Source organism: Primulina tabacum, chromosome 17 (assembly GCF_025594145.1).
Source record: "Primulina tabacum isolate GXHZ01 chromosome 17, ASM2559414v2, whole genome shotgun sequence".
Taxonomy (NCBI): Eukaryota; Viridiplantae; Streptophyta; class Magnoliopsida; order Lamiales; family Gesneriaceae; genus Primulina; species Primulina tabacum.
The window spans coordinates 26,709,731-26,770,678 of NC_134566.1; the positions used below are offsets into that span (position 1 = coordinate 26,709,731).

Genomic DNA, 60,948 nt, shown 5'->3' on the forward strand with positions numbered 1-60,948 from the left:
CCCTTTCTCCCTAGCTGCTATCCACGTTTTTTCTACTGAAAAGGGGTCTTATTTTCGGTGGAGGTGGAGGGGGGAGTGATGGTTATGAAGGTGAGGAGAAGGGTGCACAAAAATAGGATCATATCAAGACCAAGTCTTCATGCATTTGAATTTTGAATTTTGAATTGATATCAAATGAGTTGGTGGATGCTTCTAGGAGGTGGTGGCCGAAATTTAGCTTGATTCTAGACTAGGATATGTCCATTTATTTAATTAAATTGTGCTCCCAAAAATCCTAGAATTATCCTACTAATTACATGCAAAGAATTGGTCAAAGTTGGTGAGTTGGAAAATGAATCTTCTAGCACTAAGGGTGGCCGAAAAATGCATGATAAAATAAAGGGAAATGTTGATTATCTAGTCAACTAATAATCCTTGAAAGCCTTACTAATCCTTTAAATAATTTAGTGAGCTAACCCCTTAATTTAATAACTTAAATGAGTTCATTTCTTAATCACCTCAAATAATTAAATTAAATCTTCAAACCTTCCTTTCTAACTTAAATGAACTTAGTTACTAGCTAAATTAACTTCTGGAAATATTTCTCAAATCTTAAATTCTATCTCAAAACTCTAACTCCGGTCCGGCCTCACTGAAAATACTGAAATGCTAAAAATCAAACTGCTGAACTGAAATAATAAATAATTAACTTCAAACAAATGCATTTAAAATAATCATGCAATGAAGTCAATTAAATTTAAAAATCTAGAATTATGCATGGCTTATACGTCTACTGATTTACGGGTTCTACAATCCTTCCCCCCTTAAATAAATTTCGTCCTCGAAATTAGAACTCACCGAATAACTCGGGGTATCGACTTCTCATCTCCGGCTCAAACTCCCACGTAGCTTCCTCCTCTGAATGGTTGAGCCATTTGACTTTGACTCGCTTAACCAACTTGTTCCGAAGTTTCTTCTCCTGTCTGTCTAGGATCTGCACGGGTCTCTCCTCATAAGATAAGTTCGGAGTAAGCTGCAACGGCTCGAAGTTCAGCACATGTGAAGGATTTGCCATATACTTCCTCAGCATGGAGACGTGAAAGACATTGTGTACTACAGCCAGATTTGGCGGAAGAGCCACACGATACGCTAGCGTCCCAACTCTGTCGAGGATCTCAAACGGTCCAATGAATCTCGGACTGAGCTTCCCTTTCTTGCCAAATCTCATGACACCCTTCATAGGTGCCACTTTCACGAAGACATGATCGCCCACTGCAAACTCTAACTCTCTCCTCCGCTGATCGGCATAACTCTTCTGTCGGCTCTGAGCAGTCCTCATCCTATCACGGATCTTGACTACTACATCTGCTGCCTGCTGAACAATCTCTGGACCCAACTCTGCTCTCTCTCCTACTTCATCCCAATGAACAGGAGATCTACACTTGCGGCCATACAACTCTACCAATGGTAAGTTCGACTCCCAACTCCCAGAGAAATCAATGACGCAAGCACGGAGAAGATCCTCTAAGATCTGAATAACTCGCTCCGACTGTCCATCTGTCTGCGGATGGAAAGCTGTGCTAAACAGCAACTTCGTACCCAAAGTCGAATGCAAACTCTTCCAAAACGAGGAAGTGAATCTGGGATCTCTGTCGGATACGATAGAAACTGGAATACCATGGAGTCGGACTATCTCTCGGATATACAGCTCTGCATACTGAACCATGGTGAAAGTCGTCTTAATAGGCAAGAAGTGCGCTGATTTGGTAAGACGATCTACAATCACCCAGATAGCATTCGATCCTCTGGCTGACCTCGGCAATCCGGTCACAAAGTCCATGGTAATGTTCTCCCACTTCCACTCGGGAATAGGAAGAGGCTTGAGCAAACCTGCTGGTCTCTGATGCTCGGCCTTCACTAACTGGCAAGTCAGGCACTCGGATACAAAACGCCTGATGTCCTTCTTCATCCCTGGCCACCAATACAATAGCTGCAGATCTTTGTACATCTTCATACTCCCAGGGTGAATAGAGTACGGGGACGTATGGGCCTCTGATAAGATGTCTGCTCGGATAGAATCACTGCTAGGAACCCATATCCTATCTCGGTATCTCACAATACCGTCGCTGACTGAATACAAAACACTGCCCTTAGCTTCATCTCTCTTCTTCCACTGTGCCAACTGCTCATCTGCTGCCTGACCGCTGCGAATACGGTCAATAAGAGAGGACTGGATAGTCAAGGTAGATAAACGAGGAACTCTACCTCGAGGGTAAGTCTCAAGATCAAACCTCTGCATCTCGATCTGAAGAGGTTTCTGCATCGTCAAATGAGCCATCACTGCGACTTTCCTGCTCAAAGCATCCGCAACTACATTAGCTTTACCCGGGTGGTAGCTAATGTCACAATCGTAGTCTTTCACAAGCTCCAACCAACGCCTCTGACGCATGTTCAGCTCCTTCTGCGTAAAGAAATACTTGAGGCTCTTATGATCGGTAAAGATCTGACACTTCTCTCCATACAGATAGTGCCTCCAAATCTTCAAAGCAAAAACTACGGCCGCTAACTCCAGATCATGGGTAGGGTAATTCTTCTCATGAATTTTCAGCTGTCGAGAAGCATACGCTATCACTCTCCCATGCTGCATCAAAACTGCACCTAAACCAAGCTTCGAAGCATCGGTATAAAGGACAAACTCACCAGATCCTGACGGTACAGCCAAAACGGGTGCTGAGATAAGAGCTTGCTTCAAAGTATCAAAGCTCTTCTGACACTCCTCGCTCCACACAAACTTCACATTTTTTCTTTGTCAGTGCTGTGAGTGGAACGGCGATAGAGGAGAATCCCTGGATGAATTTCCTGTAATATCCTGCTAGCCCAAGAAAACTGCGGATCTCTGATGCATTCTGAGGCACAACCCAATCTCTGACTGCTGCAACTTTCGCCGGGTCTACCTCAATACCACTGCTAGAAACAATGTGGCCCAAGAACGCCACCTTCTCTAACCAGAATTCGCACTTACTGAACTTTGCGAATAATTTATGTTTCTGCAATGTCTGCAACACTGTGGTCAGATGCCTGCTGTGCTCCTCCCGACTCTTGGAGTAGACGAGAATGTCATCTATGAACACTATCACAAACTGGTCGAGGTACGGCTGAAATACGCGATTCATGAGATCCATGAAGATCGCTGGTGCATTCGTCAGACCGAACGGCATCACTAGGAACTCGTAGTGGCCATAACGAGTCCTGAAAGCTGTCTTCGAGACATCAGCATCTCTCACCCTCAACTGGTGATAACCGGAACGCAGATCTATCTTGGAGAAAATCGAAGCTCCCTGCAACTGGTCAAACAGATCCTCAATCCTCGGCAGTGGGTATTTATTCTTCACTGTAACCCTGTTCAACTCCCGGTAGTCAATGCAAAGCCTCATCGAGCCATCCTTCTTTTTCACGAATAAGACTGGCGCGCCCCATGGAGAAAAGCTCGGGCGAATGAACTCCTTGTCAAGAAGTTCTTGGATCTGCTTCTTAAGCTCTGCCATCTCTGTCGGTGCTAGTCGGTACGGTGCTTTGGATATCGGAGCCGTACCTGGCATAAGCTCAATGGAAAACTCCACCTCTCTCTCGGGTGGCATACCAGAGACGTCTTCGGGAAAAACGTCTAATAAATCTCTGACAATCGGAACATCTGAGGCTGACTGGCTGGGTTCCTCGGGGACAGATAAAAGGGTTGCTAGAAATGCCCGACACCCTCTATGCATGAGCTTCCTAGCCTGAACATAAGGAATAATGCGCGGTAAGGAAAAGTACCTGTCCGGCTCAAATAAGAACTGCTCCATTCCAGGCGGTCGGACAAGAACGGATCTCCGCTGGAAGTCTATCAACACTCTGTTCCTCAATAGCCAGTCCATCCCTAGGATGATGTCAAATTCCGGCATCGGTAGCACAATCAGATCCGCATAAACAAGATTACCGTGCAGCTCAAGGTCTATATCTCGGATAACATTGGTGGCTGCCATCTCCTCGCCTGACGGCAACACTACTGAAAAGGCTGTATCTAGCCCAATGGTCTGGATCTTGAGAAAGTTTGCAAAGACCTCCGAAATAAATGAGTGAGTGGCCCCTGAATCTATCAAGGCCTTGGTAGCGGAACCAGATATAAAAATTCTCCCTGAAAGAGCGGAGCTCTAAGTTGAATCCCACTACAAGATCTAAACTTATAGACACGCAAAGGTCTAGGTTCCTCTAGCTTAATTTCCCCGAAATAAATTTGAGTAGAGCATGCAATCCTATAACAGTTCTAAGTTCAAAATCTAAATCCCGATTCCCAAAACGCGGAAATTCAAATAATAACTTAAAGTTTAAAGGTACCTGTCAACAACATAGTCTCCGGGTTGGCTTCCGAGGCATGGAGAGCAAAAACTCTGCCTTGGGTAGGCAGATTCCTCTGAGGGCACTGCAGCAACATGTGGTCTGGACTGCCACACTTAAAACACTTTCCTGAGCCAGCCATACATGCTCCAGGATGGCGACGTGAGCACCTGGGACAGACTGGGTGCTCCTAAGTCCTCGGGGCTGGGCGTCCCCGCTGCTGCTGCTGCTGCTGCTGGCCTCGGTTCTTGGGCGGTCCATGAAAAGGCCTCTTATTCTGCTGCTGATGCTGATGAGGAGGAGGGCGGTGCGGTGCCTGGGCTGGGCGCTTGCCCTGGCGATCCCTCTCGATATCCCGCAGATCCTGCTCTGCGGCTAAGGCCTTGGAGACGGCAATCTCATAAGTAGCAGGGTCAGATACCCTAACATCCCGGCGCAAGATCGGCCGTAAACCCACCAGGAAGTGCATCAGCTTGGCTTTGGCATCATTCGCTATCAGGGGCACAAAGTGACAGCCCCTCTCGAACTTATGGATAAACTCCGTAACCGACATATCCCCCTGTCTCAGGCTCATGAACTCGGTGGTCAGCCTGGTGCGAACCTCCTCAGCAAAATACTTGGAGTAGAAAACCTCCGTTAAGCGGGTCCAAGAAAGTGTAGCCAATGTCAGGGCTACCGAAGCTCCTTCCCACCATAAGCGGGCGTCTCCAGTGAACAGGTAGGTGGCACATCGGACTCGGTCTGCGTCCCCCAGCTCCATAAAATCGAAGATAACCTCGAGGGATTTGATCCATCCCTCGGCAACCATGGGGTCAGATGCCCCAGAGAATTCCTTCGGGCGCATCTTCATGAATCGCTCATACACTGCCTCGGGCCCTGTCGGCCTGGCTGCGGCTGCGGCTACGGCTGCGGCATTGCCCCCCGCAAACTGTGCGAAGAACTGTGCCATCCCAGCTAACATCTGGGCACTCATGTCCGGTGGTGGCGGTGGAGGGGGTGGTAGGTCTCCCTCCGGTCTATGCTCCTCTCTGTCCTCTCGGCGAGGCTCCACCTCTCTGTTGCGCTCTAAAATGCGTCTAGGGGCATACTGTTCCAACATAACCCATACGTAACTAACATGCATAATTCCATACTTTATTTTAAATGAACTCTGAAATACTGAAAATCTGGAAGCATGCTGACAAAATAATTCATGCTTTAACTGAAATACTAAACAAAATGCTGAACTGAAAAACTTACAGACCAAAGGCGTGGCTTCGTGAGCTTCTCGCGGTCAGTAGTAGTGAAACCCTATACAGAACCACCGCTCTGATACCAACTGTGAAGGCCCTCGAACTACTTGCTTGAAAATTTGCGGAAAATTAAATTTTTTTTTTTAAAAAAAGAACTTAATGGCCTCGCTCATAAAATCACTGGTGAAACAAGTTCAATATTTCAAAATAATTGCAGCGGAAGAAAATAAAGTTTGCCAAAAATCACAATTTAAAAATATCTAACAACTGATAAAATTGTTTGCGGAAAAACATAACAACTGCTGCACTGAGGTCCTCGGGTGCCACTACTGCCGACCCAAGCTGGCTCACTGGTCCCCGCCCTCGGCCCTGGCCTCATCAGTACTTACAACAATCAAGTCTAGTGAGCCTAAAGACTCAGCATGCATAAATCGCAGGTAACGAGTAAAAATCTGAATTTAAAATATGCATGTGATAAAATATCCTGTCCTGAGGCATACTGAAAATAATCTGTACTGAGCAATTATAATACGTGCATAACTGAACTGGAAGTCACTGTAAAAAAATATTTGCTCCTTGGAGCCTGTACTGAAATATCTGGTAAAATTTTCTGTTGAGATTATGTTTTACGCCTGTGGCCACTGCACTAAGCTGAACTGATCGGTAACTGGCTACCGGGGAGGCTGAAACTGAACTGAGCTGGCCGGTCACTGGCGACCGGGTGGTACCATACTGAACTGATCGGTCACTGACGACCGTATAAAATAACACTCCCACATAGTGAATGAACCACAAGCCATATCGCATAAATCTAAAAAATAATCATTTTCTATTTAATGCACGTAAAATAATTAACTGGCGTAATGAAAATTCCTGTAATTTTACAAACTGGATTGGATTGGATCGTTCCCAGGCTCGCTGCAACCTAACTGTGACATGAAAAATATGCAATAGCTTAAACATGACCAACTATGCAATTTACGTTCAAAAGATGCGACTATGACGCCTAATGACTTCGCATTTAATCATGACTCCGAGCCAACCTAAACCGACACTGAACTGACGTATAGTCATGATTAAAATACGCTGAAAAATCATAAAATAATGTTCCTAAAATGATAGGGTCGAAATCTAGGTGAAATGGAGGCCAAAACACGAAACGCTCTTTCGAGAGTCAATTTGGCACATTGCACCGTATATTCTCGTACGACCTCAAAAATGATCCAAATGACAAACGGTCGAAAACATGACCTTCCTAACTCAATGAGGCACTGTCCAGTCCAAGGCCATGGGCTAAAAGCCAACCAAGAACTCAAACAAGCCTTCTAAACAACACAGCAACTAGCTGTAATTTCCAGCAGCTGCGCAACTACAAGACTTGAGTTGGTTTCGAGACTATCGGCCATTAGGGGCGTGAACCACCGACCAGAGACTCTTACCAACATCCCAAGGAATGATTTGAACCATGGCTAAGGGCCCTAGGCCAGCCACAATCCGCATCACACCAAATCTTAACCGAAGGGTCCAACCGAGAGCAACGTGCATGCGTGTGTAGTGTTTATGCTATGATCGATGTCTTGCGTCGTTCCAGTGGCCATTTGATTGACCATGGCACGATCTAGACATCTAGGAGCATGATATGAACCGTGGCTAAGGGCCATAGGCCAACCAAGATCCACACCAAGCCACAAAAGAAACGAACCATATGCTGAAAAATGGAAGGGCCGAATGGGGAAAGGGGCTGTTTTGATGTTTTGATTAAAAACCGATGAACCATGGACCAAGCCACCAAAAGGGCAACTTAGTCACGTCTTAGACATGCTAGGGAAGTGATCCAACCATGGCTATAGGCCCTTGGGGCAGCCAAGATCAGATCCAACCCCTTGACAAGAAACTGAATTTCGAATCACATTTCTGCACTTATGGGGAACTTGCTGTCATTCTGAATTTCCAGCAAGCATGGGGCTGGTTTGAATGGACCAACATGGTCCTAATGCATCCTACTACATGTATACAAGCCGCCTTGGGAGCCTGGAGTCGATCCAATACCTGAAACCATCAAAACTCAGAAAAACGTGAAGCTTGTCAAGGGAAGTCGAAAATTCTGCATGTGTGTTCCAAAATATTTTTACATGGATCTCGATTTTTACTTGCTAAAACATGATCATGTACTGAAAAATAAATGATAATATGACTTGATTGAGGTTTGAAAGAAATCTAGACATGCCTGGTTTCGTTTTGAAAGAAAACGAAAAGAAGAGACGAGACGGCGCGGAGGAGACGGAGTGGCTTGCTTCTCTACCTTTCTTGGCTCTCGATTTTTCTCCCTTTCTCCCTAGCTGCTATCCACGTTTTTTCTACTGAAAAGGGGTCTTATTTTCGGTGGAGGTGGAGGGGGGAGTGATGGTTATGAAGGTGAGGAGAAGGGTGCACAAAAATATGATCATATCAAGACCAAGTCTTCATGCATTTGAATTTTGAATTTTGAATTGATATCAAATGAGTTGGTGGATGCTTCTAGGAGGTGGTGGCCGAAATTTAGCTTGATTCTAGACTAGGATATGTCCATTTATTTAATTAAATTGTGCTCCCAAAAATCCTAGAATTATCCTACTAATTACATGCAAAGAATTGGTCAAAGTTGGTGAGTTGGAAAATGAATCTTCTAGCACTAAGGGTGGCCGAAAAATGCATGATAAAATAAAGGGAAATGTTGATTATCTAGTCAACTAATAATCCTTGAAAGCCTTACTAATCCTTTAAATAATTTAGTGAGCTAACCCCTTAATTTAATAACTTAAATGAGTTCATTTCTTAATCACCTCAAATAATTAAATTAAATCTTCAAACCTTCCTTTCTAACTTAAATGAACTTAGTTACTAGCTAAATTAACTTCTGGAAATATTTCTCAAATCTTAAATTCTATCTCAAAACTCCAACTCCGGTCCGGCCTCACTGAAAATACTGAAATGCTAAAAATCAAACTGCTGAACTGAAATAATAAATAATTAACTTCAAACAAATGCATTTAAAATAATCATGCAATGAAGTCAATTAAATTTAAAAATCTAGAATTATGCATGGCTTATACGTCTACTGATTTACGGGTTCTACAGATTATCAACAAGAGTATCAATGTTAGATTATAAACCTAAAATAGTACAATCCCAAAAAACTTGTCTAATGAGTGGTATACGCTAATGGATTTATAAGCTACTATTTATTAGTTTTAATATTCGATACGAGACATTTGTAACATTGCAAATCTTTTAAAAAGTCGACGTCAGCGGCGGTCTACTCTAGACGATTTTCAGTCAACTTTCATTATCAATGCATAAATCACGCACATTAATCTAACATATAATTTTTATTATCAACATTGATACGATATTAGCCATTTTCTAGGTCGTCTTTTTTGCTACATAGACTCTCAATTAGAAAACTAATTTTAGGTTATAAACTCAAGAAGCGTAATATCCTAAAAAGGTTGTCTAATCTGTGGTATACCCTCATAGATTTATAAATTATTATTTATTAATTTTAATATTCAAATAGAGATATTTATAACAAAATGTCGTTCGTTTCAAATCCAAATAATGTTTTTGAGTCTACCAACTATATGATCAAATGTTTTTTGCTCACCAAATATTATGATAAGAGTATATTTTTATTATTATTGTTGTTGTTGAACTTTAAAACTAAAATCTAGGCAATTTCTATTGGTACATTATTTGTGGGAAGCCTACATTAATTAGTACATTACTAATTACTTGTCTGGCTGCCAATGGTTGTCTCCCAATAACTTATATACTCAAATAAAAAGTAATTTCCCTCAAAAAAATAAAATAAAAAGTAATTATTGCTAAAAAAATAAAATCAATTATTATTACTGTTATATTTATATTTAATTTACAAGCGAAGACTAGTTGATATATCTATAGTCAACCTTTTTCCAACCCATTAAGCACTTTGAGAGGTTCACCAACATTATTTTGCAAAATAATTCTCGCCAAATTACAAATACTAATTGTCTCTAAAAAAATAAAAAATAAAACATAAAAATATTCAGTCAAATTAAATAAAAAAATTTATTTAAACACATATTTTATATAAATATTTACCATATTGAAAAAACATACTTTAAAAGTAACTATTATACCTATTTATTTTTTACTTTTATTATATATTCATATTTACTAATACTATAAAAATTGAGATATATATTTATATTTACTTTAAGATAAAAACTTGTGTGAGACGGTCTCACGAGTCGTATTTTGTGAGACGGATATCTTATTTGAGTCATCCATGAAAAATTATTACTTTTTATGCTAAGAGTATTACTTTTTATTGTGAATATCGTTAGGGTTAACCCGTCTCACAGATAAAGATTCGTGAGACCGTCTCACAAGAGACCTATCCTTATTTTAAAAACAAATACTATAAATAATGAGATAGATATATATGTGTGTGTGTGTGTGTATATATATATATATAGAGTCAACCTTTATCCAAGGCCAAGTGTATGGTTGAAAGATTCATAGAACCAGCCTACCATCGTTCTCAAACGAGTCAATTAATTTCACGAGTAATCTCGAGTCATTCCAGTTCAAAAGTTCACACGCCAACACCACTTTCTCTTCCCAAAATTATAAAGAAATCGAAATAAAGTTGTATTTCACCACCGAGTAACACGGCCCAGAGGCAAAGAAATGTAAGAGGATCACGTTCTGCTTTCAGAGGCACCGACACTACCACCAAAGAAGCCAAGAACTTGATCAAAGATTCAATCTTTGAGCTGGGTTTTTGGTCTTGAGTGTTGTTTTTTTCTTTCTATGGAGTCAAGTTCTGGTGCCGGTGATCATGGTGGGCATAATATCAAAGGGGTGCCCGCTCATGGAGGAAGATATGTCCAGTACAATGTGTATGGGAATATCTTTGAAGTTTCCCGCAAGTATGTTCCGATCAGGCCTGTTGGTCGTGGGGCATATGGCATTGTTTGGTGAGAATCGAGAAAATCTGTTGTTTTTTCTTGATCTCGAGTCTATTGTGCTTTGTGTATTTTAGTTTTCCAAAATAAATTGATTTGGGAATAAATTTTGATTCCGAGTTTTGATGGTTGTATGTCTGATCTGCTTCCAGATCTTCACGATACTGAATTTTGGAATTTTGAACAAATGTCTCTTTTGATGAGGATACTGAATTTGGGAATATTTTGAGTTATTTCTTATTTTTCTTCTCTTGGTGTTTGCTAGTTTACGTGTAAAAAAGGCTACTTGAACGTCGTCCCCTGCATCCGGAGGTGCAAAATCATGGAAGAAAATTTGATTTTGTTATCATCGTTGCTTTCAGTTTTAGATTTTTGAATAAATCTCTAAATTTTTTTGGTCACTTGTGATTATGGGGTGTGGTTTTCAATCACTGGTTAGCATGTCATGACATGTGATGTGTCGCAATTGCTATCTGTTTTCCTTCTATTTCCCGTTCATTATTAGCATGAAGGAAAGTGTGATATTTCATCTGCTTCAGTGCTGCTGTGAACTCCGAGACACGTGAAGAGGTGGCTATTAAGAAGATTGGCAACGCATTTGACAACAGAATTGATGCTAAAAGGACCCTTCGAGAAATTAAACTTCTGCGCCATATGGATCATGACAATGTAATTATCCTACCAGCCTATAGAATTAAATCTTGATAGAGCTATTTTATCTTGCTTGGGTCTTGGCCGTGCTTCCTTTCTCTTGAATGAACTTATAAATGTTTAACTTGATTTTGTTGCTTCGTAAATATTTCAATCACTTGTTTTAGTCACCTGCTGTGCAAATTTCCTTGGAATTTATCAGACAGGAAAATATAAAAATGTAGTCAAAGTAAGTAAAATCCCATGAATGGAGATGTATGCTAATGGAATATCATAAAGGATAACCATGAGTGATATTGTAATCCCACAATCAGTGCCTTTTTTTTTTGATTACCAAAGAGTGCCTTTTTTATTTTGATTACCAAAGAAGACCCCTCCAATCTGGTGTATATTCTTAGCTTTCTAGTGCAAAGATCAAAACCAGCGTTTTGTCTGAGCTCCTCTAGCCTTTTATTCGAAAATATTAGTGAAGAAAGTGGTGTAAATTTTGAATTGCAAGAGGTCTTATTTATAGGTGTTGAGGAGGAGTTTGAGATTGACTTGAACTCCATCTCCATCTTCAAAATTCTAAGATTGGGATAGATTGAAATCTAAATATTTAAATTCTTTATTTTTGGTTGCGGATAGATGACGATCACAATCTGCTTATCTTGAAATATACATTTTTGTATATATACATTAAATTTCGAGTTTCTTGACAACAATCTAGTACGAATTTCGAAAATTTAAAATGATGAGTTTCAAAATTTGTGGGCTTTACTTCCCTCTCTGCTTATTTGAATATTCGTTATCGAAACTTGAGTTGACTTGATTTTCAAAGAGGTAAAGATATTGCTCCCACATTTTCTCTTTCAGTTCCCAGGTGGCTTATCTTTCAGTATGATTAAACCATTGCACCTTGACATACGGAATAGTTCTTTGCCTAAGCACCTGATCTTTGGTGTCCACGATGCGAATATGAATTTCCTTGTACTTCAATTCTTCCTTTTAATTCCCTTCAATCAGGAGTTGTCCCGCTTCAAGAACATGGCTTGGATTTGTGGATCCTTGACATATCGGGTGGTAACGCTAATTTATAAACTAATGTTCCCACTTTTTCCAAAATTTCGAAGGTCCGTCCAACATATCTGGGGTTCAGCTTCTCAGCCTGTTAAATCGGACTTCTTTCATGGGTGAGATTTTTACATAAGTTTTTTCACCGACATATAATTCCACTTGGGCGGCCTTAAGTTTTTCTCCGATGACAATTACTTTTTCCACTGTTGCTTGGATCAATCCAGGCCCAGTCATAACTTTTTCCCCTATTTCATCCAAGTATAGAGGTGATCGATATTTTCGCCACACAGGGTTGCGTACAGAGTCATTCCAATGCTGCTATGGTAGCTGTTTTTGTAGGGGAACTCAATTAACTGTAGATGCTAGCTCCATTTCTCACTGCACATGCTATTAGCATATATATTCAAGGGTTTGTATTATTCTCTCAGTTTGACCGTCAGTTTGTAGGTGATAGGCCGTACTGAGAGTGACCTTGGTTCCCATGGCTTGTTGGAAACTTTTCCAAAAGCGCGATGCAAATCTCGGGTCTCTATCAGACATGATACTTTCCGGAACTCCATGTAATTGCAGAATATTGTCTATATATAGGGTAGCCAACTTGTCCAGATTATAGTTAATGCTAACGGGTAGAAAATGTGCATATTTTGTGAGTTTATCTACGATTACCCATATTCCATCATGACTCTGTCTTGATTTTTGCAAACCACTACAAAATCCATGGAAATATGCTTCCATCTCCATTCTGGGATTTCCAGAGGTTGGAGTAGTCCTCCGGGTCGTTGGTTTTCAACTTTTACCTGCTGACATACTTGACATTTAGAGACGAATTTTGCTACGTCCTTCTTCATTCCGCTCAACCAGATATTTTTCTTCAAGTCTCTATACATCTTTGTACTGTCAGAATGGATTGAAAATTTTGACTTATATGCTTTAGACATCACTTCTTGTGGAAATTTATCAACGTATGGTACGTACAATCGTCCTTTCATTCACAAGGTTTCTTTGTCATCAGTCTAAAGATCTTGAGACTTCCCTTCTTTGATTTGTTCTTTAAGTTTTGTCAAAGCGGGTCTTGATCCTGATTTGGCTTAACGTTTTCTTGAAGGTATGGTTGCGCAGAGATGATACTAGGATCATCTTACCTATGTTTTTATTTAAAGCATCAGCTACCTTGTTTGTCTTGCCTGGATGGTAGCTTATTGTTAAGTTGTAATATTTTAACAGTTCAATCCATCGTCTCTGCCTCATGTTCAATTCATTCTGAGTGAACAAGTGCTTAAGGCTTTGATGATCTGTGAATATTTCGCACTCGGTACCGTAAAGATAATGTCTCCAAATTTTTAATGTGAAAACTACCGCGGCTAACTCCAGATCGTGAGTAAGATAATTTTGCCTGTACGACTTTAGATGTGGTTACCCTTTCTTTTTATGAGTACACATCCTAAACCTCCATTTGATGTGTCGCTATAAATGGTAAAGCTCTTACCTTCGGTAGGTAGTACAGTATCTGTGTGGATGCGAGCTCCTCTTGAGCGTTTGGAAGCTCTTTTCACACTTTTCACACCACATAAATTTGAAGTTCTCTTGTGTGAGTTTTGTAAGAGATATATATATGATTATCGAAGAAAACCTTCAACGAATTTTCGATAGTAGCCTACCAACCCTACAAAACTTTGAATTTTTGTTACTGTCTTGGTTTAGGTCAGACTAAAATTGCCTTTACCTTCTTGGGATCCACTAATACTCCTGCCTCTGATATTATATGACCCAAGAAAGTGACACTCTCTACACAAAACTCACATTTCTCTCTAGCCAAAACTCACACGCTACTTGTGATTCTCTTCACTGGTGAATACGCGAGAATTTCGTCTATAAACGCCACTACAAATTTGTCGAAGATTGTCTTGAATACTTTTTTCATGAGGTCCATGAAGGCCGCTGGAGCATTTGTCAATCTAAATGACATTACCGTGAACTCGTAATGCATGTACATTGTTCTGAAGGCTGTCTTTGGAATGTCTTCGACTTTGACTTTCAGTTGATGATAGCCTGACCATAGATCGAGCTTAGAAAAGACCATAGCTCCTTTAAGTTATCGAAAATGTCATCTATTCTTGGAAGATGATATTTGTTCTTGATTGTGATCTTATTGATTTTTATGTAGTCGATACACAACCTCATACTTTCATCATTTTTCTTTACAAATAGGGCTGGAGCTCCCCAATGAGAGACACTTGGTCTTATTTGTATTTTGTCGAACAATTCTTGGGGTTGTTCTTTTAGCTCCTTGGGTTAAGCTAGAGTCATTCAGTAGGGTGCCTTTGATATTGGCTCAACACCAAATATCAAGTTAATCTCGAATTCTACCTTGGTCCGGGATCATTCCAATTAACTCTTCCGGAAAAACGTCCTGAAATTCTCGAGCCCAGGTGCACTAAGCAGTAGGCGTCTGTTCATGTGTATGAACTTGCATGGACTTAACGCAGGCACACTTCAAAGTGGGTGCAGGGGTGTCGGCGTCGGCGTCGGCGTCTTCTGTCTGGCTTAGTGAATCTTTTTTACCTATCGCGCGAGTGAATGAAATCACCGCGCGGATGCGCAGATCCTTCTATTCTCACACGAATTATTTATTTTTTTGAAAAACTATTTCCAACCGGATTATGAGCTCTAATACCATTTAAATGTCACGTCGCGAGAGCGAAGCACGTCGACACAGATATTGTTTAACAATCACATAATTATAAAACAACAAGTCTCGTAGTACATTATAAACCAAAACCAGTCTATTTCATAAATAACTCGTCTTTACAATGAGAAATTCCCAAAAACGAAATAAAATTGCGGAAGCATTTTACAACATAATTAAAGCTTGAAATAATCATAACTAAATTAAGTTCTTAAATTGGAACATCTTGTTGACAAGCCCCAAAACATATGTTGCTCTTATTCGTCTAACTGCTCCACGTTCTTATCTGGGGAGGGAGAGTATGGGCAGGGAGAGTAATGGATGAGTTTTGGTGAAATACTCAGCAAGTGGAGGCCTATCGAACATACACAACAAATACATATATATAAAATTTCGAAACATGGGCATATCTTGCCAAACAACAAAGCTTATCATAAACGTTAAGCTCGTAAACTTGAAGCTCATAAACTTGAAGCATTGAAATTCATCTTCTTTCTATAGTTTACTGATATCGGTGTCTAATTGATAGTTTTTTAAGAGGCGAGGTCATACAACAGTTACAATCACACCGTATAAAGACCACACATAGTTCGGAAATCCTTTCTCATAGCTAGTCGAATCATAACATTGCTTGAAACATATTATTTTTAAACCAATCATATAACGAAAAATATGTTCGATCGATTTAAAACATGTACACATCTTTAAAACGAAAAGTCCACTTACCAATATTCTTCAAAAATCGTGAAAAGCAAGGTGGTGATTCTCGAAAATTTGCCTCTCTTAATCCTCGAAATCTTGTGCTTCTTTGAAAGAAATTCTGCAGCGTTTTGTCTAAGTTCCTCTAGCCTTTTTTTTTCGAAAATATGTGAAGAAAGTGGTGTAAATTTTGAATGGCAAGAGTTGAGTTGAGGAGGAGTTTGAGATTGACTTGAAATCCATCTCCATCTTCAAAATTCGAAAATCAGGATATGTTGAAATCCGGAGATTTAAATTTTTTATTTTTGGTTGTTGATAGATGATGATCACAATCTGCTTCTCTTGAAATATACATCTTTGTATATATACATTAAATTTCAAGTTTCTTGGCAACAATCTAGTACGAACTTTGAAAATTTAAAATGCCCGAGTTTCAAAATTTGGGAGCTTTACACTTGTCGGGCAATAGTTGACTTACACATTCACTCATATTTTCAGACCAAAAATATGAGTGACTGTGTTTCTTAACAAACCGTATTAAATCAGTTTACTTGAGTTATCAGTTTGTCTGAATTTTTGTTTCTCCTTATCCATGTGTACTTGAATTTAGGTGGCATGCTAATGACATCAAGACAATGTCCTATTAATGCCTATTTGCATTTTCTGCGGCCTTGAATATTTGAAAGAATCTTCAGTTAAGCAATTGCCTTATTTTTTGGTTTTGCATTCTAATTAAACAGGTTATTGCACTTAAAGATATCATTCGACCGCCACAAAAGGAGAACTTCAATGATGTCTACATCGTTTATGAACTAATGGACACTGATCTTCATCAAATTATTCGGTCCAACCAGCAATTGGCTGATGATCATTGTCGGGTTAGGCCTCATTTTCTTATGGCATACAGAATTCCCCTTTCGGGTGTCGTAGTGATAGATCACTGTGAACACTTCATTTCTGTGTGTCGTAAATTTTTGTTTGAAAGGCTTTTTATTGAAAAGCAATTTTTTTTTTAAATTTTGAAGCTCCTTATGAGTTGCTTTTACATTACTGAGTGTGATCTTCTACTTCACATGTACCTTTTCTTCTTTGACCACCTTCAATAAATAGAAGAGAAAAGGCGTCACTGTAGAAATTAAATAGGAGCTACTAGCTACACTACAAAAGAAAATTTAGTTGGTGTGCTTGTAGAAGTTAGTTTAATTAACTTGTAATTAAATTTAACTTCTATATAATGCTGTAGACTTCTTTGTTTTTAATACAAATTTGCAGTACTTTCTCTACCAAATTCTGCGAGGACTCAAATATGTTCATTCTGCAAGTGTGTTGCACCGTGATCTGAAACCAAGTAATTTGCTCCTCAATGCCAATTGTGATTTGAAAATTGGAGATTTTGGGCTTGCAAGGACAACATCTGAAACCGATTTTATGACGGAATATGTTGTTACTCGCTGGTACCGCGCACCAGAACTGCTTCTAAATTGTTCGGAATACACTGCAGCGATTGATATATGGTCTGTAGGTTGCATACTTGGTGAAATAATGACAAGACAGCCTCTTTTTCCTGGCAAAGATTATGTACATCAGTTGAAACTTATCACAGAGGTATTTTCTTATGAAAAAATTATACCAGATGTACATGTCAAAATTTTTGGCTTATTTGAATTTTATCTCAGGCATTCGGGTTTTCTTGAAACATATAAAAACAAACTGATTTGATTTCTTCTTGTTCTTGTTCATCTGGTTTTTCGTGATGTATTAAAAACTAATGTTAGTTTCTTCTTGATGTTGCTCTTTATGTTTTTCGTAATCGCAATAGCTCATTGGCTCTCCGGATGATGCTAGTCTCGGATTTCTTAGGAGTGACAATGCCAGAAGATATGTGAGACAGCTCCCACAATACCCGAGGCAACAATTCTCTGCTAGATTTCGCAACACTTCTCCGGGGGCTCTGGATTTATTAGAAAAAATGCTAGTTTTTGACCCAAGCAGACGCATTACAGGTATGTATATATTCCTTTTTAAGTCATTTTATTAAACAATGATCTAAAGTTACATTTGCCACCTTTAGCTAAACCCTGCGCAAATTGTTATGATGTTGTGGAATTGACCATGATTTTGGATCCTAATACTTGAACTATCTAAATCCTTCATCTCTATCAAGGCATGACTTTGGAGTCATCTGAAAGGTGGGTGATATGAAGTATGCCTCAATCATGACACTTCCACATGGCACTTTACTTTCAACAACCTCATCTGAATGATTCTTTTATATTGAGAAGCAGAAACTCTGTTTAGTAAACATTTTTAGTTCAACTTTGGTGGCTTTACGTTGTTATTCTACTCGCAGTTGATGAGGCACTCTGTCACCCGTACTTGGCACCTCTTCATGATATCAACGAGGAGCCCGTTTGCCCTAGGCCTTTTGTTTTCGACTTTGAGCAGCCATCTTTCACTGAAGAGAACATTAAGGAACTCATCTGGAGAGAGTCTGTGAAATGCAATCCCGACCCAACTCATTGAGGGAAGCGATCGTGCTACGTATCCTGTCTCTGAATTACACTCTTGACATATGTAGAAATCTTATTTGGACCCCGATTGGAAATGAGAAATAATTCTAGTGGAGAACTGGTGAGATACATTTGTTACCGTTGTATGATGATAAGCTTGTTATTAAGATGCAAGAATTATGGTTTTCCTTGTTATCTTTGCAGTGAATGTTGTACAAAGAGCTGTACTAAATGTTTCTACTGTCTAGAAGCAACTGTTGCTATAAATTGGTGTCATTTGTAATTTTTGCGTGATAAAATCAAGATTTCTTCTCATTGATTGTGCTCACTTCATGCATGTAGTGTTTTCGTTTCATATCAACTGACAGTTCCCAGTTTTCAGATGCTCAAATAAAGAAACTTAACACGGTGAAAAAAAATGATTCAAGAATCAACTAATTAATTACACAAGTACGTGAGATTAGCCAGTATGTGAGCAACTTTCATTATACAATGAATGCCAAAGAAAACCATGGAATGAAAGGTACAACAGCTCAATTCACTTTTTGGTTCTTTGCTTTGATTTTGCTTTTGAGTCAAAATGATGAGACTTGAGCTTCTTCTTTCGTACCTCGGTAGCTGGGCCACTACCTTCTCTGAATGGCATACCCATTAAAGCCAGTAATCTGTATGCTTCTTTATCTGTCTCAGCTGTGGTCGAGATACAAACATCCATCCCCCTTGGTTTACCAAGCACATCATAACTTATCTCTGGGAATACACTCTGTTCACGAAAGCCAAGGCTGTAATTACCATTTCCATCAAAGCTATTGGAGTTCACCCCTTGAAAATCTCGCGTGCGAGGAAGCCCCAGATTGATGAGCCGATCAAGAAACGAGTACATTACCTGCCATAAAAAGATGAGGCATAGTAATTAGCACAAAGAGAACAAGAGGAAATGAATTTGATCGCAGATACACGCGAGGTTATGTTAATGTGATAAACAATACTATTGAGATATGCATTAGTATCCAGAGTACAGTAAAAATCGGCGTCACTTGATACCAGATTATATCCACAAAGAAGCCAATTCGTTTAATTTGAGTAATACAAAAAGTCGAGAATTCTTATCCCTCAACCAGAAGCTTAGCAAGTTCATATTTGATATACTACTGGTTTCCTTTTGAAAATGATGCATCTCATATCTATGATATTGTCTGGGGCGAGAAATTCAACATCAATAAAATTGCATTTGGATCGATGAATTTGAATAAATCCATTGGTTTGTTTGGGTAGATCCATTTGACAATGGATTTTAAACCCTTGGCTATTCATTTTTTGGACCATTCCGGTGGATTTCAAATCTTTCTAACAATGGAGTCATTTAAATCCTTCCTTCAAATAATTTCTTAAATCCAAATCCTCCAATCCAAATGTAACTTGAAAGAGTTACAGGTTAACAGATGACAAACAACATATGATTGGACTCACTATAAAACAGAAGTGGAAAATTTATGAGTTTAGAAGTCAGCAGTGAGATGAGCCTTTATTACAAAACTAGTTTACAAAATGAAGCTATCATCCAATTTCTATTCAGGGAAGGAAAATTAATGTTCAAGTTTAGTTACATAGCATTACATATTGTACCAACAAAATTTGTCATTTGAATCTCATATGCCAGCAAACAAAACTAAATGCATTCATGACACAGTTCTGTTATGAAAAACCATCCATGTTGCGGGGCTTGATTGATAACTCGCACTATTAGCTATTTGGTCATCCTTCATTGGCCAGCAAAATATCAATAGGCCAGATACTACAACAATTTTTGGGCTGATAACTAAACGCCTAAGAAATGTAAATCATCGCAAACTACATATCACACTCCAATACATGGTACAATTACAAGCACAACCCTCTTCAAGGGAAACTTAAATACCATATTTCCATAAATGCCCCCAAATGAAGATATCTATTTCTCCAAGGCGCTACAATGAATAGAAAAATTATCCACTTCAATTCAACCATAGTAACAAATATCTACTTTAGATGAAACTCAAAAAATGAAATCAACTCATGTGAACAAGAATGGAGGGCTCAGGAGAAGGTCGAGAAAAGAGAGGAATTGATGAGCAACAACCGCAAGGCTGATCTGGAACAGTGAAATTGAGTTAAAATCACTCATAAAATACCTTTCAAACTTGTCTGAAAATAACTAAAATTAAAATTTCCAAGTGAAAGCAAAAATAGAACATAAACATACTTGGGTGGTACTTTAGTGTTGGCCGAGGAAATCGCTAGATATGTGCATAGTAGAGGGATTGCGTTGGTATTAAAACTAAATGTGAAAATGATAGGTAATGGAATGGAGATGGTAGATATGGCCGTGAAAGTGGCAGAAATGATAGGCACCATTTGGGAAAAAGGATATGGAAAAATGGTTGATGGTGAAGAAGATGAAGATAGCACAAGATGGTAGAAAGTTGATTCAGTTAAAAAAGGAGGCACATGCAATAGCCAAAAATAAAAAATATAAATATAAATGTAGTTTCTAAAAAATGGTGCAAATGTTATTTCACATTTTAATTTATTTTCGTTATCCTAAATTCAATCATCACAGATCGAACGCTTCAATAATTATCTGATATTACTACTCAACCCATTGGATCATATTATCCACCACTCAATACATATCATTCTATTATTACATCATCTCAACTAAACACAACCTTAAGGAGTTGCGTGAATAATCTCTCACAACAGCATGGTCTAGACTCTAGAGTAAATGGGGAGCCATAGTCACTCAACTTCTAACTGGAGTCTCTGAATATTTTCCAGTCATATTTTCAGTTCCTATCACTCTGTCATGCTGTGGATAATATGTAAATAACTTGTTGTTTAATATTGGTCTATCAAGATTTTCAATTCTCTATCACTTGTTCACTGAAAAAATCCACAGAATTTGCCGAGAACAAAATAAAAAATAATGCAGCTTTGATAGGTAAAACTGCTCACATTTCCCCTTAGAGTGACGGCTATTCCAAGAGGCTGGTTTTCTCTGATCTTAAAGGTGGCGATGGCCTTCTTTGCTCTCGTTTTAATAGGCCTCTGTCCCGTAATAAGTGCCAAATCATTAATTGCGGCTTCCAAACCCTTCGAATTCTGCGCAGCATCTCCAATCCCACAATTCACAACAATTTTCTTGATTTTTGGAACCTAAAAAAAGAAGAAGCAAGATGCCCATAATTGTTAATCTAGCCCGACTGCCCCCGGCTAATTGCTTCCCCAAATAATTTCAATTCGTTAATTCAAAATCCCCAAGCACAAAATCAAGAAGCCCCTTTTACCACACCAATCTCAATTCTTTCCAGAAAACACAACTGAAAAATTGTAGAGTGAAAAAACAATAATACCTGGTGAATGTTGGTGTAATTGAACTCATCTTTGAGTAAGGGTATGATTCTCTCGATGTAAGCGGACTTAAGACGTTCGACTTTCTCGGAATCCGTCTTCTCCACCAGGACAACCGGTGACATGGCTTTCACGGAGAAGCCACCGCGGCGAACAAAAGGCAGTCGAACGGAATGAGGAGCCAGTTGACCGTGGAACGTGGAGGCAGTGGAGTGTAGCAGGCCTGGAGATAACGCCATCGGAGGAGGGAGCTGCTGGTTTGCTCTGTTTGTGGGGTGGTTCACTCGTGTGGCCTAGAAGACGATAAGATGTTCTGTGCCCGGGAATTAAGATTAATCACGTGTACAAAAATTGGTGTTAGACGATCTCACATATTGTAATTTTATTTGAGTCATTCATAAAAAATATTACTTTTTATGCTAAGGGTATTACTTTTTATTATGAATATTGGTAGAGTTGATCTGTCTCACATATAAAGATTCATGAGATCGTCTCACAAGAGACCCACTCATCGGGATAATACTTGTTTGATATTTTCTCACAAGAGACCCACTCATCAGAATGATACTTGTTTGATATTTTTTCGGTTAACTTTCTTTTATTTCTCTGTGCCAAAATTGTCAGCGTTCATAAATATTGTCAAACTCTGGGTTGAGATTCACATAAGCGCGCATAACACAAAAATTTATATGAGATAGTCTCGCATGTGAATTTTGTAAGACGGATATTCTATTTCATTTACTCTTGAAAAAATATAATTTTTTATACTAAAAACATTACTTTTTATTGTAAATCATTCAAATTGCATGTGTTAAGTAGACTTGTCAAAATGGGTTAGGCCCGTCGGGCCGGCCCGCCCAGCCATAAAAATTGAACGGGTTGGGTTGATAAAATAGCAGCCCGTTTGGAGGCAAGCCAAATGGGTTGAGTCCGTTCGGGTTGCGGGTCAAGACAGGTCGGGCTGGCCCGCCAAATTAGGATAAAATTTTATATTTTTAAGTTTTATATAAAAATTGGAATAAGTTTCATGCGTCCCATGTCTTATAACAAATATATTGATAATTTACTCTTATAACAAATATACATAAAGAAAATAAAAAGAGAGAAATTTACAGATATACATAAAGAAAACAAAGGGGAAGAAATTCCTGTAAATTTTATTCATGAATCTTAAAATAATTATTAAGCATAGCAGTTGTTTTTGAACCCAAGAGCGGTTTCGTTTGAAGTACGATGAGTTGCAGTGAAATTTTGTGAACCCGACGGATGTTTGCTAATTATGTGTATTGTTGAAGACACAATATTTTTTAAAATTTACAACCGTCTCTTTCCTCGACTTTATGTTCTCTTCCATGTCTCAATCTTCATGTTTGGTTTAAACACTTTACTTTTTATGGATTATGTTGTATGCTTTCTTAATTTCTTATTTAAACGTTTTTAAGTATTTTATGAAACTATTTGACTGAAATATATTTTTCTTCTATATTTACTGCGATACTCTTTAGAAATTTTTTTTAAAAAAATAAGCGGGCCGGCCTGCCTAACCCGCGGCTCAAGGTGGGTTTGGCTGGGTTGACTATTTAGAGGCCCGCCAAAATGACGGGTTGGCCCGCCCCGCCCCGCCTAATGGCGGGTTGTAGGGGTGGGCATAAAACCCGAAAAACCGACCGAACAGAATAATTCGGTTTAAATGGTTCGATTTTATCGGTTTTTCGGTCGGTTATGGTTTTAAAATTTATGAAGTTCGGTTTTTCGGTTCGATTTTCGGTTTTAATCCCCAAAAAAACCGAAAAACCGAACCGGCCATATTATTGTTAAATATAAGGTTTTTATGTATAATGGGCCATATTATTGGTAAGTATAAGACTTTTTATGTATAATGGACCTATTAAGATTTAGGAACTTAGTATCATTAACCCTCAATTTTTCAATCCGATCGTTTCTCTTTTTTCTTACCAATCATCACTCGACGTTTTCTCTTTTTTTTGTATATATTTCTTTAATATTTTCGTAAGATTATTTGTGCTCCATTCGAGCTGGTTGACACTTGACACCTTGTTATCATTCTTATTACTGAATATTCCGTTGGATTCATGCATTTTCCGTGTTTACATAGTTAATTGGTTATATATTGTTATTATATTCGTATGACATGTTTGTACACAACACATGTTATATATATATAAGATTAAGTCTCACAAATTAAATATTTGAAAAATACTATGATTTAGATTTTAAAGGCATACAGTGGCATATAATTTTATTTCTCAACAAATTTTAGCCAACCGTATATAACCGACTGTATAAACCGAACCGTATTACAAAAAAACCGAACCGAACCGTAATAAAATGGTTTGGTTTTGGACTAGAGATATTCAAAACCGAAAAACCGAACCATTGTAGAGTAAAACCGGACCAAACCGACCGTTGTCCACCCCTAGCGGGTTGCGGCGGGTTGTGGGCTGGCCCGCCCCGCCAACCCGTTTTGACATGTCTAGTGTCAAGCATATAGTCTCACTAACATGATTTGAGCTTCTTAGCGCTTAGGCTACTACCTAACATTAACTAACGTACTACTATTTATATAGTAATCAAGATCGTTATGTTTTTTTTTCTTTCTTTATGAAATTTTTCGAAATATGGTTGTCGTCTCACGAATAAAGATCGGTAAGATAATCTCATAAGAAATCTACTAATTGTATCATAACAATTACTTTGTATCTGTGCATGTTATGAAGATGGTCAACAAGTTTAAACATGAGTACATTATAACCTCTGATGAATCATTGTAAAATTTACTTTTAATAAACACTACAATTAAAAGGCCAATTTGTTCCTCGTTTTGGTAGGTACCCAGAATCTCTTATCCCCGATCTAATTGTATGTATCTCACTGCCTTCCTCAAATCACAGTGTAAAAGAGGGGATAAGGAAATTTAGGGAGAATGGGTCGATTTTGAGATTCAACCTGGGCAAATAAGGAATATCTCATTTAAACCTTCCCCAACATACATCAACTCGGGAAGCCACCAATCAGACTACTATATTCATACAAACCTGAGCGTAGGCAGACGGTCTGATTATGAGCTATGACCGGACACTGAAAACAAAGTAATCATTACCTCTCCTCCTATAAATACTCAAGTTATCTTGATTATTTAGGAACATTCACTTAATATTTTTAATAAGCACTCACTATAAACTCATCGTATAACAATTTCTTTTCATCTGAATGAATACTTGACTGACTTGAGCGTCGGAGTGACTGCACTGAAACCCCTTCAAGTGTCGTACTAACGTTCTTTATTTGTCAAGTGTGCAAATCATCCAGTTCGGGATATCTCTGCCCGGTCGTTAGCACTCACAGGGAAGGAACACTACCATGTCCTGGAAATTGCCCACCCAACTCAACCAATTTACCCGAAAGTCAAGAAGATAAAAAAACTTAACACCTTTCATTCTTATTCAATGAAAAAATGACGGCGACATCATTGATAATTTTCTTTTTATGTTTTATTATTGTTTAAAATAAGTGTTATGAAAGTACTCAAATTTAAAATGTATATGTAAAATCCAAGATTTTTGCATAATCGTGATAATATGGTACTAGGATTTGCGCAATCTTTGGGTATTTATCTCATTAATTTATTTAAGATATAAGATTATCAAAATTATATAAAGTTTTGTAGGATAGTTTAATCTTTGTGTACAATTATCCAATGAATTCAAATTTAAGAAGATAATATGTCAATATTTCGAATTTTGGGAAATATAAACAAGATATTGATATAAGATAAAAGATCATTGATAGATATATTTGGATAAGGATAATGTGATAGATAAAATATGATAATTTATCATAGATTCAATATTTAATTCAAAGGTTTAAACGAGGAGATAATACACGATCTCGATAGCAGTCACCCCTCTATAAATAGGAGAAGCTCCCATTCGGAATTTACGCTGAAATTTTCGAGTTTTGCTCTCCAATTTTCGAAATTCCTCTCCAAAATTCTGCACGAATAATCAAAATTCTGTCCATGTTCAGAAATTCATTTCTCTCGCTCGGGTACTAAATCCAATATCCACCTGTTCAGAATGTGCTTCCATATGTTTCAAATAACATATCCAAATTTCGGCCAAATCCAACGGTTAGTTTTCGTTTATAGCCTTCGCAAGAAAACTGCTACGATTCTAGGCGGGAAACAGTATACATACGGTTTTTCATCCATAAACAGGTCAAAACGACTTCCAAATCCGATCTCCACCGTTCATAATTTATTGGACGAATGTTTTAACGTATTATGAAATTTTGAGCTCGATCCAACGGTTCAATAAGGCGCAAGGAATTTTTCAATACAGTTGATTTTCCGGGCGATGTGCTGTTGCATGATTCTTCTATGATTTTTGAATTCTTCGTGTTTTTCTTCAAGGATTAAGGTAAGTGGGCATGTTTTAAATGCTGAATTTTTGGTTTATGCATTTCGTTTTTTAAAATATTCGGTCGAGTGCAAATTAGGAACTGATATCAGTAAACCGTTGAAAGTAGCTGAATCGCAGTGCCTGGTCGATGATATGCATGTGGTATGAGTCATGTTTTGCATGGGATATATTTCTAAAATTGCATGTTGTTTTTGTTGTGCTCGAACTGTCACGCTTCGAAACCGAGACGTTTCATCGGCGTTGTTTAACAATTTAAATCGTATAACAACAAGCCACGTAGTACATCAAATAACCAAAAGCCAGTCTATTACATAAATCAATAATCGTCTTTACAATGCGATTAAAACGAAATGCGGAAGCATAAAATACGATAATCTAACTAAAAGATAGAATAACGAGACTGGTCTTGAATCGGATCACCATCCCCAAAAGTATTCTTGTTCTTTATCTTTGATTTGTTCATCGTTCTTATCTGGGGTGAGAATGTAAGGGGTGAGTATTTGGGAAATACTCAGTAAATGGGGGCTGATCGGACATAACAAATATCAAGGTGATAATTATACAAATATATTATCATAATTTCAATGGAATCATAATTTCAATAGTAAGCATGTTGAGTCGAATATAAACAAAGTACAAACATAGCACTGAAAATCATCTCATTTTCATGGTTTACTGATCAATCCCCTATAAGTTACTCCTCTAAGGGGCGAGACCAAAAGAACGGTTATTATATCCCACCGCATCAGGGCCTTAAACAAAACATATAAAATATCGAAATTTCCTTGCCATTTCCAATTCGAATCATTACAGTGCATTTCAAATATTTCAAACATGCTTTCAAATATTATAACTAATATCCAACAACAAATTGTTCAAGAATGTTCATAACAAATAGGAACGAATATATCATGCCGATCGAATTTCAAGAAATATACATAACGTATTTTTAAGCAAATGTGGACATACTTACAAAGAACAAGCATGTCGATATATATATCAAGTAGTACACTTATGAAATGCAAGTGTACATAAGATTATAGCAAAAACCCACTTACTTGATGATAATCTTCAAAGATTTGAGGGAAAGAAAACTAAAGTTCGGACACAAAACTGCTGGACTGCGTCGAACCGTACAAGAATTCGGCTGCTACGGTGTTTCGAAAATAGCTGCTAGGGAACTCGAAAGTATGCCTATTTTTCTGCTGAAATTTTCAGAATGTTTGTGAATGTTTTGTGCCTTCTTTTTGGTCATCATGCATGGTATTTATAAGCTCATGGAGGGGAGATGAAAAGGCTCTCATTCAAGGCCATTACATCCATGTTTATGGCCTTCTTGATGGCCTTAAACACCATTAACATGTTGTTATGGCTCTTCAAATTCCTCATTGAATTCATGGCTTGAATGTTATGTTGTTATGGCTCTTCAAATTCCTCCTTGAATTCATGACTTGAATGTGGTTTAAAGGCTTGGCTTGTGTGGTTAATTTCAGGTCACAACATCCTTCCCACCTTATGAGAAGTTTCGTCCTCGAAACTTGGCTATACTCGATCCTCAAAGAGATAAGGGTATTGTTCTCGCATCTTTTCTCCAACTCCCAAGTAGCTTCTTTTTCGGCGTGATTGGACCATTGTACTTTGACATATGGAATAGTTCGTCGCCTCAGTGCTTGATCTTTGTTATCCACAATTCGGATTGGAACTTCCTCGTACTTCAGTTCTTCATTTAGATTGCCCTCAACCAGAAGTGGTCCAGCCTCTAGAATATGACTTGGATCGGAAATATATTTCCTTAGCTGCGAAACGTGGAAAACATTGTGGATTCTTGACATATCAGGTGGAAGTGCTATTCTATAAGCAAGTGTTCTCACTTTCTCTAGGATTTCAAAAGGTCCGACGTATCTAGGATTCAATTTCCCAGTTTTATTGAACCGCATCACACCCTTCATGGGTGACACTTTCACATAGGCCTTTTTGCCCACTTCAAATTCCACGGGTCTTCTTTTCATGTCAGCCCAGCTTTTCTGTCGATCCTGTGCAGTTTTCAGTCTCTCTTTGATCATAGCAACTTTATCCACTGTTTCTTGGATCAGTTCGGGTCCAACCATGGCTTTTTCCCCTACTTCATCCCAATATAGTGGCGATCGACACTTTCGTCCATACAGAGCTTCGTACGGTGCCATTACAATACTGCTGTGATAACTATTATTGTATGCGAACTCGATTAAGGATAGATGTTCGCTCCGATTACCACTGAAGTCTAGAGCACATGCTCTCAGCATGTCCTCAAGAGTTTGTATTGTCCTATCAGTTTGGCCGTCTATTTGAGGGTGATATGTCGTACTAAGAGTAACTTTTGTTCCTCATAGCTTTTTGGAAGCTCTTCCAAAAACGGGATGCAAACTTAGGATCCTTGTCTGATAATATGCTAACTGGAACTCCGTGTAACCGTACGATATTATTCATATATAAGGTGGCTAGTTTATCCAGATTATAGTTCATGCGGACAGGTAAGAAATGCGCAGATTTTGTGAGTCTATCTACGATTATCCACATACCATCATGACTTTGTCTAGACTTTGGTAAACCGACTACAAAGTCCATGGAAATATGTTCCCATTTCCATTCCGGGATTTCCAAAGGTTGAAGAAGTCCACCAGGTCTCTGGTGTTCTGCCTTGACTTGTTGGCACACGTGACACTTGGAGACAAACATTGCAACGTCCTTTTTCATTCCACTCCACCAGAAATTTTTCTTCAAATCTTTATACATTTTGGTACTGCCGGGGTGGACTGAAAATTTTGACTTGTGTGCTTCAGACATTACTTCCTGTCGAAAATTTTCAATGTCAGGTACACACAATCTCCCTTTCATCCACACAACTCCTTTGTCATCTGTCTGGAGATCCGATGATTTTCCTTCTTCCGCTTGTTGTTTCAGTTTCACCAAAGTGGGGTCTCGATCTTGACTTATCTTGATCGTTTCTCGGAGGCATGGTTGTGCTGAAAGTGACGCTAGGATTACTTTGCTCATATTATTCCGACTCAAATCATCAGCTACTTTATTTGCCTTGCACGGATGATAGCTTATTATTGGATAACATACAACATGTATATGTGGTGTTTAATATGTGTTGAAAGTGGTTTATTTGATTTATTGGCTTTTATAAATTATTTGTGGCATTTCATAAACATCGATGTGTAAAAATAAAATATATTTTACGAGCAATTATTTTCTATATATATGTAGCATCGATGTATGACACATCATCTTATTGCAAATTGATCCTCGATTCCATTGATTTCCTACTTTGATATTTGTGGATTCGAAGTGATATTTGGATTTTATGGAGCTGCGACTAGCCAAGAAATGTTGAAGGCTGATAAGGAGCAGTATGTTTTTAATTTTCGACGAGCTGACCGGCACACGGTAGTAGACTGGCAGAGGAATGGTCATGGCAGTGTAATCGAGACTTGATTGTTACTCGAGTTGTTGTTGCGATGCATTTATCAATTGGGTATTTACTGTGATTCCATTTACCCTTGCATATGGATTTACCTGATCAATATCCATTGTATTCACATATCATTCATTACGTTACATATTGTTTTTATTTCAGTTTTTATCATACTGGGTTATTTCTCACACTCTCGGGGGCGTTATTGTTTTGTGGTGGATGATAATTAGGTGAACATGACATTAACAGTTCTGCTTAGCGAGAACGGGAGTGAGACATCTACTCATGTGGTTATGTATGTGAAAGGGATTAATATGCTTGTTGAATAAATTACATAAGAGTTTCCCGGATTTCTAGTAAAGAAGAGCATGGAGCTGTCTTGAATCATCCATCGCAGTGAGAATGACTTGGAGTTTATATTTTCCTCAGCACCCTAGGTGCATTCACTACCCCCTATGATCTAAATATAATTACTCAATAACTTTTGTTATACAACCTCGACGAGATAAATCATTAGGTTTAATTGTAATATTTCGAATATTTTAATGCAATGTAAACTCTAGCTTATGTTAATGAATAATTTTCCTTAGCACATATCCAGATGCTATTTAATACTCGTTTAAGAAGAAGTATTTTCATCGTTACTGAAGTCGATATCAGTCTTGTCTCCTAATTGCTTTTTTAACTCTTGCATATTTTCTAAAGAAATCGAGGACGCATTTACTATTAGGACCAACCTCTTGTTCTCATTCAGTAAAGACTGGTAATCTGTCATCACTCTTCCATTCTCAGTCTTTAAATTACTCACTTCAACCTTTAAATATTCACAATTATCCTTTTGTGAAAAAATGAACTTATTGATTTGATCAGTCAATCTTTTGTTTTCAATTTTGACTTCCTCAAATGATTGAGAAAGCTTCGAATGATCTTCAACCATGTTGTGCAATGTAACGAGATCCGTTCGTGTAAACTCTTTGGATTCGAAATCAAATTCCTCATTAGTGGTTGTGTCAATATCAACATCAACCATAAGGAATTGAACATTTTCAACATTAATGTAACTGGATTGGCTTTGTGAGTCAGAAGTCTCAGAGCTGGATTCTGCTTACTTGCTCTTTCTCTCTTCACCAATCACGTCCTTTCGATCCTTGCATGACTTTTTGTCATTACTTTGTGTCCCTTCTTCTTATGAGTCTTTCTTGGGCTTGGAACAGTCGTAAATGAAATGTCCGATTTTCCGCAATTGAAACAGCTCATGTCACTAGCGGGTGACTCCTTCTTGTAGTTTTGGCTCTCATTCTGAAATGTTATACAAATTTTCTTCATGAACTTGGAATTTTTTTTGACAAACAATGACATCACTTCATTGCTGAGTTGTTTGGTAGATCTCTCCTGAATGGGTTCAACAACAACGGTAGTAAGAGCTTTGGTCAGATGATTAGAGGTGGATTCTTCTCTGTTTCTAGTCTAAAGTTGAAACTTGTATGCTTTCAGATAAGCAAACAAGTCACACAAATCAAACTTGTTTAAGTCTTTTGATTCTCTCATAGCAATTGTTCGGTATACTCTTTTCCAAGAGTTGTCAACTCAATAATAATACCACTGAATCTTTTTATAAAAATCATTTAAAGATGCACCAGACTTTATCTTGATATTCTTGAACTTTTGCATTGCAACAATAATCTTGTTCACTTTTGTTTGAGCATTGTCTTCACAAAGTTGAATTAGTTTTTCCCAAATTTTCTTTGCAACAGTACACATCTTGATTTTGCTGAAATTGTTCTTTTCTAGGGTTTTTGTACAATATTTTTTTGCCATGTTATCTATGTTTCCTTTCTTTTTGTCATCAGCAGACCATTTTGATTTATGCTTTTCAATCATCCGAGGTCTCCATTAGTAATGACAACTGCAGTGTTGGATTTTATAATCTCGATAGGTCTGTCAGCAATGAAGTACCATATATCATTGTCTCAGCTAAATAAACGTCTCACTCGTTTTATAAATTGCGGAATATTTATTTTTTTTTATCTCGCGCTTTTCGAAAGAACATTTAAAATAATCGTAATTATCTTACCGTAAAAATAGTTCAATTTAAATTAACCGAACTCATCCACAATCATACGAAAACATAAAATAATAAAAATCTTAAAATCATCAACGTATGAAAATATTCATCTCCTCTCAATCTCATAAATCGTAATGCGGAAAACTTGTGGTCCTCGGGTCGTGTCACCCCACCAAGTCTGCCTACTCAGAGTTCGTCACCTCCAGTCTCCTCAGCATTTAGCTCACCTGCATCACACACGCCTAGTGAGTCTAAAGACTCAACACGCCTATACCAGGAATAACAAGTACATATACATAGCACACAGCAGTGAAAAATATCATACTCAACATATCTTTCATGAACTTAAAAGCATAACGTAAACATGTTGTGTAAAATCATATCGTATTAAAACATGTCATGTCATCATATAAGTAAACAGTGTCGTGTAAAATCATAATGCCAACATATCTTTCATGAACTTTAAAACATGAACATAAACATATCGTGTAAAATCATAACGTGTCAAAACAGCTCATCGTTAATCATCATTCATCATTCATCGTTTATCATTTATCGTTCATCATTCATCCTTTATCGTTCATCATCTATCATTCATCTTTTATCGTTCATTATTTATCATTTTTGAATTCAGTTCATTAGAGGTGACTATCGTACATCATTTACGATGGATCCATCATACATAGAACCGCGGTACCCGGCGGCTGTCGGACATCAGTGACATGATCACCCATCCACTGTTCCTAGGCCTCATCATCAGCATTTACATATACGTCTTAACCATTTACATATACTTCGATAGCCACAACTAATTCCCATAATTCAAAACATTATCATTTTCATCGCTTATAAAAATCATGAATAAATGCAATTTTTCTTAAATCCAAGCATTAGACGTATATCTTTATAAAATCTTAAAATCGTCATCATGATGCATAAATATTTAAAATATAGTAAATTTGTGCTCAGGGCGCTGCCAGGACCAAAATCTCACCCCGGGTGCAAAATGACCATTTTGCCCCTGGAAACCCAAAATTACCGTTTTGCCCCTAGACGTCTAAAATTGACCCGAAGCTTACCGAACTCCTTAAAATATCCCAAAACATATTTATAAGCATTCATAGACGTAAACTCGAGCTCATTTTACAAACTAACCGATTCCTTTTAAAACTTGGACCGGGGTCCCGGTTTTAACCCGAATCGACCGAAACTTAATCAAAACTTTCCCAAATTTTTACCATACCTTAAAAACATCTAAAAGGTCCTAAAAACCTCAAAACCAGACCTTTAGACACTCGAATAAGACCCTGAACAGCTGCTGGAAATTCCAGCAAGCCATCGCCCAACTCTAGCCGTGACCCTAGCATGCTTCTAACTACTTCATGCTTAAAACGACCCGAACCAGACCCGAACCAGGCCCTAGACTCGACCCTTAGACAATACTTAAGACCATGGTTAAGCCCTTTTTAACTCAGAACCATCACCTAAGCCCCAAAAAATCAGAACCGTGACAGCAGCTACAAGAGACTCAAATTGTGCAGCTTTCATGTTTCTGGTTGTACAGCTTTCTTTAGCCAACCAAGCCACAAACCACCTTAATTAGGCTCATCCTAGGACCCTTAGAGACTGCCTAAATCATAGCCAAGAGCCCCAACCCAGCCCCTAGCCGAAACCATAAGATCAAACACCTATAGCCCTTACATGCATACAAATCTGCGCAGCTGCACTTCTTCTCGTTCCAGCATACTTCATGGCCAACAAGACCCCTAAACACCATAACTATACTCATCCTAGGACCATTAGAGACTGCCTAAACCATGGGCAAGAGCCCTGGACCAGCCATACACGGAACAACAAGATCCAACACCTACAGCTCCTACACGAACCTTGCCACAAACGTCGACCTACAACCATAACTCCGATCTTTAACCCCCTAGGATCGATCCGTTCATGATACCAGCAAGGTTTCCCCCTTTTTTTAAAGTTCTATCAGCCCTTTAATACCGAAAACCAGCAGCCCCTTGCAACTTACCAGAAAAAAACGTGAGTGGTGATCACAAGATGCAAGAATAAACAAGAAAACAGAAAATCTTTCCTGCACTAGGTTGGATCGAAATTTTAATTGTAAGAACACAATCATCAGCATGTATATGACGTAAATGATGCAGAAAGAAGGGTACGGGGCGTGCCTTAGATGAAATGGCGCGAGAAGATCGAAGACAAGTGCCGAAATGATTTATTTTTCAAGAACAAGGAATGCCGAGGAAACGTTCAGCTTTATGAGATGGGGAATGGGTGGAATACGGGAGAAATATTAGAAATTAAGAGGGTGTCGGTTGGTGGGGAGGGTAGATGGGTGTAGGGTAGCTTAATTAGTTATTAATCAACTAGCTAATGGTCCTTAAATGATTTAATTAAAAACTTAAAAGAAATTTAAGCCCAAAGAGATTAAAAGTTAGCCCATTAATTCCAATCACACTCCCGAAAAATATTTCATGTTGGAAAGATTTTGAAATTATTAACTGAACCCTCAAAAATTCCCCCGATTCGATAAAATTTATGTATCGCTAAAAATTAAAATCATGCGGATAAAAATATCCAATAAATTCTAATTCATGAAAAATATCTTTAAAACATCTTATATTAATTAATAAAAATTAATCGTGTAATAAAAATAATTTTCTTGAAAATTCTCCTGGTCTCCGCTTCTCGTTCGTGCGCGAAATGAAACTTAAAATCATAGTGCATGAACTTTTAACATTTCATGAATTAAATGCTATCATGCAATAATAATGCATAAAAATAATTAAACACAATTTAATAAAATAAAAATACATTTTAATGCTTTAAAACAATTTAATAAAATACCAAAGAAATTTAATAATTTGCATGTGTGTGGTTCACGTGGACTTTCCGATTTTCGGGACGTTACAGTTTATATGGGGTTGAATAAACACATCACAAATTTTTCTTTGTTGAAACTGAGTAGCTGTGATCTCAACTGGTGTTAGCTGTTGAAATTGTATCTCAACATTCAAAGTTCATTAGACAACTTAAATAATAGTGCGGAATGATTCCAGCAGAACTTCACGAATCGAAGTGACAATTAGTAGAACTTGAGCAGTAGAGCGACAAAATAAATTGTAACATAAAATAAATCACACAAGAGTTGTTTCTTAAAGTTCAAAAGCTGAATCCCTATATGCATCCCCTTATTCTGTTTCCAGAAGGTTTTCACTAAAAGAAAAATCCACTTAAGTAGGAATTATACACTGCTTATTGAAACTCTTAGCTAAAACTTCTAAAAGAAATTTACAAGATTTCTGAGCTGAAAAACTCTTTCCATCAGTTACAAAACTCACACCGACATAAAATGTAAACTTGAAACAATTTTGAATGTAAGTTTCGTACAAACGAACTCTGAAAAGATATGATATATCTCTTAAGTGTGTGCTAGAATATTTTTAGCAATGTTTTGAATCTCTGGAAAAAATTATAGATTGCAAATTGATCGAAAGTCTAGTGTTTGCTGAATCTTTAAATAGCCTTTTATAGATGGTTTTCAAGATTCATATTTTAAAGGGGTATAATCCAGTTGTCAGGGATATAACATAAATAGTACTGAATGCCACGTATCATTCGTCGTATTCCAAATATAGTATGCAACAATAAACACTACAAGAAAAAATGGCTATACTGACATTTTCTTAGTGACATTTTTAAAATAATGTCGTTATTATATACATATCATGACATTGGTTACACATAAAATTTTTAATAAAAAAAATATTAAATTAGATATGTTATAATGACGTTTTTAATGAATGCCACTAAAAGTTCTTATTTTTCCCACTCATTTCCTATTTTTTAATCTCTCACTCTCACTCTCACGGCCATACATCTCTAAAAAAAAATTCTCTCTCCAACAATCTTAGTATCTCACCCCAAATCGGCATCCTTCCAATCCCTTGTATCATTGCACAACACCACCTTCTGCCACCATAGCCACCGTGAATCATGGCTCATGACATGTAGCTTCGGTCTAAGCCATGAATCGAAGGATTTGAGCCCCGATTCGGGCGACTCGAAGCCCTAGAGCGAGTCTTGTTTCTGCAATTTCTTGTGCTGTCTTGTTCGAGATTTCCAGCCTAGTTCTTGGTGAGTTTTATTAAAGTCGAAATTGTAATTTATAGAAAATGTGTTTTTCCTATTCTTGCACTTCTTCCTTGATTTAGTATAAATAGGCTAGAGTCTTCGGTTGTATTTTTTTGCGGGATTTATTTTTCACCTCAATAAACGGTTTTCAGCAATGGGAATTTTCCCCACAAAATGGTTTCCTCATTTATCTTTCAACAAGTTTTCTTCAGTTTTTGACAATATTTTCACCTGTTGTTGAGCATTAATCTAATTCACGATCAAGCCCCACTTTTCCCTGTTTTTTCTCACGGTTTCAGTGGTGAACAGTGACTTTCGGCAAGTTCCGCCGATGCTCCGCTGTCTGCTCGGATGTATAGGCCTACGACCAACAATTTCATTATTTAAGGCTATTGATCGAATCGCAAGATCTTGTCCTCCAACAAATTAACATGGCAGTTGCCAATGTCTTTTGCTGGATTAACTAACGTAAAAGATTTTTAAATACATTGTATTATCACCTTTAATCTAATTTAATTTTTTGAAATTCTCTAGTTTGTTGAATGGTATTGCTACTGCGTTGCAGTAGAATAAATGATCTCAGCTTAAGTGGGTGAATTCCTGACTTCATTCACAACTGGAAAAAATAATAGGATAACACCCATTATAGTAAGCTTTGAATAAGTGGAGCAGAGGTTCAGAAGCATAAAATTAACTTCAAATCATATGTGTTGATGTTTGTGGTTGATAATAGAATAATGACTCGGTTGACTTCTCCAAGTTGTGTGTCCTTGGTATCTTGTACGTAGGCATGATTCTTTGTATTTCATTGAGTTTAATGTTAATCATCGTAGGCGAAGATAATAAATTTCTTCCGATCACTGAATACTGTTTTATTCACTACATTTCTGATGCCGATAGATGCCTACTACTTTTCGTTCCTCCTAATGAATTTTTTAAAAAACAAACAATATTATTTGATTTGTAAATAGCACGTGTTTTTGTAAAAAGGGAGGCTTAGTGTTACATATTTAGCTGTTATACCACTTTTTGAATAATCCACCTCCTTAAATACCCATTGTTGAGTTACTATTTCCATATAGACCTGTAACACTGTCAATGATGGGATGGTGTTTAACTGGCTTTATTTGAAGAAAAATTTGATGCCCAGCCTTGTGATTGTTTGCTCTCCAGCTATACTTCGGTTTTTCTTATTGTCTCAATCTTATTGCTTTAGTATGGCGAATAAACATTTGGTGCACTGAAACACTTATGAATATGAATGCTACTTTTCAGTAATTGCTGATGTCCGTATGCACTCTATCCCTCCACTTTCCAAGTTCGATTTTATTTTTGCTGCAGGAATCGATGTAAGAATAAAACTTTGTGCATGGAGAAACTTGCTCTGGTGCTCCCAGACGGACCACCTTACGTACCAAGGAAATTTGGTCGATGTGCTGTTATTGGTAAATCTTGGGATCTTTTGAAAACTAAATTTGGCAAAGAAATAGATAGCTAAAACGCGGTTTTGAGAGAAAATGGAGCACCTATTCAGGTTGTCATTCTAATTTTATTTAACTTCCGCTTGTGATATCGACATTCTTTCACCGTTGCCTTGTGCTTTTTGCAAAACTTTTCAGAAAATGTAGGTACAAAAAGTACGTTCCGCCTTCTCAATAGGGGCTTCGCAAAAGCTCTTGATAAAGTTGCAGAGTTGTATGGTATGAACATGATTCACTAGTCTTTAACATTATTCTCGTGTGGAAGTTAACAAATTCGAATTTTCAGATAAAGGAAAGGAAGTCTTGATTGTTAAAACAACAATTCACGATATCATGAACAAGATGATCCAGGTGTTTATACCTGTCAATTTACTCTAGTAAATTAAGTTTGATCCTATGTGATTTGTGAAAAATCTAATTTTAAATACTTATCTTTCTACTTTTAGGAAATTCCAATACTAAATCCTGTATATCTCATACTGGGATCATCATTTGGATCAGCTGCAAAAGGTACTGGACTTAAGGCTCTTGAATTCGCTCTTTCCATATGTGACACTGTTGATATGTATGGTTTCACTGTCGATCCTGGTTACAAAGAATGGTACGTAGCCGTTGGAAGAAGTTTCTGAATGCATTTTTTTTAAGTTTGTATTGTTTCTTATTTTGGAGCCTCTGTATAACCTCAGGACCAGATATTTCTCAGAGTCTAGACAAGGCCATACTCCTCTGCATGGTAGGGCCTATTATCAGATGATGGAATGCCTTGGAGTAAGCTCGAAGCTTAAATATTTTAATGCTGAAGTTGTACAAATGATTTAGGTTTACACGATGATATTGCCTTGTCCTGCATATTCATCGTAAATCTACATAACTGCCTAAACACGTTGATAAACTATAGGAATATAATACAACTTTGTTTGATCACAAAGTTTGCCTTGCCCTTTGTTGCTAAAATGTTGCGAGTGATTATCTTATGGTTCTTTGTGTTATTCCCGTTTACTCTGCTAACTATATCAGTTAGAGACACATTTACTTAATATGAGGAGCTGTGCCAGGAACTCAATGAGTTTCGCAATAGGGGCACTTCCTTTGAGCTATATTAAGCTGACTCTAAAGTATGCAATTATATTTGAAGGGTCATTCAATCATAAATATATGATTCATTTGGCATCAAATATCAAAGATTCTGTAAATCTATACTGTCATACTTCAAAGTGAAATTACTACATTGCAGGTTTATGGAAATGGTTTGATAAAAAGTGAAGGGCTCAAAAGGGGATTGCAAAATATGGAATCATCTGACTATGAAAAATTGGTAAGTTGTTTTATAAACTTCAACTAAATTACTTTCAAAGATATTTGTTTTCACAATCACTATGAATAAATTATGGATTTTGATTTTTTGGTGAAGGCTACAATGAAAGAAATAGAAAATCAACTTCCTGAAGATGAGGATGATCAAATTGGTCAAAATGATGTATTTGCTCAAATCATTTCAATTAACTAGTATGTATTGTTATGTATGTCATGTTATTATATTTTTAAACCAATATCAATTATATTTGCAGTTGACAGTTAATGACGAAGATTTCTACTAGGTGAATTTGGATAAATAATAATTTTCTAGTTTATCATTTGGTATGATATTCACTAGTTTGAATTAAATTTTAATCTCTTTATTTTGTGCTTCTTTAATTTTATTTCATTCATACAAATATATGAATTTTTATTGTAGGTGACAAGAATATTGGATTTTGATTAAGATGAGATGGTTGAAGAACGAAGATGCGTCACAAGTTTGCTTATGTTTTGCTCTACAAGACTTAATTGTTTGCTAGTTCTTAAACTAAATACATTTGGTACATTTGTTGGAGTATAGATGTTTTTCGAGGTAACAAATTTGTTAGTCTTATACATTAATGATTGTAAAATTAATGACAATTATTTATTAACAATTTAATTTCTATTTTAAAATTTTGTATTTGTATTTATGTTAATTTGTTATATCTTTGAATATTATATCATTAAATATTGAAAATCGATGACATTTCATAAAATATGACATTTTTTATGTCACAATAAAACATTAAATAATGTACATAAAAAATGTCAATGTAAAACTCATATAGAGACATTTCAAAAAGTCATTATAAACAACTATTAATGACAATTTTCAATGTCTTCATATACTAGTATAGAAGACATTTGTAAGTGTCATTACAGATTACATAATGAGATATTTTAAATTAACATTATAACCTATCATTAGTAAAAAAATTTATTGTCACTATAAATAACATACACGACGCTTTTAGTTGTCATTATAAATGATTTTAACTGACATATAAATTTGTCATTATACTATAATAATAAGGCATGTATAAATGTCTTTAAAACATGAGTTTTCCTGACATTTAAAGTTGTCATTATATGAATAATTAGTAACACGTATGAAGTTGTCATTAACATCTTATAATGACATTAAAAAATGTCAGGAAGTTTAAGACGACATTGGAATAGACGACATTTGTTGGAGGTGTCACTAAAACTTAAATGTCACTAAATATTGAATATGATGACATTTATGAATGTCACCATAAGAATTTATTCTTATAGTGAAAATTATGCGACTGCTGACATTCAACGACCAAAATATTTTTATTTGTATTCTCTGAACATTATCTGATTATCGGATTTATTGATAGAATGTCTTCATATTTAAGAAAACAAATATGATATTTTTAAACGACCTAAAATATAATTCGGTAAATGTTAAAAGACTGGGATTTTTTAACCGTTTACCGCACATTTTTTAATATTTTTATAAAATAAAGTAAAAAAAATATATATGACAAACTTACGTGTCACGCCTTAAAAAAAATTAAGTCACGCCAGAGCTTTTACTTTTTTTAAAGTAAGTCACGCCTGTAGGACCGAGCACTTGCCACTTTACCAAAAGCTATAGCTAGTAGTAATGGTGCAACTCAAATCTTTTAAACCGCATAGCAGCTCAAGCACCGACGATTCGATCGTTCTACCAAGCAAGGGCAATTATTGCACTCAACAATCTCCCTCCCAATAATTGCACTCCTAGCAATCAATGGGAATCGAACCCGTGACCTTGAATCTGGTACCAATTGTAGGACCGAGCGGTTGCCGCTTTACCAAAAGCTATAGCTAGTAGTAATGGTGCAACTCAAATCTTTTAAACCGCACAACAACTCAAGCACCACGGTTCGATCGCTCTACCAAGCAAGGACAATTATTGCACCCAACAACGCCTATTCAACAGGCGTGACTTGCTTTTACTTTTTTTAAAAAAAATATTATACTTGTGAGTTTTGATTATTTCAGAATTGCGCGCGACCTCAACACATGTATTAAAAGCTGATACAACATAACTTTAATAATTTCGAATTCATTATAATATTAAAATTTTCTTCTATAAATTGAATACTTGATTCTCTCATTTCATTCACTCTTCTCATATTTTTCATCGGTAAGTTCTCGTAAAATTTGAAATTATTTTTTCACTTTTTGCAGATATTTATTAACTTTTTTTGTTTGTACAAGTTCATTTTAGTTCCAACTTATATTAAGGTATGTATATTAACCTAAATTATTATTTTAAATATTAAATTTATAAATGAAATTATTATTTATGTTAGAATAATTTTGTAGTATTATTTTTTTTTTTCAATTTTAATAATTATGTGATTTTTTAGTCATTACTAATTTTTATAAAGAAGTGACTTCCCTTATTATTTTTTTGATAATTTGCACATTTCCATTAATAATTTGCATTGTTGTAAAAAAAAAATTAGCATAATTGTTAAAAAAAAAAACAAAAGTGGCGCGTGACTTCCCTTATTATTTTTTTCAAATAACTAATAATTTGTAAAAAAAGGGAAGTCACGCGGCTACCAAGTAGGCGTGACTTCATTTAGTTGAATAATAATTTGCTCACTTCCATTAATAAAAAAACGTTTAAAAAAAGTCACACTTCCTTATTTATTTTCTGTGATAAAAAAACGTTAAAAAAATATAATTTAATTATTTAAAAAATATATTTGTATCGTCGATCGATACAATGTGGTCAAAGGCTGCAAATTTATTTATTGATAATTGGATTGACACATATGATCAAAGGCTGCAAATGTATTTATTGATAATTGGATGGTAGTGTAAAGCTGTAAAGTCATTTGCTTCATCTGTTTTGGAAGTATCCGTCTATTTTGCCTAAATAATACGAAGAGTTTTGTACTAAGTTTTTCTCATTTTCATCTCGAGTAATTTCTCTTAATTTTTTTTAATGTAATTTGTTTAGTGGATTGACTCAAATTTTGAGTTAATTTTAATTTTTTTTCAGGTAAATTTTGATTCAACCGTAATTTAAGGTATGTATATTAATATAATTATTTATGTTAAATATTAAATTTATAGGAAAAATTATTATTTATGTTAAAATATAATTAATATATTATGCTGATTTAATTTTTTTGCAAATTTAATTATTATTAATTTTTGTAAAGATATTTATTATTGTTATTTGTTTAAAAAATGTTTAAAATTTAAGCTTAAATTTTTTTTAAAAGGAAGTCACGCCAATTAGTTGGGCGTGACTTGCTTCAATTTCTTTTAAAAAAATATAAAAGCAACTCACGCCAATTAATTGGACGTGAGTTCTTTAAATTTTTTTCCATAGCAATTAATTGGGCGTGACTTTCTTTATTTAAAAAAAATTGAAACAAATCACGCCAATTAACACTACAAAAAAATAGTTGTTTTAGAACCGGTTATATTGAAGCGGTTATTCAACCGCAACTAATGTATAAGGTGTTAGAAGCAGTTAGTAATTATCCGATTCAATAGAGAATCTGTAGGAGCGGTTATATTAGACCGCTTCCATTTAGTGAATTCAGAAGCGGTTGTTTGGATGCGGTTTACGAACCGCAGCAAAATAGGAAGGGTTTAGAAGCGGTTACATAATATCCGCTTTAACAGAATTTCATTCGAAGCAGTTTACTTAACCATTTCTATTTAGTGCATTCAGAATCGGTTATTTCAATCGGTTTATTAACCGCACCTAATGGGTATGGTTTTAGAAGTGGTTATTTATTATCCGCTTCAATAGAATTTCATACGAAGCAGTTAATTAAGTTATACCGTCTTTATTTAGTGAATTCAGAAGCGGTTTGTAATTAACGTTTGTAAAGTTTTATTTTAAAGCGGTTGCAACCGCTCCTAAAACTAATACATAAGCAGAATTTCATGCTAATTTCAACGAAACATAAGCAGAATTTATTTTAAACAAAACGTAATCAGAGTTTTATTTTGAAGCGGTGAGAAGCGACCAAATTATTTTAAAAAACATAAGCAAAATTTCATGCTAATTTAAACATTTACCTCACATATTTCATTGATTCGATCGGCGGCCACCAAGTCCACATTGGAATTGTGCTTGTCATTTTTAGGTAATTTTCCAACTTATTTAGAAAAATTAATCAATTTTTTTTCTTGAAATCCTGATTTTTTAGATTATATTGTGTTCCATTGATAGATATATTGTCAGTTTTGGCCCATATTTTAATTTTTGATGTTTTAGATTATTAAATTTTTTATATAAATGATTTTTGAATACATTCAAAACAAGTTTAAACATATGTATCTAATATGTTTGTTGAAATGACTAAAAGAAAAGGTGTTCGAAATTTTATTTCCTCACATACCTATATGTTGAACTATTTTAGTGTGTTAGGATTGTACAATAGTGAAATTGATTATGTTTGAGTTATATTATAGGTTCAAACAATGAAGGCATGGATGGATTATCCTCGTGGCAGTCTTGAGTATCAGGTGGGAATCCGAAATTTTTTACGTTATGCATTTGCTAACACGACTGATGAAGTCACGAAACCGTGTCCTTGTCGTAAATGCATCAACTCATTGAATCATGATCGTGAGACAGTATATGAACATTTGATGATAAACGGCATTTTACAAGATTATGACAAGTTATGGCAAGCCAGAGCAACGTGAATTAGATTTGAAACCATTGTCAGGATCTGATTTTATACAAATGACCCAAAATCGGAATGTGGTATTTGGTAAGAGTAACATATCGAAACCATCTGTGCGAGCAAAAACAGGTTCCACTGAACAAATGTGGAGGAAACGAAGCATTTTTTTCACTTTGCCTTATTGGGAGTTTAATTTGATAAGACATAATTTAGATCCTATGCATATTGAGAAAAATGTTTGTGACAATATCCTTGGAACACTTTTAGATGATTCTAGCAAGAGTAAAGATAACGTTGCCGCACGCAGAGATTTAAAAATATTGAGTATTATGAAACAATTATGGCCACAACCACAACCAGATGGCACCGAATATTTACCCCCTGCATGTTATTGTATGTGCAAAGCTGAAAAAAAGTTGTTTTGTTCAGTGTTGAAAGATATTCGTGTCCCTGATGGTATGTCATCCGATATTTCAAAATGTGTTGATGTTGGACGTTGTAAGATTATGGGTCTAAAAAGCCATGATTGTCATGTCATAATGGAACAATTTCTTCCAATAGCTCTTCGTCGTGTGTTATCAAAAAAGGTAACTGCACCATTAATTGTTTTGTGTGAGTATTTCAGAGCAGTGTGTGCAAAGTCCTTACGAGAAGATGAGTTAAAAAAGGCTGAAGAAGGGGTTGTATTGGTTTTATGTCAGTTAGAAAGAATTTTTCCACCTTCATTTTTCACAATAATGGTGCATTTGGTGGTGCATTTGGCATATGAAGCAAGAGTAGCTGGGCCTGTACATTATCGGTGGATGTATCCAATAGAAAGATATCTTGGAAAACTAAAAAAATTTGTTAGAAACAAAGCACGACCCGAGGCCAATATTGCAGAGGCATACTTAGTAGATGAATGTGTTGTGTTTTGTTCTCGTTATTTAGAGTGTACAGACTCGTTTGGCAATAAATCCGCAAGACACCAGGAGACCCCCGATAATGAGTATCCTTTACTACCATTGTTTCCACAAATAGGACGACCTACAAAAAAGCGTCAAATAGTTACTTTGGAAAGCAAAACTCTGAGCCAAGCTCACAGATATATCCTTTCTAATTGCACAGCTCTACAATCATATCGTGAGTAAGTATTATTTTGTTAATGTAATTTCAATTTTATTGTTTTGTCAATACTACATGTTTCTAACCATCAATGTTGTGGTGGAATAGAGAATTAAGAGATGAATTGAAGAGAAAGCATAGATATGGTCATCGTCCAACTAACTTTCAGTTGGATTATATGGTTCGAATGCAATTTCCAGAATGGTTTGCTAAAAGAGTAAGTAACATATCGATTGATTTATTGGTAAATAGAGTGATTATTATTTTAAAAATATTAATATCAAAATTGTGTTTGTGTATGTATTATAGGTTGATCGGGCAAATGAACGAATTGATGACTTAACTCTAAGGGCACTTACACGTGGTCCGAATCCTGTAGCATTTAGTTATCATGGGTTCAATGTGAATGGTTTTGCATTTCGCACAGTAGAATTCGAAAGAAACAAAAAAATGCAGAATAGTGGAGTCATGGTGCCGTCGATGCATGATAATGACGATGATGAGTCAACCTATTATGGACGGTTAACTGATGTTATCTCACTTGATTACAGTGGTCATGGACGAATAGTTTTGTTCCGATGCGATTGGGTTAATACTACTGTTGGAATGTAAATTGATCCTTTAGGATTTACGATGCTGAATTTTTCGCGTTTGATACATACAGGAGAACGAGAAGAGCATGAACCTTTTATTTTGGCTTCGCAAGCTCAAATGATTTATTATGTTCGTGATCCAAAAGAAGAAGATTGGCATTCTGTTATTCGCTACTCACCAAGAGACACATACAACATGGGCAATGAAGATGATACTGATACAATGCAATTCATTCCTAACAATTTTTCAGATGTCGAATTTTTGTTGGATGACGTAAACACTATAGACATTGAGTTAACAAGAAATGATGTAGATGGCTCAATCGTTGATGGCATGCCTATTGTGAACCATGAAATTGATGAAGAATAAGGGGAGGTTAGTTTACATGTCTTCTGGTAAATTGTCCTCTGTTTTATTTATTATTTTAATATTCTTTAATTATAACTCCCTGACCTTATCTGTTTGAGTTTCAGATAAGCTTGATTCCAGATAAAGAGACAACTTAAAGCCAGGGGTTATGCTTTTATTGAGTATATATTTTTGGTTATCAATAAGGAATGTGATTATTCAACCACTTAAGGCTGATTTATGTTTTTTTCTTTAATAATTTGGTTTGTTTCCCTTTATTTTGTGATCACTTCTTTCTAGTTGTTATGCTTTATCTTTCAAGTCTCTTAATTGAACTGCATATTCGTATTTGCTACATAGATACTGTATTCATAACAGTACCACATTTCTCTTTTTGGAGTATCGAAATTGTTTTTCTCCCCTGGAATCTGACACTTAACAATACATGTGTTTATCATGCAACTGGTGAAGAGTTTGGTGGTGGACTTGGAACAACTCGTGGTAAAACTGTTCCAAATTTGTAGTGGACAGTTGATTAGTGGTGTGCATCCATTTTTATCTTTTGATTTTTTTGTTTCGTTTCATGGTTATTGAATGTTAAATTAAATGTATATTCAAATTAAATGTAGAAATTTTAAATAAATAAATGTTGGGATCATGTATATGAAATATGCTTTTATATTATCAATCCACGAGGCATACCATAAGTTTTCTATTAATTACTTCTCCAAATCACATTAGTTGTTTATTATATATAATTGTTCTTATATATTATCAATCCACGAGGGCATATACAACAAGCTTTCTGTTATTCACTTCTTCAAACAATATTTGTTGTCTTTTATATTTAGTTTTTTAAAAATAATTACTATTAATTAATAATGTAGTAGACTTAATTTTAAAATACAAAAGATAAATGTACGAGAAAATCCTATTGTGTAGGACTACATTCTATCAATTTTAGTATGAAAAATTATTGAACTATTATTAATTATTTTAAAAAAAAATCTGAATTTTACATATTTTTTCTTAAAATAAGATAGTTTTACATTATAAATTAATTAAATTATCATATAACTTCGTTTAGACTATAAATAATAAGTGAAAATAGATGGGAATTTGGTTAAGGGTCACTGTTGTCGTTTATCTGGAAAGACCCGAAGGAAATCTTAGACAAAAACACGTATTACTGGTTTAATTAGAAAGAAAATTAGGAGGCTTAATTAAAAATAAAACAAAGCGTACGAATCGAGCTTGTTTCAGAATCCCGCATATTTTTTTCATTCCCGCCCTCACAATCGATTTTTCCCCATCTTGTGACCCGACGATCGATTTTTTCCCATCTTGTGTCGAAGAAAATCTATGCCCTATACCGAGTTGCAATCGTTTAGAAAATCTTGTTCTGGAGGTAAATTCTCTTCCCATTGCCGTAAAATTTCTTTTATTTTGCTAAGGATTTTGATGGTGGTTATTTTAATATTGTTTTTGTTCTTTGTTTTGATTATTTAATGGAAACGTTCTTAAGACCGAGCATACGGGAAGAATTTTATGAATTTCAGTTGTGCAATTCTTGGTTTAGGGTCATCGAGTAAAAAAGATGGATTTATTTGCGTTTACCATTCTCTTATTTGTTTGTTTGCACTGTAGTTTTCTTTTAAGCATTTCAAACCTATAGAAGACCCGAAATAATTCAGACATGATAACTGGTATTTTGGGGATTGTAGCAGAAAGCTAAGCTCTAAAGAGGGAAATATTTTGGATTTATGTTTCCAAACTAAGCTTAAACCTGAAACATGTAGTTGTACTCTGTAGTTGTAGGAACAGAGAATCTGAAGGTGAGGGCAGAAATTACAATGGTTGTGAGCATAGGAAATTGTTCGGTGATTATTAACTTGCTCGATTTAAGTGATAAGTCATCATGAACTTGCTAAGTTTAAACTCTATATCGTCTCTTTGATTTCAGCATTGTAATACTCTTTTGTGATTATAATTGTATGTTCAATCTGAACACAACATATTATACTTTCATAAATATTAATTTATTTTCTATTTGTTTCCAAGAATCAGGGTGTGCAAAAATATTGCTTTAAAGATCAATCACAGTTGAGAACCTGAACAGTATAAAACTATAAATTACTAGATATCATGCAATTATTTTATTTTCTACTACCGATTAATTTTTTGTTTTGTGTATTTGTGTGTGCATTGAAGATGGACAAGGAAAACGAGGACTGTTTTAAATATTAAGAATTCCAGCAAGTCTCATGTTGCATTTAAGGTATTCTTGTTGCTGTTTTTGGTGATTTTGTTAATCTAATTGTTAATTCTGATATCTTTTGAATTAATATTTCACATAGTATGTGTCCAGTGAGCGAATAAATGCAAAACGGCTTTGATCTTGGAGCATTTTGTTATAGTATGTGTCCAGTGAGCGAATTTGTGACTTGGGTTTTGTTAACTCTTATGTAAAAATAATCTTTCTTTTATTAATATTTTATGGTTATATCCAATTGTGACATTTACTTTATCTTTATACACATGCAAGCTATATACATAAATCCTTTAAACTCATACTAGTGCAAATTATGGTCTTCTTTATATTTTAACCATCTTCTCGACTGTTGTAATTTTATATTATTATTATTCTCAGGTACATATGAAAAATGGCAAACAAAAGACTTCAGAAGTTGATTAAGAATATCAGAAAGCGGTCTAGGAGACAAGAATCAAATAACAGGTGTGATGATGAAGTTGGATCACAAGACATAACATCACATTCACCACCGGAGACCCAAAACAATGCACTGGAATCACAACAAGATGACGAGGAGTTCCATGAGGAAGGTTGGAAATATATTTTTAATATATATGATTAAGTTTAAAGCACCAAATAACAATCATAATTTGCATATATATATATATATATATATTTATCAGGCGAAAATGAAGTGTTGCCTTCGCAGAGGCAGCCGAATAGACGTGGGAGAACTGTAATGAAGGAGGTTCATGCATTGCATCATGATGATTTGTTACATGTAACGTTTAATGAAAGAGGCCAACCTTTTGGAGATTTACAACCGGTACTGGCAAATTATGTGGGGACAATAGCTCGGAATGGAGTTTTGTTGCCCCTTGATTATTTAGACTGGAGAAAAGTTCCAAAGCATCGGTTGGAGGAGGCATGGAAACTTGTTATTGTAAGTTGAGGACTACTTAATATCACACATGAGCTTCAAACATTAACATATTTATGTTTATGTTTATAGGCACGATTCATAATCTCCGATCAACATCAAGATTTTGTGATGCAAATGATGGGGGTTGCATGGAGGCGATGGAGGACCGAAGTTAAAGCTACATCTTATGACTCCAATATCCCATTAGAGAAGCTTGTGTCCATTCGCCCTATTCCTCATGGGTTGGCAACAGAAGTTTGGGAAAGATTATGTGCGTACTGGAAGGCTACTGAGGTAATCATGAGTATTTATTATTAAATATATGTATATATATTTTTATGGATATTCTTAGTAAAACATAAATTTTTTTCAGAAAAGTTCTAAAATAAATCGAGAAAATGGAAAAAATAAAAAACGAACTCATGCACAGGGACGAACGAGTATCCCTTCTCTGGAAGACAAATTTGTAAGCACTAACCTGTATTTTTCTTTGCAAAAAGTCTCATATTACCTATTTGTTGTTTGAACTTTGATGTTATAGATAACTAGTGTTATATGCTTTTATGGTGTTGTAAATATAGATTAATAATTATATATGATGTAGTTAAAATTTAAAGATATGTTGTTAATGATCGATTCTAGTTTTTCTTATCATTTATTTTGTTGTTTGTGAATGTGTGAATTAAGAGTATAAGTTTTGTTGTTTGTAAAATTTCAGCAGTCATATTTTTTGTATATATGATATTGTTCTTCTATTAGTTGAAAGAGAATGGTAGGAAGCCGACTCGCATCGAAATAATGCATTTGAGTCGGAGAAGTAAAAAGAAAGGAGGTGCTCCAGTTGATGCTGAAGTCATACGCTATGAGGTGCTGATTGGTTACAATTTTATATAATGACTTTTGAATAAATTTTTCAGTTACTTGACGTTTTGTTTGTTAGAATTTGTTGGATGAGGCTGTTCAAACTCGCTTACAAGACATGCCTGAGGGGACACAAGCAATAGAAGCGCATGAGGATGCATTTCGGTTATATTTTCTTTAAAATTTCATATTATTTTTGTTAATGTTATTACAAAATATATATGTATTAATTACAAGTTTTATGCAGTGATGTATTTGGAACCGAGCATTCTGGCCGAGTTCGATGTCTGGGAGTAGGAGCACTGCCTAGCCAAGTCTTCCCTGAACAATGCAGGCGAAGCTCATTCTACAATAGGCAAAACTATCATTCTACTTTGGAGATGACAAATAAATTCAAAGAAATGCAAGAACAAATGAAGAAAGATATGGAGATGCGTGAATCGCAGTTGCGAGCAGAAATGGAGGTGCAAAAAGCACAACTCCAGACAGAAATGGAGAAAATGAGACAAATACAAGATCAATTCGAAAGTTTTACACGTGTTATGTAGAGTATGATACCTGGAGGGTCTAGTGGGCATGAATTGTTACCAACACAGGTATTTACATGTTATAAAATATCAAATGAAAAAATTGTTTGCTTGTTCTATTCTATGATAATTTCGATTTATTTTTACAGATGGCAACTGTAATGACAAACATCATTCAGAAACCCATTTATGCCACATCCAATGAAAGAGAAAATGATGGCAGAACTCCTCCAGAAGAATCATCTGGTGATTAGATATTTAAGAAAAAACATACTTTAGTTTTGGCCTTCGTTTGCAATCATCAGTATGTTTTTTTTTTTAGAATTTCATGTTTCTGCAAACTTAGATATTCATTTGTGGATTTTGTTTGGTTTCCCAGTAAATGACAAATGTTTTTGTTGATTTCGAGTTATTTATTTTTTTTGTATCGTGTTATTTTTCCATTTTCTTGTGTAGAAGGAAATGAATATAATAATTTGGAATTGTTTTTTTAAAAGATTTATGAATTGGTTTACAACCGCTCCTATAAATAATACAAGCGTTACTTAACCGCTCCTATATCGCCTCGAGAGCAAAGTAACCAAAGCGGGTCTTTTCATTCGGTTCCCAACCGCTGCAAAAGAAATGGAGCACCAGCGGTTAAAACCCGCTTGTGTTGCTACTTATAGGAGCGTTTGTAAACCGCTTCAAAATAAATGGACCACAAACGGTTACTAGCCACTTGTGTTGCCACTTGTGAGAGCGGTTTCATACCGCTTCAAAAAATTTCCGCACCAGCGGTTACACACCGCCGCTTGTGTTGCTACTTACCGGAGCGGTTTGTACCCGCTTCAATAATATTCGTTAGAATCGGTTTCAATTGCTTCACCACCGGCTGTGGTTACGGTGCAATAGATGCTAAGAGCGAAGGAAATGGAGTCAGTTCAATAACCGCTTCGAATAAATTCGAAGCGGTTAAAAACCGCTGCACATAGTCCCAAAAACCAGTTCTAAAACACATTTTTTTTGTAGTGTAATTGGGCGTGACTTGCTTAATTTTTTTTTTTAAAATAAAGCAAGTCACGCCCAACAAATTGGCGTGACTTGCTTGAAAAGTTTTTTTTTAAAAAAAATTTAAAGCAAGTCACGCCAATTTGTTCGGCGTGACTTGCTTAATTAAAAAAAAATTTAAAGCAAGTCACGCCAGTTAATTGATCGTAATTTGCTTAATTTTTTTTAAAGAAAAAACAAGTCACGCCAATTGAATAGGCGTGACTTGATTAATTTTTTTAAAAAAATAATTTGTGATGTTATTGAAGAACCATATTACGGTAAAGAACGACTTGCAGTTTTATTAATTATTGACTTATGTTTGTTTGGATTTTTTTTTAAAATTTTACAAAAAAATGTTTAAAAAAATTTAATTATAATTCGTGTGTTAGAGTGATATGATTTTTTTAATTATTTTTTAAAAAATTGATTATTTTTAATTATTGATATATGTTTGATTATAATTTTTTTTAACTTAAAGAATTATTTTTTTTTAAAAAATACGCTATTCCCTAATTATGAACCACGATAATGTTATATATTTATTTTATTGGTTATTGTTAATTTTTATAATATTTTTATAATCATATGTTAGGATAAAACTAATTTTAAATATAATATGTTTTGTATTTATATTTTTGTGAACTTGTTTTTCTTAAAAAAACTGTGACTTTTGTTATTTTTTTAAAAAAATTAATAAAAAAATAAATTCTTAAATATTTTAATAATATACATTTTCTAATCGTTATTATTAACTACACTAATGTTAGATTCAATTAATTGTTTAAGATAGATTCGAAAATTTAAATATGTGTGTGTATTTAAATTTTTCTTATTAAAATAACTTCGTATTTTCGAAACTCGTAGATTGTAAAAATATTATTTTTAGTGTAATTATTATTTTTTACTTGTAGTTAATGTTTTATTTTATATTTCTTTTGATAATTGATATTGTATTTGTTTTTTTATACAATATTGTGATAGATAATAATAATAATAATAATAATAATAATATATTATTATTATTATTATTATTATTATTATTCTTATTATTGATTATAGGATGTCGTCACATGCTGGACCTATTGATCCTACTGTTCTTTATCAGCAACAAACACATATATATAATTTTATTACGCCTAACAACTTGGATAACACCCTAAGAGTGCGTCGATCAGATAATTTAATTTGGGAATTGTGGAAAAGTGGTATACTATACCATCGTGTCCGACATGTCTAAACGAAATGGGCTTTTACGGCATCCTCTTATGTGGTGATTATGTTTATGATAATCATTTGATAACCGCTCTTGTGGAACGATGGCACCGAGAAACTCATACTTTTCACCTGCGAGTTGGCGAGGCCACAATCACGCTACAAGATGTTGCATTAATTTGGGGACTAAATGTTGATGGTGATCCTATCATCGGGACTGATGTCTCTTGCAAGTTTACTGTATGGCAAGTTTATTGTTATGATTGGTTAGGTTTTATGTCACTTCAGGCAGACTTCAGATCCAATAGTTTAAAGTTGACTACTCTGTACTTACACTGTACACAAACAGTAATTGATTAAAACAGGACAGACATAGAAGTGACACAATACTCTCGATGTGTTGCGATGTTGGTTATCGGTGGTTGTATGTTACCTGATTCTGAAGGTTGTGCGGTCAAACTGTTGTACTTGCATTTTCTGCAAGATATCCATAAGGTTCGTAGTTATAGTTGGGCAAGTGCTGTACTTGCATATTTATATCACGAATTGTCTTCCGCCTCTGGGTCAGGGAAACAAGAAATCGCAGGCCCTTTATACGTATTGCAAGTATATTTATTACAATTTTTATTTCAATATATACTCCTTTTTATACACATTTATTAAACTCAATTGTTTTGTAGATTTGGCCATGGTCAAGAATGATTCCTCTATGTCCTGACTGCTTAGGATACAACCTCATCGCTCGACCTGAAAATGAAAACAACGGTGATAATATTCTTCCAATTCCACCATACGGAGCAAGGTAATAAATGCAACATATGATATAAAATTGATAACGTCATCTTTATTTTATAGTATTACGAATTTAATGTGCATACAGATGGAAAAATGTATTCACGTGGACACATACACCTACACATTCTGTGCGAATCATTCGTGATGTACTTGACAAGATGGGAGATTGTCAGGTGTTTACATTACATAAAATATAAATTTCGTATATGTCATATATTATCGCTTGGGTACATGATTCGTTGTTTCATTATTTATGGTTCAAATGGCTTGTTTACGACCTCGAAGCTGTGGATGTTTTGTCATTGCCCTTAGAATATAGACATCCCACTCTCTGGCGAAGTGCGTGCCCATTGATATGTTTTCACATTGTGGAGATGCATCGCCCAAATTGAGTTCTTTGGCAATTTGGAATGTCACAAAACATTCCAATATCAGCACTTGATGGAGATCATTTACATGAATGCTCGAGACGAGGACTGCAAAAATTACGATTGGGTCAAACATCATAGACTGATGGTGGATGCGTGGGAGAATCGTCATAATCTGATTGTTGAGAGTGATTTGGTTGAAAATTATAGCATGAGATAAGATTATGAGACATGGTATGATTCTATAACTCGACGTTTCATATCTCCTATCGAGCCTCAACAAATCGATTACGGTTATCAGCCCGGAGATGCATATTTCAGACGTATTGTGGTAAGTTCTTGTTAAACAATTTATTTTCAACACTTTGCATTATTCTATTACAATTTATTATGCATGTTTTTGATAAGTTTTTTTTTTATATATTTTATAATAGAGAGATGAGGCATCAGTTTTGAAGAATTTGTTTGGAGGACTCTCTGTTGACGATCAACCGCGTGAAGCATTAGCTGAAGTTGTTAAAAAAACTATCCAGACCGGTGATTTACTGTATGAAATGTCCTTTAGAACACCCGAGCAACAACATCATCATGCTAGGTCTTCAAACAGAAGGCGACGTCTGAGAGATGATGATGTAGCCTATGAACCATCATTCTCGACCCCTGACTGGCGACAAAGCATGAGTACACAATCTCCCACGACTCAGGAGCTCACATGGTACATGTTTTTATTATCTAACTACTTTGTTTAAATTCACATTCATGTTCTTATTCAACAATATATTTTTTTCACCTTCAGTGGATGATCCTTCGCATGGTACGACTACACAGTTGCCCGTAACTCTTGGTTGGGCTTCCACTTCACATGGTAAATTATTAAATATCAACACAATTTCTTTATATTATCGAAGTATATGTTTATTTCTACCTCCACGTACTAATTGAACATCATATTTTTTTAACTTTCAGGAGAGGGTACTTCGCATGGAGATTCTGTATTTCGAGCTCCACTTCATTCCTATAGTGTGCCTTCCTCGTATGCTAAGTGGCCAAATAAGGATTCTTTCAATGTTTCTTTTGGGTTAGGTACTTCGCGAACGGATAATGAATTTCAAACTCCACAGCAGGCTTACGAACGTTCATTTACGGAACTTTTATTTGACGGTCATCCCCAGCAGTACGAAGAAATCCACCCATATTATAACATATCACCAATTTCATACTTGGGATATTCTCATCCTCAATCACCAAGTCAGGTTCCCCTGAACATTGATATGAACATGTCTGCCAACGTTCGAGTGAATGTTAATGAAGAAGAAGATGTTGAAGAAGAAGTTGAAGCCCCACAGTTGGTGCATAAAAGTAAACGAATCCCAAAGCCACGTGATTGTGGGACTGGACATCGTTTGGGTAGGAAGAAAAAATAAAATATTTAAATGTATAAGTTATGTATATTGAATACAAGTAAATCTATTTGTTTTGAGTTTTAAATAATTTATTGGTTTTTTTACTAACGCCATTAGATTGTGTTGCTATAATAAATAAGATACGTAGGTGTTAAATATGATATGATAAATATATATTTGTTACACAATCTATAATTAAGAAACAATGATGATGCTATAAAATAAAATACAGAACGAGATGACTTTACACAACATATAACATATAAATACCTAAATTAATACAATATATGACATACGATCCAATTTAAACAAACAAACTGTTCGATTAACATATAAGAATTAACAAGATACAACAAATGTACACTTTTTTAATAACCATTTTTTAAATAATAATAATAATATTTATATTAATTCTATACAACAAATAAACTGTCGTATTAAATAGGATTAAAATTAATAATAAAATCATACTACACATTTTTATTTAATAAAGTAAGAACAAAAAAATATTTATAATAATATATTTTTTTATTATTTGTGTAAATTAAATCAACTGTAATACTTAATTTTTTTTATAGCATGCCTAAATAAAACAACAACAACAATAATAATTTCAATTATAATAATTATTGTTACTCTAAAATAAAAAAACTTATTTTTTATTTATATTTTATAAGTTAATAATAATACAAATAATAATAAAATAATAAATTTTCACAATATACTTATGAAATAAATTAATCACGCAAATAATTTTGTGTACAATACAACAGAACAAAAATATAAAATTTAGAATAATAAATTTTATGTGACTTGTATAAAATAAATTAACTGTGATACTTAATTTTTCATAGGCTACTTATATAAAACAACTGCATCAATAATAATTATAAATATAAGTATTATTATTAGTATTTTCTAAATAAACGTTGATTAGTATCTAAATTACAAAAATTGTACTTCTTGGTTGTATCTTATAAGTCAATAATACTGCAAATAATAATTTTTATAATAATAAATTTTCATACTACGCATGTCAAATAAATTAATAAGAAATGAAATTAATTGTAATATTTATTTGTATTTAAATAGTTAAGAACAAAATTAACAATAATCAAAACTTTATCTGCAAAAAATAATCACAAATAAATAATTTATCAATTTCAATGAAACTACAAAATTTAATTTGGAGTATAAATACCTGGTATGTGGAAGAAGAAATTGATATTGAGTAGCTTCAACAATTAAAGATATTTAACACGGAAATAAAATGTATCACTTCAGTCGGCCGGAACAATTTGAAGAACACTTCAAAAATTTTCAAACCAACGAAGAATGATGATAACAAATGTTCTCTATACGTTCATCGATTTTATAAGCAATTTTTCAATATTCGGTCAAAAACACGTCATTCAACAGGGCGTGTTAATTGATTTGAACTGATATATCTCATCACTCTGTCATCGCAAATTATTTTGAGCTGTTCGTGACATCCCATCACTCTGCACCGCAATTCTAATTATTAATTAAAAAAAAACAAAATCAAGTCACACCATCCAAGGTGGCGTGACTTGGTTTTTTAAAAATAGAGTGAATTGAAATTTAAAGGCGTGATTGTTTGATCTAAAACACGCCAATCAAAATGGCGTGATACGGTATATTATTAACCTTCTCCCGCTTATGTTATTTATTCAATTTTTTTTCATGGTAAACGGTGAAAAAGCCCTTAAAAGACTTCTGAATATTCAGTGAAAGTTGTCTTCTGAGTTTGGTACACCCAAATCAGTTCTTTTGAAAGTACGCGAGAGGGCTGCTAAACACGATCTACTGAAAAAACTCGTTTGCAAAATTTTAGTACTTTTGAATTTTAGTTGACTTAAAGTGCATTGCCAAAACTTATAAATACCTATCCGTCGTTAAAAATAAAAATAGGAATATTTAATTTTTCAAACACATGTATATAATTAATTAAATTAATTTTATTATGAATAATTGATTGTAATTAAATCAATGAAATGGAAAAAAATAGTATAGGTAGTAGCAATCTAATTAAATTCTTCTTCAAAATAGATATTTTCTCTCAAATTTACTATTTCAACAATGGATCTATTATTATTTAATTTACATTAATATAATCTTATATTAACATGAATTCTATTTAAAAAGTAAATATATACTATAAAAATAATATAAAAAATATTTTCATCCACATATTTTTTACGATTTTTTTTTCAAATAAAATTTAGCTCACAAGACGATATCCTGGGTCCGCGCCGCATAGGGGAATGTCCTCTCTCATAACTTAATTGGGGTTCACATAGTTTTTTTTTTTTAATTATTATAAAAAAACTAGACAATATTTAATTCTTTTAGTTATCATAATTATATCACTAGATATATATTTTTAAAACAATTACCACCTTAGATGGGAGTTGGTATAGGGATTACGTATAAGGAATAGCGATCATGACGATAATATAATACCAAAAAACTTAAGAAAAAAAATCAATTAGAACACAAAAATTTACGTGGTTCGTCCAATATAAGTTACGTCCACGGAACTACTACAAATTTTTTAACATAAGAAATATTACAAGTGTTTATATCAACACAATCAAATTCACACAATCCCGACCCCGAATATTACTAAAAAAACAATTTCTATAACTCACACAAGAAAACACTCAACACTCAATATTTTTCATCTCTATATATATTTGCTCTCTTGAGCTTGGGATGAATAAAACCGAGATAGTTTATAGAGCTCTACGTGTGAAATTAATGCCCACCAATTTTCACGGAGGAAATTGTTTCACAGAGAAATTTGAGCTGCCTCAATTGTCAATTTTTGGCACAAAATATCAACTACCTTGTCCACCTTCCATACCTAGCAACTAGTTTGCTGGACCATTAAATGGTTTATCGCAAGTTTCACGACACATTCAGCAAAAGTGATCGACATATCACAATCAATAAATATAAGAATATTATAATTGACAAACACGCCAGACAATACAAGGCGTTAGTGATCAACACAGGCCGAACAATAATAAGAAATTCAATAACTTCTTGGTATCAGATGCATTTTCCTTGCAAAGTTGACGACGCTTGTGAGGGGTGTCTGTGCGTTGCTTTAGCGAAATGACTCGGCTTGCGTATGGGAACGACACGACTCACGTTGGACATATGCGTGCGGGTGTGCCACGCACAAGAGTTGGATTCTTGATGACGCCAATATATTTATGATATATACGCGGTGTGTGTAATATACATATTGGTAATAGACCAGTCATACACACACATATATTAGTTTTGATACGCTGCCACCCACCGTGCCCACCAATGAGCTGACACTTACCTATTGGATGTACGATTCGAGTATGTTTCATCACACTCAATAGATGAATATCACCTTATTGACAAACACGATTAGTGGACAACGTATCGATATATATATATTTATATATTTATTTATGTATTGAAAGTGGACTCAGTCATATCCATAATTGCAGATGGTTGTTAGCATTTATGTCATATGAACGCAAAAGATGCAATTAATGTGATGGTTGAAAGTTGTATGGTGCATTTATTTCTAGTTTTGTTTGTTTCTTTTTCTTTATTTGGCAATTAAGAGCTTTATAAATTGAAGTTTCATGCACATAATAATAATAATAATTCAGGATCTCATGCTTGTCTCATATGTATTCAAACAATGAGAGAAAATTATATGGCAACCATTCTGCAGAGCCGTGCTCTTTCCAAGGTTACATTTCCCTTACTAATTGTGTGCTTTCCCACAATTAAATTAATCATAATTCTCAGATATTCATATATAGAACCTATCTTATACTAAAGTTTTTATTCCAAAATTTAAGAGAATTTTCTGTTTGAAATCATGAATGATTTTTACCTCACAGGATGACATGAAGAGATAAATACTCGTAAAAAATTTCAGTTTTTTTTTTTTTTTATTTCTTCAAGCTTAGATATAAATGTTACTTTTGCATGTCAGTCATATATAGTAATTAACTCACTACATTTTAAAAAAAAACTGTAGTACATTTTGGAGACAAGTGCATATCCCAGGGAGCATGAACAACTCAAAGAAATAAGAATTGCCACGCTCGACAAATATAATATCGTGTAAGAATATATTATTTTTTCTCGATTAAATATATGCCAAAAAATGTATAAAAATTTTTCACTGGTTATGTTATAAATTGAGCAGAAGCATGATGAATGTACCAGCAGATGAGGGATTGTTTATATCAATGTTGCTGAAAATCATGAACGCGAAAAAGACTATCGAAATCGGAGTTTTTACCGGCTACTCGCTTTTATCGTCTGCTCTAGCCCTTCCCGACGATGGAAAAGTGCGTAATTTAATTTTTTTGTTGAGCTGATCTCTATATTATATTTCTTATTTATCTAACATGAATACTATGAAGATTTACTAATATTTATTACTATGTATTATTGTTTTTAGATAGTAGCAATTGACATAGATAGCGAAGCATTTGAGACCGGATTGCCATTTATCCAAAAGGCAAACATGGCACACAAAATCCAGTACTTTGAATCCGAAGCCGACATGGTTCTCAAGCAACTTGTTGCTAATGTAAAAAATAATTTGGTTTGATTTAAAATATTTATACACTAATATTTTTGTATTTATTAAAACTGAAATTGAATATGCATGCAGGGTGAGAACGAGACATTTGATTTTGCATTTGTGGATGCTGACAAAGTTAACTACAGAAACTATCACGAGGAATTATTGAAATTGATCAAGGTTGGAGGAATTATAGCTTACGACAACACCCTGTGGAGCGGAACCGTGGCGTTCTCCGACGACGAAGAAATGGAGAATCATTTGAAGTCTTGGAGGCAAGAACTCGTGGGATCCGATGAAATGTTGGATGGAATAGTGGATTATACGAGGGCATGCAGACAACCAGTTTTAGAGTTTAATGATTTCTTGGCCAAGGATTCTCGTATTGAATTGGCTCTTATCTCTATTGGAGATGGACTTACTCTTTGCAGGCGTCTCACATAGACTAAAAATGATTTTTTTGTTTTGTTTTTAAGTAAACTAGCTAGTTCTAAAATGGTTTTTTTTTTTTTTATTTTAGAAAAAAATTATACAGTTGTGATTCAATAAACAAATTAAATTGTATTAATTAAAAATCTAGCCAAAATTTTAATCTATTTTCTTTAATCATTCATTTCTTGTTTGTATTAGCAGCATGATATTTTTATCTGATCATGAACAAGTTCAGAATGAAACAAATCAACTTCAAATGAAAATAAAATTATTTAATTACATGATTTAGTGTATTAATCTTTATAATTCCAGCATGCGCCATTATTCATATTGTGAAAGTCAAAATTCATATACAAATCCGGAAAATATGATTTGGAGACGGAGGGATTCTTTCACCACTCTTCGGTTCGAATTCAGGAATATGTATATGACCACTTGCATTATACCGTATGATTAACACAAACAACTGTTATTTTCCCTATATGCCTGCCTCATAAGCACACTCATTTTTGGGGAATTTTAATTTATGTTTTTTTCTTTTTAATTTTGATTAAACAGTCAAATTTTAGTTTTAATCTCGTATCTTTAAATTTTTTGCTATTTTTCTTTTCATTTCCCACGACATTAGCAATTTGAGCACTTCTGTTGGGATCGAATTAGATTTTAGAAAAAGGTAAATAAACTATTTTAAAAACTTTGATAAACTAGAGTTGTCTTTTAACATTTTTTAGGATGTTAAAACAAATTCTTGAACTGCTAGCTTTACTGGACCACTGAAAATAAATAAGTGCGAAAACGCTACGGTTCGACTACTGATAACTTATATGTTTGAATGAAAGCAACAGTTAACAATGAACAACCGATATGTGAACTAATAATAGTGTAAAGTGATATAAAGATGATATATATTTATGGATGTTCAGAGATAAATACTCATACGTCACACCTTTTTCCAGTTTAGAAAGAATCCACTAAAATACTTTTATTTTACAACTTCTCGTAACAACCCAAGCTTAATTTTTAGTAAAATGACAATAATATCTTTAATCTATACATCATTTATCTTTTTAATTATCTAAATTTTGGTACACACATCATTGTCAATGTATTTATATAATTATTATTACATTTTGAATATTTTGTATCAAATAATTTATATTTTTATAACATGAATGTTTAAAAAATTATTTAATATTAATAAAAAAAACACATGAAAAAATTTGTATAAATTCACAAAAATATGTAAAAAAAAAATTCTGGAAATGCAAAAAAATAAATGCTTGTAATAAAACATGA

At 35.0% G+C, this 60,948-nt stretch overlaps 6 protein-coding genes and 2 long non-coding RNA genes across 12 annotated transcripts; 7 read left to right on the forward strand and 1 right to left on the reverse strand.

Annotated features, from left to right (window-relative positions):
• The first annotated feature begins 10,148 nt into the window (after positions 1 to 10,148).
• Positions 10,149 to 18,493, forward strand: LOC142531602 (mitogen-activated protein kinase homolog MMK2). Its single transcript, XM_075637801.1, has 6 exons — positions 10,149 to 10,588; positions 11,116 to 11,245; positions 16,409 to 16,546; positions 16,941 to 17,273; positions 17,488 to 17,671; positions 18,019 to 18,493. Exons 1-6 carry the CDS (start codon positions 10,422 to 10,424, stop codon positions 18,189 to 18,191), a joined length of 1,125 nt encoding a protein of 374 aa, XP_075493916.1. The 5' UTR covers positions 10,149 to 10,421; the 3' UTR covers positions 18,192 to 18,493.
• A 94-nt stretch (positions 18,494 to 18,587) lies between these two features.
• On the reverse strand, positions 18,588 to 21,893 carry LOC142531603 (large ribosomal subunit protein uL5c). The gene is made up of 3 exons (XM_075637802.1): positions 21,571 to 21,893; positions 21,173 to 21,373; positions 18,588 to 19,064 (listed from the first exon to the last, which is right to left on the reverse strand). The coding sequence occupies exons 1-3, from the start codon at positions 21,805 to 21,807 to the stop codon at positions 18,717 to 18,719; spliced, it is 786 nt and encodes a 261-aa protein (XP_075493917.1). The 5' UTR covers positions 21,808 to 21,893; the 3' UTR covers positions 18,588 to 18,716.
• Positions 21,894 to 37,259: 15,366 nt separating this feature from the next.
• On the forward strand, positions 37,260 to 39,116 carry LOC142531969 (sialyltransferase-like protein 2). The gene is made up of 8 exons (XM_075638255.1): positions 37,260 to 37,387; positions 37,455 to 37,519; positions 37,615 to 37,769; positions 37,855 to 37,936; positions 38,403 to 38,483; positions 38,580 to 38,645; positions 38,737 to 38,806; positions 38,904 to 39,116. The coding sequence occupies exons 2-7, from the start codon at positions 37,502 to 37,504 to the stop codon at positions 38,764 to 38,766; spliced, it is 432 nt and encodes a 143-aa protein (XP_075494370.1). The 5' UTR covers positions 37,260 to 37,387; positions 37,455 to 37,501; the 3' UTR covers positions 38,767 to 38,806; positions 38,904 to 39,116.
• Positions 39,117 to 43,530: 4,414 nt separating this feature from the next.
• LOC142531533 (uncharacterized) lies at positions 43,531 to 45,604 on the forward strand. Of its 2 annotated transcripts, XR_012816314.1 has the most exons (4): positions 43,531 to 44,314; positions 44,401 to 44,509; positions 44,602 to 45,261; positions 45,360 to 45,604. XR_012816314.1 is itself a non-coding variant. In XM_075637697.1 (3 exons), exons 1-3 carry the CDS (start codon positions 43,584 to 43,586, stop codon positions 44,902 to 44,904), a joined length of 1,143 nt encoding a protein of 380 aa, XP_075493812.1. In that variant the 5' UTR covers positions 43,531 to 43,583; the 3' UTR covers positions 44,905 to 45,604. The 2 variants fall into 2 exon arrangements, 1 of the variants encoding a protein (XP_075493812.1); XM_075637697.1 differs by having other exon boundaries at positions 44,602 to 45,604.
• An 845-nt stretch (positions 45,605 to 46,449) lies between these two features.
• On the forward strand, positions 46,450 to 50,200 carry LOC142531303 (uncharacterized). Of its 3 annotated transcripts, XM_075637394.1 has the most exons (10): positions 46,450 to 46,642; positions 47,446 to 47,512; positions 47,885 to 48,078; positions 48,172 to 48,431; positions 48,501 to 48,704; positions 48,784 to 48,876; positions 49,170 to 49,277; positions 49,351 to 49,436; positions 49,519 to 49,867; positions 49,948 to 50,200. In XM_075637394.1, the coding sequence occupies exons 3-9, from the start codon at positions 47,898 to 47,900 to the stop codon at positions 49,817 to 49,819; spliced, it is 1,233 nt and encodes a 410-aa protein (XP_075493509.1). In that variant the 5' UTR covers positions 46,450 to 46,642; positions 47,446 to 47,512; positions 47,885 to 47,897; the 3' UTR covers positions 49,820 to 49,867; positions 49,948 to 50,200. The 3 variants fall into 3 exon arrangements, with proteins under 3 accessions (XP_075493509.1, XP_075493510.1, XP_075493511.1); XM_075637395.1 differs by lacking the exon at positions 47,446 to 47,512; XM_075637396.1 differs by lacking the exons at positions 46,450 to 46,642; positions 47,446 to 47,512 and having other exon boundaries at positions 47,981 to 48,078; positions 48,198 to 48,431.
• A 1,871-nt stretch (positions 50,201 to 52,071) lies between these two features.
• On the forward strand, positions 52,072 to 53,899 carry LOC142531443 (uncharacterized). Of its 2 annotated transcripts, XR_012816299.1 has the most exons (4): positions 52,072 to 52,648; positions 52,723 to 52,844; positions 52,923 to 53,536; positions 53,640 to 53,899. It is a non-coding gene; the product is annotated as an uncharacterized LOC142531443 (long non-coding RNA). The 2 variants fall into 2 exon arrangements; XR_012816298.1 differs by lacking the exon at positions 52,072 to 52,648 and having other exon boundaries at positions 52,656 to 52,844.
• Positions 53,900 to 53,972: 73 nt separating this feature from the next.
• Positions 53,973 to 54,696, forward strand: LOC142531810 (uncharacterized). The gene is made up of 2 exons (XR_012816374.1): positions 53,973 to 54,070; positions 54,172 to 54,696. It is a non-coding gene; the product is annotated as an uncharacterized LOC142531810 (long non-coding RNA).
• Positions 54,697 to 58,269: 3,573 nt separating this feature from the next.
• On the forward strand, positions 58,270 to 59,686 carry LOC142530998 (flavonoid 3',5'-methyltransferase-like). Its single transcript, XM_075636963.1, has 5 exons — positions 58,270 to 58,371; positions 58,666 to 58,751; positions 58,837 to 58,981; positions 59,095 to 59,226; positions 59,311 to 59,686. The coding sequence occupies exons 1-5, from the start codon at positions 58,321 to 58,323 to the stop codon at positions 59,662 to 59,664; spliced, it is 768 nt and encodes a 255-aa protein (XP_075493078.1). The 5' UTR covers positions 58,270 to 58,320; the 3' UTR covers positions 59,665 to 59,686.
• The last annotated feature ends 1,262 nt before the right edge of the window (positions 59,687 to 60,948 follow it).

What these genes read in the sequence shown, in the direction of transcription:
- LOC142531602 (XM_075637801.1), top strand. Translation starts at nt 10,422, where the DNA reads ATGGAGTCAAGTTCTGGTGCCGGTGATCATGGTGGGCATAATATCAAA. An exon ending in GCCATATGGATCATGACAAT is followed by an intron (nt 11,246 to 16,408) that starts GTAATTATCCTA and finishes CTAATTAAACAG; the next exon opens with GTTATTGCACTTAAAGATAT. An exon ending in AGTTGAAACTTATCACAGAG is followed by an intron (nt 17,274 to 17,487) that starts GTATTTTCTTAT and finishes TAATCGCAATAG; the next exon opens with CTCATTGGCTCTCCGGATGA.
- LOC142531603 (XM_075637802.1), bottom strand. Translation starts at nt 21,807, where the DNA reads ATGGCGTTATCTCCAGGCCTGCTACACTCCACTGCCTCCACGTTCCAC. An exon ending in ATTACACCAACATTCACCAG is followed by an intron (nt 21,374 to 21,570) that starts GTATTATTGTTT and finishes TTCTTTTTTTAG; the next exon opens with GTTCCAAAAATCAAGAAAAT. An exon ending in CCGTCACTCTAAGGGGAAAT is followed by an intron (nt 19,065 to 21,172) that starts GTGAGCAGTTTT and finishes TTTTTATGGCAG; the next exon opens with GTAATGTACTCGTTTCTTGA.
- LOC142531969 (XM_075638255.1), top strand. An exon ending in AGATGATGGAATGCCTTGGA is followed by an intron (nt 37,937 to 38,402) that starts GTAAGCTCGAAG and finishes ACTACATTGCAG; the next exon opens with GTTTATGGAAATGGTTTGAT. An exon ending in ATCAAATTGGTCAAAATGAT is followed by an intron (nt 38,646 to 38,736) that starts GTATTTGCTCAA and finishes TTATATTTGCAG; the next exon opens with TTGACAGTTAATGACGAAGA.
- LOC142531533 (XM_075637697.1), top strand. Translation starts at nt 43,584, where the DNA reads ATGTGCAAAGCTGAAAAAAAGTTGTTTTGTTCAGTGTTGAAAGATATT. An exon ending in GCTCTACAATCATATCGTGA is followed by an intron (nt 44,315 to 44,400) that starts GTAAGTATTATT and finishes GTGGTGGAATAG; the next exon opens with AGAATTAAGAGATGAATTGA. An exon ending in CAGAATGGTTTGCTAAAAGA is followed by an intron (nt 44,510 to 44,601) that starts GTAAGTAACATA and finishes TATGTATTATAG; the next exon opens with GTTGATCGGGCAAATGAACG.
- LOC142531303 (XM_075637394.1), top strand. Translation starts at nt 47,898, where the DNA reads ATGGCAAACAAAAGACTTCAGAAGTTGATTAAGAATATCAGAAAGCGG. An exon ending in AGGCATGGAAACTTGTTATT is followed by an intron (nt 48,432 to 48,500) that starts GTAAGTTGAGGA and finishes TTATGTTTATAG; the next exon opens with GCACGATTCATAATCTCCGA. An exon ending in CGTACTGGAAGGCTACTGAG is followed by an intron (nt 48,705 to 48,783) that starts GTAATCATGAGT and finishes AATTTTTTTCAG; the next exon opens with AAAAGTTCTAAAATAAATCG.
- LOC142530998 (XM_075636963.1), top strand. Translation starts at nt 58,321, where the DNA reads ATGAGAGAAAATTATATGGCAACCATTCTGCAGAGCCGTGCTCTTTCC. An exon ending in AGAGCCGTGCTCTTTCCAAG is followed by an intron (nt 58,372 to 58,665) that starts GTTACATTTCCC and finishes AAAAAACTGTAG; the next exon opens with TACATTTTGGAGACAAGTGC. An exon ending in CCCTTCCCGACGATGGAAAA is followed by an intron (nt 58,982 to 59,094) that starts GTGCGTAATTTA and finishes TATTGTTTTTAG; the next exon opens with ATAGTAGCAATTGACATAGA.